The following is a 72,089-nucleotide window of genomic DNA, read 5'->3' as shown; positions in this document are numbered from 1 at the left end:
CATTAGCAAAGAGAGGCTCCAAGGAGAAGGTAAAAAGCTAAAACCAATTAGATATGGCCCGTTCAGAATTTTTGAAAAGATTGGTAACAATACCTTCAGGTTAGATTTGCCTTCATATATGTAAATTTATGTTGTTGTTAATGTTGAGAATTTAAGGTTGTATGAGCCTCCTTTGATTGAAGATCAAGGAGAGAATGTTCAAATTCCATTTATTGAAAATTTTTCTCCAAACTTTCTTGATGAGCTTCAACAGGACACTATACTTGACAGAAGAATAGGGACATAAAAAAGGGGAAGTTTCTATTATCTTCGAGTGGGGCTCAAGGGTAAAAATCCTTCAAAAGCAAAATGGATAGAGATTGGAAAGGTGAGGGAACTATACCCTCACCTGCTGGACAACTGAAAGTGATCTTTTGGGGTCTAAAAGGATTCCAGTGGGGAGGAGTGATCAGGTGCTCAAAATTATGCTCAAAAATCAAAGTTGTTAGAATGGCGTGGAACCTGAACGACCGCATAGTGCTCGTCATCCTAAATCTAGCGGAACTCGTTTCGTGTGAAACAGACAATGTATGCTCCCATAAATGCGATCTGTTCACTTTGTCAAATAGGTAAAGAATTTGCAAGTGGCTGACAGGGATGTTGATTGGGCATCTGTACTGTTTAGGTAGCAAGGGAAATATTCTTGGCATATTCTGTTTAGTTTTCTTCATCTGATTAGACCACGTGTTTTTATTATGGCCAGTGAGGAGGTGACATGTAGCTAAGTCGAAGGCCACCGCATGTCCTCCTAAAGGCACATTAAAATTGGTATGGTGGACAGGGTGAAGGCCAGGCTCGACCCACAAGTTGTTTCTTAACAAGTATGGGCGACAGTTTATTGTTAATGTTGAACGCTACAAAGGTTGGGGTGCGAGCGGACTTAAATGCCCCCCCCCCACCATGTGTACACATGCAACTGCAGATAGTTGTTGTGACCACCAAGGTTACCACCACCATTGGACAAACCACATGTGAATGCTCCTCAAACCACTATCATTAACTGTGACCACCAGAGCGAGGGGGCCAGTGCTAGGGGCTAGCCCCTGGGCGCATGGCCCCCATATGAGCCAGCTTTTGGTTTTAAGGCCTCGTCGGCAAAATTAACGGTCCTACAAATCCACTTGCAATTCGAGGAATTTGTCACTCTATTAGCGGAAACTGGGGAGAATTTTTAGGATGATACTAGATTTTGTGCAAATTGTAGAGTGAATAGTGGAGAAACTAGGAGAGGTCAAAACTTCTCTAGTTTTTGACCAAATTTGATGCAAAAAGAGGCTAGGTAGCTATTTTTGGACATTCTAGACTCATTGGAGCAGGTTGCAGAAGCATTTGAGCATTGTAAACACATATTTTTACACTTTTGAGCATAATAGAGAGGCTCAAGCCATTGGAAGCTAGACCAAGGAGATGTAGCTTGAGAGGGGTGAACTCCTTCATCATGTTCCTATTGTGATGTGTTTTTGGTGATGTTCTGTACATTTTTATATTGCTGTTCAGTCTCTTATTTATGTTAAAATTTCTTATAAAATTAACATAAAAAATCATTTTATACTTGCAAAACTCATGAATCCTTAAGCACAATGAAAGCATTTTGTTTCTAATCTAAGGAGGATCTTAACACAACAATCTAATATTCTAAATCAGATCACATATTTAGGGAGTAGACATTTTAAATAAAGTACATCAAGGGCAAGGAAAAAATGGTTATCGATGCACTCATTATAAGGATTCAATTAAATCACTTGACATCCATAATATCTTATGCATTGGACCTAGGAGAATGGGTAAAAAATGCAAGGCAACACGATGAGAAATATTAGCAGATAAAGGAAAAGATACAACAATATGGTGAGGATGGACATGATGAGGAATATCATCACCTAGATGATGGTCTAGTTAGATTCAAGAACAAAATCTATGTGCCAAATAATGATGATTTGAAGAGACTCATAATGAAGGAGATCCATGCTAAGCCATATTCTGGCCATGCATGATACCAAAAGATCTTCATGGCCATCAATTTTTGTTGTACTATTGGCCTCACTTGAAAAATGAAGTAGTTAATTTTGTTGCTAAATGCATGGAGTGCCAACTAGTGAAGGTCAAATGTAAACACTCAACATGTTTATTGCAGCCCATTCCCATTCTAGAATGGATTGGGAAGTGATATCCATGGATCTCATTACTGGTTTGCTAAGAATATCCAGACAACATGGTGAAATTATGGTGGTCATTGACAAGTTGAGAAAAGTGACTCATGTTGTAGCAGTAAAGTCCACCAATTCATCCAATGAGGGGACTCAAATCTTCCTAAAGGAGATTATGAGGTTGCATGGAGTTCCCAAGAAAATAATTTTAGATAGAGATGCCATGTTCACCTCAAGGTTTTCGAAGGAACGATTTATAGGCTTTAGAACAAAATTGGCACTCAGTACAACTTATCATCCATAGACAGATGGGAAAACAAAGAGGAAAAATAAAATCCTTGAAGACATGTTGAGGATGTATGTGATGCACCAACTAAAGGAATGGGAAGAATATATTCCACTTGTAGAGTTTGCATATAACAATGGGCACCAAGAATCTCTAAAGATGAGCCCGTTTTGAGGCACTTTATGGAAGGAGTTGCAATACTCCTATAAGCTGGAGTGATTTAGTTAAAAAGGTCCTTATTGGTCCTGATATGCTAAAAGAGATGGAGTAGAAAATGTAGATCATCATGCATAATTCAAAGCTAACACAAGACAAAAGGAAAAGCTATTTAGCTCAACATAAGATACATAAGGATTTCCAAGTTGGGGAACATGTTTACTTGAGAGTTAGACCAAAGAAAAGTTCCTTGAAGGTTGGGTCATGTTCCAAGTTGGCACCACAGTTTTGTGGGCCTTTTGAGGTACTTGAAGAATAGGGCCGATGGCCTATAAGGCGACCTTACCTCAATTAGTAAAATTCCATGATGTTTTCCATATTTATTTGCTTAAAAAATATGTACATTACTCTAATCATGTGATTGGTCTATGCTACAAGTGGAACTAGAGGGAGAGTTTCATCCAAAACCACTATGCATCCTAGACCAGAGGAGCCTCACACTCTAGAACCGAGAAATATAGCAAGTTAAAGTGCAGTGGAGACACTTTAGGGTCGAGGAAGCCACGTGGGAAATGGTTGATTCAATGCGGGTGTCATATCCTTTTCTGTTTGTTGGTTAAAGCAAATGGATATAAATTTGTAAATATTGTACAAATATATATATAAAGACCCATAAACAATATTTTTGTTTTTTAGCAAATCTTTTGTGTTGGATATGGACACATAATACTGAGGGCGGTGTTCCTCAAAGGAGGAGGGGTTTGTGAAAACCCTAGTTGTTTTCAACTCATGAATGCACTGTAAATATATCATGTATTTTTGATTATAAATTAAAAATGGGCTATGTCAAGGGACACGGATTTTGGAGTTGAGGAGGTTACTTGCTCGGGATGTTAAGGTTTCCTTACACCATGAAACTTGAACTATTCTATGATAGCCATTGAACGCTGATTGGTGTGCTTTTAATGTCCAGGCTGTATAAATTAATGGAGCTGAAGAAGAAGGATGAGAAGCCATGTTGCTTTGTAAAAATTTACAAGGAAGAAAGGACAAAAACTTATGAAGAATGGGTTGTGCTAGCAACATGGACAATGGAAGTCAACCACATAGAACAAAAGGAAAGGAAGAGAGACAACATTGAACATAATCACTCAGAAAAGCATCATCGTGGGTGAGAGACTGTTATGAAACCAACTCAAGAAAAGATAGAAAAGATAAATCCACGCCTTAGAATTCAGCCTCTTCGAGGGGGCAACCTCCTTTACATTACATAAATGAACAATTCTTGGATGATACAAATGACAAAACCTCCTTTCTATATATAGGAGTCTAAGGAGTCACAATATAATCCAGCCGACCTAACAATAATAATATAAAGCCACAAAAATAACAATAGAGGGATTCTATGGGGCCCAGAAATAACAATATGGGGGTAATAGGGGCACAACAATATAAATAGGGGGTATAACTACAATAGTAATGGGGTAATCACTAGTATTATAGGGACCCAACATGCCCCTCTCCTTCAAAAAAGTGTTGTCCTCAACGCTTGAGCAGTTCTGGATACTTCTGCATAAAATTCTCATCCTCCCATGTGGAATCTTCAGCGGATAAGTTCTTCCACTTGATAAGATACTCTGAAATTGATCGATTTCGTAGCTGTCGAGTTCTTGTTTCTGTGACTGCTTCCGGTTCCAATATAATTTTTCCTTCCTCGTCAAGTTCTGGCAATATTGTTTGAATTGGGAGCTTGTCACCTATAACCTTCTTTAAACATGAAACATGGAAAACTGGGTGCAATCGAGAAGCTGCAGGAAGCTCCAATTTGTATGCCATAGTACCAATCTTTTCCAACACCTTGTACGGACCATAATACTTTGGTGATAATTTATTATCCTTCTTAGCTTGCTTTAGGGACATTTGCTTATATGGTTGTAGCCGTAGGAATACCCAATCACCTACATCAAAACTTCTTTCACTGCGATGTTGATCTGCCTGTTGTTTCATTCTATTTTGTGCCAACACGAGGTTATCCTTTAAGAGTTGGAGGACTTGTTGTTGATGTTCGATGTGATGTTCCACTGCCTGAACCTTAGAATTTTCTCTTAAATATGATGTGATGGATGGTGGTTGATACCCATAAAGTGCCATAAATGGGGTCATTTTTGTTGCTGTATGGAAGGAAGTGTTATACCACCATTCAGCCAGAGGCAACCATTTGACCCATTGTGTCTGTTTATCAGATACAAAGCAACGAAGATATCCTTCCAAACATTTGTTTACTATCTCAGTTTGCCCATCAGATTGAGGATGATAAGATGAGCTATGAGCTAATGAGTACCAAGACAAGAAAATAATTCTGTCCAAAAATTTCCAGTGAAAATGGGATCTCTGTCACTTACAATAATCTTTGGGTTTCCATGTAGCTTTTGAACTGTTTCCATAAATGCAGTAGAAACTGTACTGGCTTTAAATGGATGTGATAATGCACAAAAGTGTGCATACTTGGTAAGTCTGTCAACTACCACCATGATGACACTCTTTCCCTCAGACTTGGGTAAACCTGTGATAAAATCCATTGAAACCTCCTCCCAACGTTGGCTTGGAATGGATAAAGGTTGTAATAGACCTGGTGTCTTAATTGTTTCAACTTTATTTTGCTGGCAAACCAAACATTCCGCCACAAACTTTTGAATATCTGATTTAAGGCCATCCCAAAAAAATTCCTTCTTAACCCTGTGGTAAGTTTTTAAAAATCCTGAGTGCCCTCCTAAGGGAGAAGTGTGCAATTCCATAAGAATCTTTTGTTTTAGCTGGGAATTCTTACAGAGGTATAAGCGATCTTTGTACCATAACGAATCATTTTGCCAGCTAAATGTATCAGAAGTACTGGAATCTTGTTGTAGCTTTTGAATAAGTGCCCACACTTCTTCGTCATTCTTCCATTCCTCCCTTGCTTCGTTTATCCAATCTGGTTGGATAATAGAAATGGCACACAACAATGCTTCCACATCCTCATCCTTTCTTGAGAGTGCATCTGCCACCACATTTTGCTTCCCTTTTTTGTAGATGATTTCAAAGTCATAACCCAACATCTTTGTGACCCACTTTTGTTGCTCTTCAGAGGATAATCTTTGTTCTAAAAAGTATTTAAGGCTATCATGATCCGTTTTTACCTTGAAGTGTCTTCCCATTAGGTAGGGTCGCCATTTCTTAAGTGCATGGAGTATTGCCAACATTTCCTTCTCATAAATAGCTTTGCTTAAAAACTTTCCCTTGATTGGACGACTTTCAAAAGCAATGGGTCTTTCATCTTGCATTAGAACAGCACCAATTCCATTTCCTGAAGCATCACATTCCACAATAAAGGTTTTTGTGAAGTCCGGTGTAGCTAAGACCGGTGCTTGGCACATTGCCTCTTTAAGATGTTCAAAGGCCTTTGTTGCTTCCGGAGTCCATGAAAATGAATCTTTCTTCAATAATGTTGTTAGAGGTGCTGCTATTCTCCCATAATTCTTAACAAACTTGCGATAATACCCTGTCAACCCAAGAAATCCTCGCAGATGCTTTATGGATGTGGGGATTTTCCATTCCTTAATGGCTTTAATTTTGCTAGGGTCTACCTTAACTCCTTCATGAGATACAATATGACCCAAATATTCCACCTCCTGGACTCCAAAGAAACATTTGGATCTTTTTGCATATAATTGTTTCTCCTCCAATAGTTGTAGCACCCTGTCAACATGTTCAACATGATCCTTCCAAGACTTGCTGTAGATTAGTATATCATCAAAAAATACTAACACAAATTTTCTAAGGAATGGTTTGAAAATTGAATTCATCAAACCTTGAAATGTTGAAGGTGCATTGGTAAGGCCAAAAGGCATGACCAAAAATTCATAATGACCCTCATGAGTTCTAAATGCTGTTTTCGGAATGTCTTCAATCTTCATTCTGATTTGATGATATCCCGAACGAAGATCCAACTTGGTGAAGTAAATTGATCCATGCAATTCATCCAGTAATTCATCAATAACAGGAATGGGGAACTTATCTTTAATAGTGAGCTTGTTGAGCTCCCTATAATCTGGACACATGCGCCATGATCCATCCTTCTTGTGCACCAATACTACTGGAGCTGAGAAAGAACTTTGACTCGGTTGAATTATACCAGCCTCTAGCATTTCTGCAACCATACGTTCAATTTCACTTTTTTGGACATATGGATATCTGTACGGCCTGATGTTTGGAGGAACACTTCCTGGAATCAGATGAATAGCATGATCATGATCACGCATAGGTGGGAGACCTTTGGGAGTCTCAAATACCTTGGAATGATTGTCCAGGACTTTTTGGAGATCTGGAGAAATAGATGATTCCAATGTGGAAACATCTAGCGAACATAATTGTGCAATTACACCTCTTTGCTCCTTTTTTAGAAGCTTTGTCATGCCATTAGAGCTGATTATCTTTCCTGGTTTCCCTGCAATACCCCTTAATTCAACTTCCTTTCCTTCCATAGAAAATTTCATGAAAAGTTCTTGAAAATTAAAAGCTATTGTACCCAAGGATTGTAGCCATTGGACTCCTAGTACAACATCAGCACCTCCCATTGGAATGGAAAGCATTGGGCTAGTCAATACATATTCTCCCATGGATAGCTTGATATTATGGCACTTTCCAGAACAATTTATTGTTCCTCCATTTGCAATCATCACTTGACACTCTGGTGCTGGATATAGGAAGCAATTCAATTCTTTTGCTACCCTACAATGAATAAAATTGTGGGTGCTTCCTGAATCAATCAACACTATTACCTTTTTCTTCTTGATTTGTCCTTCTATCTTGATGGTTTGAGGAGTGGTAATTCCCGCCAATGCATTACAAGATATGGTCGGATTTATTTGTTCTTCATCTAGGCTTTGTTCCTGGAATATATCCTCTTCTTTTGACCTTTCTTGCTCCTTTTCTTCTTCCTCTTCACAATCTATGTAGAATAATTTCTTCTCAGCACACTTATGACCTTTTGTGTATTTGCTATCACAATTGTAACAAAGCCCTTTTGCTCTTTTTTCTTCCAATTGTTGTGGTGTCAACCTTGTAGGTTGTGGAAGACTATGGGCAACAACACTTCCGTCTTTATAGTTGTGAATGGTATGCTTCCTAGTTGCCATAATTTTGCTTTCCATTTTTCTTGCTAACCTGAATGCCTTCTCTAATGAATCAGGTTCCCAAAGGCGCACATCATGTTGGATATTATCCTTTAAAGACCCTATGAACACATCAATCCTATGCTCCTCTGGAATATCTTTTACCCTTATGTTCAATTTTTGGAACTCCTCAATGTGCTCCATTATTGAACCCTTTTGTTTGAGACTTATCAATTGGCTAAAAAAAGTGTTGCTTTTTGTATCCTCATAATGTGCTATCAATTCTTCCGTAAAAATTGCCCAAGTGATAAATTGTTTACGAGAACAAAGCCATTGATACCATACAAACTGATTTGGTTCCAAATATAAAGTTGCCATACGTACCTTTTGTGTGTTTTGCACATTATTGAGATCGAAGAATTGCTCCATCTGTAATATCCATGTGGCGGGATCCTTGCCATCAAACTTCCTCATATCGATTTTTGGAACATGGTGAGTCTTCGATCCAACATTAGAGTCTATGGAATCATGATTAACATTTCTTTTGTTCTCATCATGAGTTTCCTTTACTACCTTTTCACCATTAGTGACCCTTTCTTGTAGCAACTTCTTCAATTCATCCATCTTATCATCCATGCCATCAATTTTAGCATCCATGCCATTCACCTTAGCTTCCATGCCATCCATCTTAGCTTCCATGCCCTTTATCTTAGATTCCACGCCATTTACCTTAGCTTCTGTTAGCTTTTGTGAGCGTGACATTTGTTGCACTTGTTCTTGTAATTTTGATATATCATGTAGCATTTCTTCCTCTTCTTCATGAGTCATGCTAGAGCTTTCAGGTTCCTTACTAGGTGTTTGCATTTTCTTTCCTCGGGGCATCAGTTACCGATAATAATGTTTTACTATGCCCTTTGAATTCCGTTAAACCAAGCTTACAAAAAAACTACACACCTTTTTTCACTTTATAGAAGCCTGATATTGAATCTGATGTATCTCTGTAATTTCAGATCATCCAATTCTGAAAATTCTACCTGCAGTAGCCTTCTGCGTCCTCTTTCCAATGCCACAAGTCTGAGCCAAATTGGATTCTCCAAGGAAGAGTTATGTGAAATCTCCCACAGTGACTTGCTTTTAGACTGGTTCAGTAGAGCGAACTTGTACGACGTGCCACGAGTCACTGTTTCAACCTTTGAATCTGAAACACACATACAAGAAACTACAGTCCGTCCTCTTTCTGTACCTTTTTACGAAATTTCAATCCGATCCTCAGAGAGAGAGTTATGACGATTTTCCCCAGGTCACCTGTTTTGAATGTAATTCAGGAGTCTGCAAAAAGGCCAACTTCCTCAGATCATATCTCCGAAAATATCGTGCGAAAAGCTCTGAAATTTGGACCCAAGGTTCAGCGCCAATTCTTCTCAAATGGGTTTTTTTTGCGACTTCTGAAATGTCACAGAAAAAACGTTATAGCGAAAATTCCACGATGACCTGTTTGGAGCAGCGAAACCCTAGAATCCAAAGCTCTGATACCAAATGTTATGAAACCAGCTCAAGAAAAGATAGAAAAGATAAATCCACGCCTTAGAATTCAGCCTCTTCGAGGGGGAAACCTCCTTTACATTACATAAATGAACAATTCTTGGATGATACAAATGACAAAACCTCCTTTCTATATATAGGAGTCTAAGGAGTCACAATATAATCCAGCCGACCTAAAAATAATAATATAAAGCTACAAAAATAACAATAGAGGGATTCTATGGGGCCCATAAATAACAATATGGGGGTAATAGGGGCACAACAATATAAATAGGGGGTATAACTACAATAGTAATGTGGTAATCACTAGTATTATAGGGACCCAACAGAGACGAAGTGAACACTGGAGGAATATCAATGCAACAGTGATAATTTATGACCACAAGCAACATGAAGGAGGTTGAAACAACCTTGGTGAAAATTCCATGTAATAAAAGTTAATGAAGGAAAAAATAAGACCACGGGTAAGGGACACATATTCCAAGTTAAATTTTGGGCAAAGATATCCTAGTGGGAATCACTGGATGTGTTTATGGCTAAAGGAAATTGGCAAAGGAAAAGGAATAAAAAGGAAAAAAAGCATTTTGGCGAATTTTTATTTATGAAAATAAAGGAAATTAAGAGAAAAGTAAGGTGAACGGTCACAGGTTGCATGTGAGGAGGAAATTGAAGGAAAATAATGGAAAATGAAGAAAATAGAGTCCTCATTAATAAAAAGGCTTCTGAGGATCAGTTGGTAACCTTTTGTCAGTTCAGTTTTGGAGCTCTCTCATTATTCTCTCACTCTCTCTCACTCTTGGACACTTAGAGTTTTCTTGGAGCATTCTAGCTTTGAAGCAAGAAAGGAAAATAAAGAAAACGGAAAGGAGGAAAAGCAAGGATCAAGGAACGTAGAGCAGCATCAAGTGGCTTCAGCAGGAATACTTGCAGGTAACATATTGTATGTGTGATTTCTTAGCTGGTTTTGACATGCTTGACTTTGCATGTTGGTGTATGGTTCTCTTGTCATCAGTGGCATGGTTTTACTGTGTTATGACAATGGTTTTCAGCCTAACCTTTCCTTTTCCAGATTCCATGGAGTGTAGGGATGCTTATCTCGTTTTTGAGATTTGGAATTGATGGATGGATTTCACAATCTGAGGTGGAGGTGGTATCAAGGTTCATTCCCAAAGGCCTAGGAATCCCTTGACTAATTTTGGTGGGATACACGGTCAAGCCTAAGGGAGGGGTATCAGTTTAGGGCTTAGTGATATGGTGTGGATTGTGGTAAATCCTAAGAGGCTGGTGTCTTTGTTTAGGGCCTAGTGATCTGGGATTGGATTGTGGTAAAGCCAGAGAGATAAGGAGATGAAAAATTTGTCAAAGATAGTGATGGATTCTGTATGGCATTCCAAATTCGGTTTAGTTTTGTGACGGAAGCATTGATTTTGGTATGATTACAGTTTGGTGAGGGTGGAGGTGGTTTAACCTACGGATTCCCTCGGTTTTTTTTGGATTGGTTTATCCATGAGATCCCACATTTACGCTTGGCATATGACACGGGGGTGACTGGCTGAAAGAGAGATTTGGTACAGCCATGTCTACGGTCGGGTGGTATGTGGAAGTCCCGAACCTGGTCAGATTTGCCTATGGTTAATAAAAGCTAATTTCTCTTTCTTTTTGAACTTGTTTATATGTGGATTTAATGGTTGTTATCTCACTATTATTTCCATGGGTTTATGCTGGTTATAAGCATGGTTAATTGACTGGTTCATGTCACGGTTACTTCATGTATTTAATTGTAATGGTTAAAATGATGGATGAAATACCTAATTGATGTCATAGAGGTTCAAGGGAGAAGGTGGTGATCCTTCTTGTCATGTTTCATAAGATCTTTCAGCCATTCATGTTCTATCTTGTATCTTAGACCTGTAGATTGCATTGATGCCAAGTGTTTGACAAAATGTAAGTCCCGGTTGGGGATGGTCAGGCCTAGTCCTGAAGTTGATTTTTGGTTTATTAGTCTTGTCATCATGTGTATAACGGATTCTGTAAGTTACAACAAGTTCTGGGCAGTGGATGGAATTTTGGGCTAGAAAAGTGCCTTAAATTCGACAAACACTAGCATAGGTCTATTGGGAAAAGTCTGTGGATGCAGAGATGTAGGCTTGTGGGAGAATCCAAAGGTCCCTGGATGCTAGCATGCCCATAGCATGAGAGTGTCCAAAGGTCAATAAATCCTAAAACTCAGTGGGACCTAGGGGTAGGATGCTTGAGTGGCTGAGTTTCCTCTTGGGAGTGTTGTTGATGATGTGGAAGGTATGGTTGATGTGTTGCCATCCATTCCATTTCCTTAAGGTCACCAAGGAGGTTGAGTCCTATCATAGTTACCTCTCGTCACATGTTTAGCTTGGTTGGCTCGTTACTTGGGTAGATGTGGGAGGAGAGTGGTTACATATTGGTATCAAATCATGGTTAACCCCTCAGAATGGATGGGTTGTGTGTTGGTCATGCATTCATGTCAGTTTCACATGTGTCAGTCATCCTTGAATGCTTGTTGCATATGCATGGTGTTGGTCATGGTCATAGTGATGTTGCCATGGGAATAAGGATGTCGTTGTGTGAAGTGTGTTGTCATGGGTGTATGATTGGGTACATGTTGTTTATGTTTGCGTATGATCAATATACAGTGATATGGTTGTTGTTGTCACGCATGAGGTCATGGCATGTGTAGTTGATATGGTCATGTATTAATGAATAGACTCTAGCTAGAATTATGGACATATGGTTACATGCTTATGTGTTATATTTTATATGATGTCATTATTATATCGTACATGTATCACGCTTATTTGTTGATCTTGTAGACAAGATATCCTCCTCGAAGTATACTAAGATAAGTTGAATTTTTGTGATTTGGTTTAGCTGACATAGTATGCCTTGCAAGAAAGAGATCAAAATGGCTAGCAAGATGGTAGAATACAAATACTCTCTCTATGAATCAGATGAGCAGCGTGGTGTTGGGCACTCTTATGATTTGGTAGATACATTGAGAAGCTTGAAGGAAGAAATAAGGAGTTGTAAGGTGGACAATGACAAAATCATGTAGGCAAAAGAGAAACAAGTAGACTTTAATGCAATACTACTTTAGAGTTTGTCAGAATTATAGCGAAAGGGATCACTTCGGATCAGCCATGAGCAGGAGGAAAAAACTAATGGGGCATATGGCAACAGGTCTTATGGTGGTCATAGGTCAGACATAGATGGCATGATCATAGATGTCAAGTTGTTGGACACATTGGATAGGAGAGTTGATGGGCACAGGTACTATTCTAGTTCTAGTTCAGATCAGCATCATGATCGTGATCGTTATCATCCTTATAGGAAGAGGGATAGGGGATAATTGCCGGATGAGTTTAAGAAAGAAAAGCCACCTACCTTTGATGGAGAGATGAAGAAATCACAAGATGTAGAGGCATGGTTTCTTGGTATGAGGAAGTTCTTCAGATTGCATGAGTATTCAGAAAACATGAAAGCAAAGATAGTCACTTTCAGTCTCAAAGGTAAAGCAGATATTTGGTGGGAAGATGTGAAGAATGTTAAAGGTATACATGAGGATGATTTGACTTGGCATGAGTTTGAGAGGCTCTTCAAGAAGAAGTATTCATTGGAGAGATACTTTGATGACAGATCTAAGGCGTTTTATGAGTTGTGGATGGGTTCTATGACAAATGATGAGTATACTAGTAGGTTCTTGGATCTATTGAGATATGTGCCTTACCTCAAGGAGGAGAAGGCTAAGGTTCAGAGATTCATCAGTGGATTTCCAGTAGCTTACAAAGACTAGATTGAGTTCAATGAGCCTATATTGTTGGAGGAAGCCATCCAAAAGTTGAAACATTCTTATGAGTAGTTGAAGCGCAAAGTTGAGCCTACGCGTGACTTGAAAGCTAAAGAAAAATGGCCACCAAAGTGAGGAAAACCTCAAGATGCAAGTGAGAAAGAAAATGTAGTACCTTACAAGAAGTTCAATACAATTGAGAAGGGATATGGAGAGAGATAGGTTAAAGGCAGTGGTAGAGAACCATTGCAGTGTTGGATATGTGGCAAGGATCATAGTAAGAGGGATTATATGTAGTATCAGGGCAGTAGACCCCAAATCTATAGTGCTCAGGAGGCAAATATAGTTGGTGATGTTGGTCATAGCATTCCTCGGATCTATGTAGCTATGGACAACAAGCAGGCAGATCATCATGCATCTAACATTGAGATGGAAAGTAAGCTTTGTGATCAAGTTGTTAACTTAGTTATATTAATCCTGACATTGTGGATAAGTGTGGTTTGAGAAAATAAGTGCATGGAGAACATTGGTTTGTACATGAGTTGTCTATAGGTACAAATAAGAGAGTTCACCATTGGGGTAAGATCTTGTGCATTTGAGTTAAATGGTATGCCTACAATAACACATTTGAATGTACTTCCATTGGGATCATATAGTATCATTTTGTGTATGGATTGGTTTTACCTTCACAAGACCAAAGTGGATTGCTTCAACAAGGCCATTGAGTGTGTGGATGATAGTGGGGAAAAGAGAAATTTGCAGGGGAAGAAGAAGCCTACATCAGTGAGGATGGTTATCACTATGCAAGCTAAGCATAGTTGTAGAAAAGGTTGTGTGTTGTTTACAATACATATATCTAGTGACAAGGAAAAAGATATCGAGGATGCAAAAATATTCAAGAGGTACCTTATATTACAGTAGTATCAGGATGTGTTTCCAACAAAGATTCCAGAGTTACCTCCTCACAGGGAAGTGGATTTCTCTATTGAGTTGGTGCCAGGGGCAACACCAGCATCGAAGGCACCTTACAGGATGAGCACTTTAGAGTTAGTAGAGTTGAAATTGCAGTTAAAGGAGATGGTTGACAAGGGATACATTAGGCCAAGTGTAACACCTTGGAGTGAACCAATGTTGTTCGTAAAGAACAAAGATGATACTCTCATATTGTGCATTGATTACAAGAAGCTGAACAAGGTAATGGTCAAGAGTAGGTACCCATTGCCGAGGATTAATGATTTGTTTGATTAGTTGAAGGGAGAAACAATGTTCTCTAAGATCGAATTGAGGTCGAGATACCATTAGGTATGCATCAAGAAAGAGGATATCTTCAAGGCTGCGTTCAGGACCAGGTATGGAAATTATGATTTTGTTGTAGTTCCATTCAATTTGACTAACGCTCCAGCTACATTTATGTGTTTGATGAATAGTGTGTTGCGCCCTTATCTGGACAAGTCTGTTATTGTATTCATTGATGACATATTGGTATATTAAAAAAATGAGAAAGAACATGTTGAGCATTTAGTAGCAGTGTTGATATTGCTAAGAGAGCATCAGTTGTATGCTAAGCTTAGGAAGTGCAACTTCTTTTAGACAGAGGTGCATTAATTGAGACATTTCGTTTCCAAGGAAGGCATAACAGTAGATCCATAAAAGATAAGGGACATCATGGAGTGGGAAGCTCCTAAGAATGTGGATGAGGTGAGATCATTCATGGGATTGGCAAGTTACTACAGGAGGTTCATCATGAACTTCTCAAGCATCACATATCCTATCACACCATTGCAGAGGAAAGGTAAGAAGTTCGAATGGACGGAAGAATGTGCAGCTAGTTTTGATCAAGTCAAGCAGTTGTTGACACATGCACCAACAATAAAGATTGCAAATCCGGGCAAGGAGTTTGTAGTGTGTACATATGCTTGCAAGAGAGGAATTGGTGGAGTTCTCATGCAAGAAGGACATGTAATGTGCTACGAGTCACAAAAACTGATTGAACATGAACATAACTATTTGACGCATGATCTTGAGCTAGCAACGATCATACATGCAATGAAGATGTGGAGGCACTATCTTCTTGGCATGAGGTTTTTATTGATGAGCGATCACAGTGGGTTGAGATATTTGTTTGACCAACCAAATCTAAATGTTAGGCAAGCTTGATGGTTGTCCACCCTTAGTGAGTTCGACTTTGAGATCAGATACATAAAAGGAAAGAAGAACTGGGTTACAGATTCTCTTAGCAGGAAGGTATAGGTAAATCATATAGCAGCTATGAGCTCTTATGGGACATAGTTACAGGATAAGAGCTTACAGGTAGGACAGTGGGATGAAAAGTACATGGAGATCATGCACAGGTTACAACAGAGTACAAGTACAGGAACATGTACATGTATAGGTGCAGGTACAAGAATAGGTATATGTATAGGTACACATACAAGTACAAGGGATCAGGATGCAGACTATCGTCTCATGGAAGATGGTTTGGTGAGATTTAGGGACAAGATCTATGTGCCGAATTATAGTGAGCTCAAGAATCTTATCTTAAGGGAGTTTCACATGAATCCATACTCGGGTCACCCAAGATATCATAAGGCGTTGGCGATAGTGAAGAAGTTTTACTATTGGCCGAATATGAAGAAGGAAGTCGCAGACTTCGTGGCTAGATGTTTAGATTGTCTACAGGTAAAAGAAGAATGTAAGCATCCAGATGGTCTACTACAACCTATTGTGATTCCAGAATGGAAATGGGAGGTCATTTCCATGGATTCATTATAGGTCTTTCGAGGACAGTGAGACAACATGATTCTATTATGGTCGTGGTCAAAAGGTTAAGCAAGGTATCTCACTTCATTCCAGTGAAGACTACATATTAAGCTAGTGAGGTGGCATAAGTTTTCATCAGAGAGATAGTGAGATTACATGGTGTTCCGAAGAAGATTGTGTCAGACAAGGATGCAAAGTTCACTTCCAAGTTCTGAAAGGATCTATTTGTAGGTTTGGGTACAAAGTTGGCATTCATTACTACTTATCATCCACAGAGAGATGGAAAAACAAACATGGTCAACAAGATCTTGGAGGATATGTTGAGGATGTACGTGATGCACTAACATAGGAAATTGGAGGAGTATCTTCCATTGGTTGAGTTCAAATACAACAATGGTTATCAGGAGTCATTAAGGACAAGTCCTTTCGAAGCATTGTATGGATAGAGTTGTAATACTCCCATCAGCTAGAGTGATCCAGTGAATAAGGTACTTATTGGACTGGATATGTTGGCAGACATGGAATAGGAAATGTAGGTTATAAAGAAGAATCTAAAGGCAACACATGATAGAAAAAAGAGTTATGTAGACCAACATAGGGTATTGAAGGAGTTTCAGGTTGGGGAGCATGTGTATTTTCACATCAAGCCCAAGAAGACATCTTTGAGGATTAGATAATGTGCCAAGTTGGCACCATGGCATTGTGGGTCTTTTGAGATCCTTAAGAGGATTGGACAAGTGGCCTATCGACTTGCACTACCTCCAACAGTGAAAGTTCGAAATGTTGATCATGTTAATGATTGGTTTGTATTGTAGGTGGAGCAAGAAGGAGAGTTCCAGTCGGAGCCTTAGTGCATATTGCAGTGGAAGCATATCATGCTTAGGAATAGATCCATAGAGCAAGTTAAAGTGTAGTGGAATCACTTTGGGCCCGAATAAGCTACATGGGAGATGGCGGATTAGATGCAGGCCACATATCCTTCATTGTTTGTCAGTTGAGGAAAAGCAATTTTGGTTTGATGTTTGGTATATGTTTGGCATATGTTTTGCTGATGTTTTGGTATATGTATATATATGGATGTAAATACCACCATGAGCTAAGTTATAAAGCTCTAATAAGTGGTATGGTTTTTATCTTGTCATGTTGTCATGATGTTTTTCTTTTGAGCAGGTCTTTCATTGTAAATACTACAATGAGCTAAGTTATAAAGCTCCATGGGAAGTATGTTTTATTTCCAGTGGTTTTGCTGAGGTATTGGTGTGGTTTAACACCGAGGATGGTGTTCCCCAAGGGGGAGGGTTCTGCAACCGCCTTGGTGAAAATTCCATATAATAAAAGTTAATAAAGGCAAAAATAAGACTGCGGCAAGGGACACGTATTCTAAGCTGAATGTTGTGCAAATATATCCTAGTGGACATCACTAAATGTGTTTATGGCTAAAGGAAATTGGGTAAGGAAAAGGGAAAGGCATAAAAAGGAAAAAAGGAATTTTGACACATTTTTATTTATGAATATACAGGAAATTAGGAGAAAAGTAAGGTGAAAGGTCACAAGTTGCATGCGAGGAGGAAAATGAAGGAAAATAATGGAAAATTAAGAAAATAGAGGCCTCATTAATAAAAAGGCTTCTGAGGGTTAGTTGGTAACCTTTCGTTAGTTTAGTTTTGGATCTCTCTCATTATTCTCTCACTTTCTCTCACTCTTGGACACTTAGAGTTTTCTTGGAGCACTCTATCATTGGAGAAAGGAAGGAAAATAAAACAAAGGGAAAGGAAGGAAATCAAGGATCAATGAAGGAAGAGCAGGATCAAGCAGCTTCAGTAGGAAAACTTGCAGGTGAGATATTGCATGCGTGATTTCCTAGCTAGTTTTGACATGGATGGCTTTGCATGTTGGTGTATGGTTCTCTAGCTGTCGATAACATGGTTTTGTTGGGTTATGACAGTGGTTTTTAGCCTAGCCTTTTCCGGATTCCAAGGTGTGTTGGGATGTTTATCTCGGTTTTGAGCTTTGGAATTTCCAGATGAATTTTGGAATCTGGGGCAGAGGTGGTCTCAAGGTTCATTCCCAAAGGCATAGGAATCCCTTGATCGGTTTTGGTGGGATACATGGTAAAGCCTGAGCGAGGAGTCTCGGTTTAGGGCCTAGTGATATGGTGTGGATTGCGTGTTAGAAAATTATATATTACAGAGCAATGGAACACATAAAATATATTGCAGAAATATAAACACAAAAACAACATAAAACAAGAGAGACATAGATATACATGGTTCACCCAAATTGGGCTATGTCCACGGAGAAATAGCAGTCCTTCCTTTTATATTATCCAACAAACTGAAGAGATACACCTTACATCAGATCTGCTGTAATTCCCTCTTCTCTCTCACACAATCTCCTCTCTCTTTCTCACTCAGAATACAGATCTACATAGACACAATACAATTCCCTCATATATAGCGAGGGGTTGCCTTCTAGGGCAAAAAACCCTAAATTAAACATAACTTCTACCGTCAGATCTTCGCCTAATGAATGGCCTAGATTGACTATGAAATTACAAAATTTTGCAAGGCAATTTTACATCTCTTTTTAGCTTCGGGGGTGCTACCCCCGATCCTTGCCGCTCCCCCTGGACTCCCCTTACAACACAAATATTACAGGTGACATTGCTGCCACATTTCGAACTGGGGTCCAATGTGGTGATACTCTAAATAAAGAAGATAATCAGGCTCCACACTCAACATTGTGGTAAAGATTGAGAGGCTGGTGTCTCGGTTTAGGGCCTAGTGATTTCGGATTGGATTTTGGTAAAGCATGAGAGAAAATGAGACGAAAGATTCCTCAAGGATAGTGACGGATTCTAGATGGAATTCCAAGTTCGGTTCAGTTTTATGTTTAGAGCACCGATTTCGGTGTGATCACGGTTTGGTGAGGGTGGACATGGTCTAACCTCTGGATTCCCTTGGTTATTTTTGGGATGATTTATCCATGAGACCCCACATTCATGCTTGGAACATGGCACAAGGGTGATTGGCTGAAAGAGAGATTTGTTTCAGCCATGTCTATGGTTGAGTGGTACGTGGAAGTCCCAAACCTAGTCGGATTTGCCTATGGTTAATAAAAGCTAAGTTCTCTTTCTTTTTTACTTGTTTATATGTGGATTTAATGGCTGTTATCTCACTGTTATTTCCATGGTTTCATGTTGGTTATAAGCATGGTTAATTGACTGGTTCATGTCATGGTTACTTCATGTATTTACTTGTAATGGTTAAAATGATGGATGCAAGACCTAATTGATGTCATAAAAGTTCAAGGGAGAAGGTGGTGATCCTTCTTGTCATGTTTCATAACAGTTTTCAATCATTCATGTTTTGTCTTGTATCCTAGACCTATAGATTGCATTGATGCCAAGAGTTTTACAGAATGTCAGTCCTGGTTGGGGATGGTTAGGCCTAGTCCTGAAGTTTATTTTTGGTTTATTAGTCTTGTCATAATGTGTTTAATGGATTATAGAAGATACAATGATCTAGGTGGATATTGGTGGCCACCCGTCAATTCTACTTGGACCCATACCATTGTTTCTTTCAGTTTTTCAGTTTCCTTAATTGCAGCACATTTTACTATTTTTACAAGTTTTTTGGGTCTTAAACTTCCAGAGCTGTTTTGAGGCCCTAAACGATGTTTTTTTGGCAATCTAAAGGAAATGATTCGCTAACTATAATTTTCTTTTCCTTTGTAGTCCTCGGAGAGATCTTTCCAACGGGTTATCATGTGCGTTAATGGAGATAATATGACCAAGTCGCGACCCCAGGAAGTTGGTTGTCCAACTCACCCCAACAGGGCCCATAAACTCTTGGTGTTACATTTCCTCAGGTTAGGGTTTTGGTGTTACATCCGACAGGTTCTCCAAACACTGTGGCATCACAAGATGTGTGCCAATTTGGAGAAATGCACTTTTGGCATGACCCAGGTTCATTATCTGGGATACATTATTGATGAACGAGGGGTGCATGTGGATCCAGCCAAGATCCAAGTCATTCAAGATTGGCTAGCCCCAACCACTCTGAGAAAGAATAATAGCTTTCTGGGTCTTGCCAATTTCTACCGCAGGTTCGTGTTGGGATTCTCTCATATCACTTGGCCCTTGAGTCAAGTCACCAAGGGAGGAGTGAAAGAAAACTTATTTTGGTTTGAATCTCAACAGAAGACATTAACAGAGTTGAAACATCGCCTCTACTTTGCACCAATGCTCAGTTTACCAAACTTGCAACAACCATTTGAGATTGAGACAGATGCCTCTGACTTTGCTATTGGGGCAGTCCTTACTCAACAGGGGTATCCAGTGGCATATCACAGTGAGACACTTTCAGACACAGTCCAGAAGTATCTCACTTATGACAAAGAGATGTATTCCATTGTGCAGGCTTGTCGACAATGGAAGCATTACATTTTGGGGAAGGAAACGATCACCCACACAGATCACCGACCCCTGCAGTTCATACATACATAAGGGAAGTTGCAAAATGATAGCCATCAAAAGTGGTCCACATACCTGCAACAGTTCCATTTGAATATGAAGTATAAGAAGGGTATCACCAATAATGTTGGAGACTGCCTCAGCCAACCACCGATCATGGCGTTAACCAACGTGGTCAGCTCTTGTGGGCACGAGACTTCTAATTGGCCACTTCTCTACAAAAGCGACCCAGAGTTCAGGCACACATACCAGATGCTCTTGGAGGCTCAGAAAGTTCCATATTTTCACCTCCAAGATGCCCTACTATGACACCTGGGACACCTTTGTGTTCCTTCAAGTGAGTGAGCCAAGATAATTTGGGAAGCACACTACAGTCGGGCCGCTGGGAATTTTGGGGTCGAGAAAACAGTGGTAGTACTACAGAAGTATTTCTACTGGCCAAATCTTCGACAGGATGTCAAGAAGTACATAAAATCCTGCACTGCCTGCACCATTTCCAAACCGACCATCAAGAAGCAAGGCCTCTATACTCCGTTGCCTACCCCTAGTCAACCTTGAGAATCCATCTCCATGGATTACATGCCAGGCCTTCCTTCTACTAAGCATGGAAAGAATTGTGTTTTTGTGGTCGTCAAAAAATTCTCAAAGATATTCTGGCGGCCTAAAAGATGAATATCACAACAGAAACCACTGCTAAACTCTTCTTTGAATGAGTGTCGGTACACTTTGGGATCCCATAGTCTATCATCTCAAATCGGGACAGTAGGTTCCTCAATACATTTTGGTCTAGTCTCTAGTCAATGCTAGAGACCAAGCTCACTAAGTCCACATCTTTCCATCCCCAAATTGATGGCCAGACAGAGGTCGTCAACAGGATGATCGTGCACATTCTGTGCATGTAAAACTCAAAGCAATCATGCACATGGGATGAGAGCCTTCCCTATGTCCAGCATAGCTATAACTGAGTTCTCCACAGCTCAACTGGGCACAACTATTTTCAGGTGGGCTTGGGATTCTAGCCATTATGTCCCATTGATCTGGTCATACCATTTGCAGCTACTCAGGAAGATTCAAGTCATTTCAAGTCAGAAGCCGATAAGGAAAACAACTTCATTGAGCACATCCAACATATCCGCCAGTAGGTCCATGACATTCTGGAGAAATCAAATGCCAAGTACAAGCAGCGACACGATCAACACCAAGTGCCACACAAGTTTCGGGTGGACGACAAAGTCTGGTTGCATTTGCAGAAGGAACACCTTACCAGATTGTTGAAGCCTTGAAAATCGTTGCTTCAACATGGGGGAAAACCACCTGGTCCGGACATTGGTTAGCAGCTCCTTTTTCGTTTGGAGTAGTGGCTCTGACTAGGGATAATGGGACCAGTTTCCCAATCTATTTAATGATTGTGCTAATGGGGTGATATGTGATGTTTTGAAGTAATGTCTAAGCTAGAAGTAATCTAATATAAACTAATAATCACATGCGTTGTATCCTAATTCAAACACTATTTAATCATAACTATGCTCGGGATTAAATTGATGTATGCGATCTACAATAATGTTTGAAAGAAATTGATAATAAAGATCATTCAATTGTGATAAGAAATGAATTCATTTTAACAATAATCGTTTCGTATAAAAAGTTAGCCGAAACAATTGTGAAATATATATCGCATAAGGAATTATTCATGTATTCAACATAAAATATAGATCATCATCATACAAAAGTGCAATAATGGCAATCAAGATTTAGACTTTCATACATAAAAAATTTGAAAATAAATCATTGCTTAATACATAAGTAAAAAGGATTACGAGATAAAAGTACCATTTATAATACGTCCTACTCATGTGCTTCAACAATATTGATCTATCTTCAGTCCATTCAACACCATCTAAGAGTACAAAAGTGCAATTTCAGTAGAAGATGCTAAATCAGATAAAAATAAATCCTGTTCCATTAATTTCACTAGAACTTCCTCAAAGGGACAAAAGTGCATGTTTTGAAGACTGTTTCTGATAAAATTTCTGGACCCCTCTCTAAATGCATGAGATGGGTTTAAATACTTAAACTATAAAATTAAAAATAGATTATTACAAAAATAGTTGAGGAGGTTTAAATGGCCTACCTCAAATTCTACAAAAATAAAATCAAAATAGAAATGAACATGGTGACTAGCTATCTTGCATTTGATCCTTTAGGTCACAAATGTCCATCATGGGCTTGAGCTATGTTGGTTGGCTGACATTAGCTTTCAATTGTCCAACGAATATGGCATCGGTTAATGCTGGCACCATTTTCTCCGTAGAAGTGGTTAGGCATCACAGGGTCATCCATTCGCTGTGAGGTTTTACCAAATGTCGCCAATATGCTTCCCAGTTTAACCTGGTCGTTTGCCTTATTACTTATGCTTTTTCTTCTGTTGCTTGTTTCCACTGTAGTTCAAGTTGTTTCGCATTAGGAAGAAAACCTGGAATGGATTCTGCCACAAGGTTGGCACTATGTAAATTTTCATTGACATTTTCTATGACACTGTTTGTTGCTGCTGCCATGTCTGCTGTTGCCTTTTCTGCTTCTTTAAGCCGAGAATCCTAGCTTGCAACTCTTCTAGTTTAGGCAAGTCGACTTTTCTCCCATCTTCTATATTCTGCGAGGTGATGAAATCATAGACCTTTTTAAAGATCTCATCATATTCAAGTCTCATTTCCATGACTTGACTTGTCAATTTGTCGCTTGTTTCACAATAAGAGTTCCATTGCAAAATCTTTTGGCACAATAATTCTTTCTGGTGCATTAGCTAGGAGTTAAGACCGAGTGCTTTGGTAACAAACTGATCAATTTTTGGATCATCTTTGTGTAGATCAGTTATTTCCTGTATTTGTGCTTCCTTCTCTACTAAGCTGGTTCGATGTTCTATTTGCATTTGCTCGAATTCCCATTGTAGCTTAGCTAACTGTATCTCTGCCTGCTCGTCAGATTTCTCTTGCTATAATTGTTGCTCAAGTGACATATTTTTATCTTCTTTCTCTCTAAGCAACATTTGTACCTCTGTTTCTTAGTCCATGCTCACTGTAGCGTAGACACCTGCAAACTGTGAGAGTATAGTAAGATTGGCGGACGGGTCAACGGGTGAGTCTTTCCAGAGAACATCCATCAATTCATTTTCAGGGTAGTAACAACTGTAGAGTCCAACTTTCTTTCCTTTCTTTGTCTTTTAACCATAGCCTTATGTTGTGGGCTATAAAACACATCTAGAGGGGGAATCTATTCTATTCTCAAAACTATTTCAGAGGTGGGGGTAACTAGGATGTGTTCTACCTTTTGGGTATTTACAGTCTCTTCTGCTGTAATTTCCTGAGTTGTTTTCTATTGTGGAGTTTGCAACTTTGGAATTTGTTCCTCTATGTTGAGACTTTGATTAAAATTGTCCCATTATGCATATAAATCAATTACCAGGGGTTTTATTGGCTATGTGGAGGTGGCATGGATTTCATCCAGCTTGCTGACTCAAGTTTCTTTAGCTATCTTATGTGTAGATTGGGCTGTATTCTTTACTGACTCCATGCTTCTAATTTTCCCATTTTGTGATGACTTCTCTGATTCCCTTGTAGATTTCTCTTCATATTCTACTCTAGAATTGGTTTTAGAATTTTCTTTGGAGTGACCTTCTATACTTACATTGGGAGTAGGCTCTCTTATTGGTTCAATCAATAATTGGTCCAATGGGACCTTTGATAACCTCCTTTCTCTATAGCTGTAAAAGTTTTCCAGATCTTCACAGTCAAAAAGTAATTGTGCTATATGCTTCACCTCTGTGAAGGTGTTTTTCTGCAAAAAGATGTCATCAAAGGCATCTTGCTCATTACTAAATACCTTTATTTTCACCAAAGTGGTGAAATCTTTGACAGTGCCGAACGGGTCATATTTCCTTCCAAGGAATTTAGGTAATTGCAGAGATAACATGTTCTCTGCTTCTTTAAATGCATGCCCTAGGTCATGTAATGCAAATTCTCCACACTGTAAAGGGAATGTAGGCCAGATGGCCTTTTTTGATTCCTTTAATGTCTTGCTCATCCCTCCCTCACTAGCTGTTTGATAGGCTATTTCTCTAGCCATCAATTTGTCTGGAACATAGTATGGGAAGACATGGGGGGAGGTGAGAAAAATACCCTAATATTCATAAATGTTTCCTCCCCAAACCATCTAGCCACCAGGAGGATATCTACTTTAGCTTCTTGGGAAAAAATGGGGGCATCTCGGTTATAAAGCCGCTTGTGAATAGGGAGCATAACTCCATGAGAAAACTTGAAAAAATGTGGTTGAAAGTTGGATTCCCACATTTCCTTATGGTATATGTGAATGGAAAGTGGATTTTGAACAGTCAACTTCTATTCCATGATAGGGAATTTCGAACCAAAACAAATTGCATCCATTACATAGGCACTCATAAAAAATGGAGGGTAAACCCTCGAAGCAACACTTCTTTTCCTTCTATACTCGATTATTGTTCTTGCTAAATTGTCAGACAAAATTTGTGCCCAATTCATTATAGTTGCATTAACGGATGCCTCTATTAACTGCAACCACTATGGGGAGAATTTAGTACTATCGGGTTTGCCAAATAGTCTACATAGCATGGCTGCTGCAAAACTATGAGGGGGACAAATAGATGAAGTAGTGTACATACTATTTTGTCTTTCTTGATTTTTTCCTCATTATTTGACCAGGCCCGTGTGTAGTCTGTTGGGTCGTCATTCTCTTTGGAAAACTTCTCAACGAACCGCATGTCGTAGATGACTTGTGGCTTTGGTAGGTGGTACATAAGCCGTAGGTTGTCTGGGGTAAAATATCCCATAACCTCTTGGCTTCTTGTCTTGAATTCTTTTTCTGAGATGCCAGCTTCATCAATAACCCATTTAACCATGTCGGTATAAGGGATTATCTTTGGGCACACGGCTATGTGGTGCAAAAATGAGCACGCCGTCGCTAACATCGAAGTGTCTGAATAATCACATCCATCAACTGTACTCTTCGTTTCTAGAATCCTTGGTTGCTCTTCCTCCAGTATATTATACATGGCCTCCCATGTAGAGGTTCCTCCCTTTCTGTTGCATGTAGTATCCGTAAATAGAGGAGTAATTTCTAACTTCTCAAAGACGACTGCCTTGCCTTTCTTCACCATTTTTTTCAATGATTTTCTCTCTGGATTTTCCTTGAAAGTGAAGAAAAACAACTATCGGATACATAAAGATGATAATGAACGTAAAATGAAATAATGCAGATAAATTTTAAAGGTGATAAAAGGATTTTTATTTGAACGCACGTAAGAAGATATCATATCACGCTAAATGGATTTTCACACATAAATGCAGTTATCTCTTACTAAATGCCCACTAATGCTTCATTATCCCTTATCTTTAATGCTCATAAATGTTTGCATTGTAAAACGGGAAGAAAGCTTCTAGGGTGGCAAGCCTTTGAACTGCGATGATGGTGATTGTGCGATTTGCGAAGCAATATCGTAGATCACAATATCACATTATTCCTTTTCGCCTTTCTTACCTTTTGTTGTGTTTCTGCGAGATGCGAGATGCGAGCCGCTCGTTAATCGTTTCAAAACATAGCTACTTGCCAGGTTTTTCTATGTAAAAGACCCTTTTTAATGAGTGGCAGACCTAAAACATTTTCTTATGATATATTTAAGGAGTGGGTCCAGGTCTTGATCGCGTTTCGCAATATTGGATGGTGGTAAGTTTGTGGTGTTCGTTTGAATGCCCAAAATGCGATGTGATAAAGGTTATAACGCCATCGCAATTTCGCATCTCACATATTTCGAAATAACCTTTTTAAGGCGGGTCCTTTATGAATGGCAACATGTGATGCGAGACTAAGCTTTTTGAAGAAAAAGCTTAAGGACTTATTTTATGTCAAAATTATGATAGTTTTGAGCATAGAGTCCTTTTTCAATCATTTTACTTGATTTGGAGGGTTAAAAAGGCCTTTTGATGGTTCTTAATCATGCTGTATGTGGGAAGGTAAGATTTAGTAGTTCTGTAGAAAAAGGGGGGGTTTGATTGATATCTTGCTTTATTCCAAAAATAAAAGAAATGCCTAAATGCTAAGTCTTGTTTTTTGGATGGATTTTTTAAAGGGTCCCCATTTATTAACGTAATATTAACTACTATCATTAATAAATGGGGGGTTTTTGAATAGCACAACTATTGGCGATTCACTTGGAAGAACCAGTTATCTTTGAGAGTTTTTTGAAATTTCTAAAAATTCCAAAATAAAGATAGTTTTGAAAATAAAATAAGTTGCATGGAACATAAGGTAATTAATACTGCTCTTTATTAATAAAACAACATCTACTTAACTACCATTCTTTTGATTATTCTTTTCTCATAAAAATTCACTTTTTCTACATCAGTATTTACTTGGTTTTCAAAGATAAAAGCAAGGAGTCCCTCCTCAGATCCATTTTTGGTATACTCAGTTGTCGTAAGTAGAGGCTCTGCTGCTAGCAGGAGTTCATAGCCTCGACAGGGTTACCTCTTAACCAACAATGATTCAGTATCCCACTTAAATCAGAATGCAATCTTAAAGATAAACTCTTAATTATACTTATTGCTTTCTTTATTTTCTGAAGTAACTCATTATTCCTTCAACTCTTCATCTGTTATCTCTTAAAGGGCAATGCCTTGGTAGGGTTACCAACATTGACAATGCCATTCACTTGATTTGTAACTTAACTGAACAAGCTGGCTCGTGATGAGACCCCTTGTTTTTTGATTAATATAATCTTAAGCCATTACCCTGTTTTGATATGTAGTATTGGTAATGTCAGTTAGTTATAATATTATGATCATGGTAAGCAGGCTCTTGATGAGACCTCTTATCCTTTAAGTTTAAGTATATTTTATAATTACACTCTAAAAATGAAAGCTGATTAAGTGGGGAGAATCATTGGCTCCTTAAGATATTCTGGACGACAATTGTAGAGTTTTAAAAGATGCTTTTTTATAGAGGGACTTTGCTTTGTTATTAATACTTTTCTTGACTGATGTAAAGGAAAATTTTCTTTCTTAAAGCTAAGTTTCATAAAAAATCAGATAATTTAGGCAGAAAACAGGCAGTTTAAGAGCGATAGAACTTAACTATATATTTCATATGTGAATATTACCTTCATAACAACCTTTACTTACACAAGCGAAAAGTCAAAATTAAAAAGAGACTATCCTTTGTAAAACCAAAAGTGAATGCTTTTCAATTCGTTTAATTCTTTCTAAAAGAAAATCTAACTAAAGGCAATAATATACAGTGAACATAAGAGATCATCTTCTATGGAAAGTATTTCTTTAGAACCTGCCCATTAACAGGTAGAGATTCTCTATTACCTGATAAATCTTGAAACATAAATGTTGATGGGCCTATTTGTTCAACAATCTGAAATGGGCCAAGCCACATTTGTTGGAACTTGGTATGCTTACCTTTCTCTTTGTGGGCTTTATCCCATTTCAATACTAGGTCTCCGAGTTGAAAAGACTTTGAAGTTACAGAATTTAAATCAAAGGAGGCTTTGACTAATGACTGATGATGTGCATGTGTGGCCCTGGCGTTTTCTCTTTCCTCTTTGAGCTTAAGAATTTGTAATTGTCTGACCTGCATAGATGAGGAAGGAGTTTCTTCAATGAATTGAACTAAGTCTAAGGAGGGAATAAATACGTTTGTTGGCAAGAATGCTTCTTTCCCATAGACCAAATTAAAAGGAGAAGTGCCAATGGAGGCTTTCTGAGTTATTCGATCTGCCCATAGAGCAAACACTAAAGACTTATGCCAGTTCTTTTGGATTTGGTCAACAATTCGTTTAATAATCTTGATGAGATTTTTGTTTATGGATTTGGCTAACCCATTTCCTTGCGGATAGTAATTGGCAGAATACTTAAGCTTAAAACCTCTTTTAAGAGCAAACTCTGTCATAGCATTGCTTGAAAAATAAGATGCATTATCAAACATCAAAGCAGATGGTAGGCCAAACCTAGTGATGATAAATTGATCTATAAATTCAATAATGTTTCTGAATTGGCTACCTTGAGTGGAATTGCTTCTACCCATTTGGTGAAATAATCAGTGGATGTATTGATAAGCCTATGCTGTTTAGAAGAATGAGGAATGATCTCACGTATTACATCCAATCCCCATTGTTCAAATGGTTGGCCAATGTTGACTGGTTATAATGGTAACATGGGTTTCCTCTGTCTTCTAGTCGCTGTTTGACAAATCTTACATTTCCTTACATAACTGTGTGCATAGTTGAACAACGTTGGCCAGTAATAGCTGGCATGGAGAATTTTATGTGTTGTAGTATCTCCTCCAAAGTGACCACCAACTGGTCCATCATGAAGTTCCTACAACACCTTCTCTGCCTCATATTTTTCAAGACATCGAAGTAAAACAAAATCGTAATTTATTCTAAACAACACATCATTGACAATTTGATATTTCCTAGCTTTTAATCTCAAGGATATTTTCTTTGTGTAATTTAATTGGGTTGGGGCATATCCATTTTTCAAGTAAAATATGATATCAACATATCTTGATTCTGTGTCATTAAGGCTTACCTCATAGATTTGTACATCATCACCTGAATGTTGCAATTTTGATCGGTTCGATGCTCCTGCGAACATCCTGCAAAAACATTGACCTTTTACAACTTTTGCCGGTTTAATTTCTATGTCATATTCTTGCAGGGCTGTCACCCAATTCGATCTCTTTTCACCTATATCCCTTTGTATTAAAAGATTTCTCACTTCTAAGAATGATACTATTACTTTAGTGTGGGTTTTGAGGAGAAAAGGTCTGAAGTGTTTTATTGACTTGAAAACAACAAAAGCTTGTTTTTCAACATCTAAGTAATTTAATTCAACTCCCTGCAAATTGGAGCTAAAGAAAGAGATTGGGGCTTCAACTTTTTCTTGATTTACTTGTGTCAATATGGCTACATATGATTTCTCAGAAGCGAAAGTATATAAAATGAAATGATTCAAAAAATTTGGCGTTGCTAAAGATGGGGTGTTTATGATTGCTTGTTTTATCAAGCTAAAAGCTTCATGTTCCGAATGTCCCCATTTAAACATAGAATTTTTCTTTATCATGGATTGAAGAGGTAAAACAATTCTTGAGAAGTCAGGGACAAATATTTTAACAAAATTTATTTGACCTAGGAAATATTGCATTGATTTTTTTTTATGTGGTAAAGGTATTTCAGAAATTTCTCTAATTCTGTTAGGGCCAATATGAATTCCTACTTTGGACACAATGAATCCAAGGAGATTTCCTTCACTTAATGTGAAAAAAGACTTCTTGGGGTTAAGAGAAATTCCATACCTTTGGCAATGTTCAAATATTTGCTTTAAATCTCTTAGATGATTACTGCGTTTTTTGGAGTATACTGTTATATCATCCAAGTAGATTACTACTAATTTATTTACTAAACCTTTGAAGGCTATATCCATAGCTCTTTGGAAAGTGGCACCGACATTGATTAGTTCAAATGGCATATTTTGATAAGCGTAAGTGCCCCATTTTGTTATGAATGTAGTTTTTAGCTGGTCATCTGGATGTACTACGATTTGATTATAACCTGAGAATCCATACAGGAAAGACATTAGCTCTGAGCTTGCTACTGATTGCAAAATCTGTTCCATGGGGGTAATGGGAAATTGTCCTTTTGGAAATATTTATTGAGGTTGCAGAAATCTATACATATTTGAATATCACTGTTCTTTTTCCTAACTGGGACAAGATTGGAAACCCACCGGGAATGTCTGACAGGAAAAATAATTTTGGCTTTCAGCAGTTTATTCAATTCAGATTTAATTTGTCTTTCTAAATTAGGATGGATCTTCCTCAATTTCTATTGAATAGGTCTTTCATCAAATATCATGGGAGTAGTATGTTGAATAATAGAGGTGTCGTATGTCTTAAGATATTCATAGTTCCATGCGAAGACATTCTTGTATCTTTTCAACAAACCTATAAAAGCTGCTTTTTCATCTGATGTAAATTCGAGACCTAAATTAATGTTTTGAGGTTTTAGATCAGTCCCAAGATTGATCAATTCAAACCTCAGAGTTGAACTCTGAAGTTTTGAATTGATGGATCGTTTAAATCTGTCTTTGAGGTCATATAAATATTCCAACTTAACTACAGATTTTGGTATAGCATTAATGACTGTTTCTTGTTTAAGTTGGTTCTCATGCTGGTCTTCATCAACTATCTGGTCATCATAGGAGCCTATTAAATCCAGGAAGCTTATGATATCTGGATTGTTATTGAAGACCCTCCAGTTGGTGATGTTATCAAGAATAGAAGGCCTAAAAATTAATTCAATGGAAAATCAATCTGGGCTATAATCCTTTGGTGGGATAAGCTTGGAAGCGACATTGGCTAGAAGGTCGGCAATAGCATTCTGGATTATTGGAGTAGGGGAAATATTAAACGCTGTAAATTGAAGAGTCAGGTCTTGGACTAATGACTGATAGTGTTTCAAATGTCCTGAAAAACAGTGTATAATATTTCTCACCTATTTTATGACAATCTCTGAATCTCTGAATACTTGGAGGTATTTGACGTTAAGGCCAATTGCCTTATACAAACCTTGAACTAGTGCTTCATATTCAGTGGTGTTGTTTGTGCAATCAAATTCAAGTCTGCATGCTAACATAGTCTTTTCCTCTTCTGGGCTGACTAAGATGCAACCTGCTCCTACTCCATCATTGGATTTAGATCCATCAAAAAATAATTTCCAAAATAAAGATCTAACTACAGGTTTATCTACAAAATTTACACATTTAGAAGTGTCTGTTTGGGAAAAAATTTCAACTTGAGATACAACAGAGTTTTCTAAGAAAGGTGAAGTGTGAGCATTGAAATTCCCTAGAAATGATTCTAAAAAAAACTTTTGATGATATTCTTGCTATACACGACTGGTTCATTTTCTCCTTCTAATTCTGCTACTATGTAATTTTGATGTTTCTTGCGATCAACCCTTATTTTGTTTGGCTTGCCATTATAGGGAAGCCACATGTGAGACTAGTCAATTGCAAAATAACCATGAAGTTCTTTTGACCAGTCTCTACTAAGGATTAAGCCATAAAACTCAGGAATGTCAGCTACAAGTATGTCAATGACTTGGAAAAATTTAGGGTTTGATGAAATTCTGATGGTTACTTGGTTAAGTTCCCCAACAACTTTGACTTGAGAATGATCTAACTGAACTATTCGTACAACAAATTTGTGAGGCTGAACATTCAACTTTGCACAAACTGTTTTGGGTAAGTTGTTAGATGAAGCTCCAAAATCAACTAGACAATTGTGTAAGTTCTTATTAAAGACTTGAAAAGTAAGGAGAAATGGCAGAGTGTGGGATTTGGAACTTTCCCCAATTAGAGTGATATCGGTTGGACCAATCTTGTTCAAAGAAGTGCTAGGGGGCCTTCCCATTTCTTGGGCAGCTTGTGAGATCACGACAGCAGGAAGCGACGCAGTAGGTACTACTTTAAGTTCTTTAAGAAGTAACTTCTATTGATGCTTCAATTTACTAAGCTCATGAAAGGTGATGTTTTCCCTAGTTTTCTTCATATCATCAATAATATTATATTCCATTTCATCAGAAACTATCAAAGTTTTAGATGAAGGTGAAGGATTCAATTGAGTAGGTGTAGTTTGAGTGGATTTTGGTACAGATTTCTTACCTGTTGCTTTGTCCCTAGGAGGTGGCATTGAAGCCTTCTGTTTTGGATTTGTTTGTGACAATTCAATAGGGTTTTTACTTCGGGTAGCGACAGGTAGTGCTTCTTGGGTTTCTTCATTGGGAAGGATAAAATCCCACATTACTTGTAATTCTGCCACTTCTTCATCATCTGTTTGTTCTTCATTTGTTGAAACTTCGTCCTCCTCTCCATCTAATTCAACATTTAATATAGCATATGGAGGTTTAGGATCAGCAGGGGAATTCCTTTTAAATGGTCTAAAAGGTTTCTTAGAAGAAGTCTCTGCTACGTGTTTTTTAATATCAACCATTTCGTTAGACATGGTTTTGAGGACTTTCTGTAACCCTTCAAGATCAAAAGGATATTTTGGTGGTTTCTTCTTAGAGTCATCCCTAAAGGTTACTTTCTTAGATTTTCGTTCTTCTAATGCATTTTTCTTTTCCACAGCTAGAATGTGTTTCTCCATAGCTATTGCCTCTTTCATATTTTCAGCCAAAGTTGGTTTGGCAGCTCTATCAACGAAGATAGCTATGTTTGACGATAGAGCATAAATATACCACTCATTTTGGACCTCATCGCTAGGTCTAGATGCCATTGGTATATTATTCAATAATTTATTGAAGTGAGAGTTGAAGTCCTTAATGGGTTCTTTCGGTTCAGCTTTCAAATTGGAGAGATCATTGATTAGGGTAGCTGTAGATCTATCATCTCCAAATTTAGTTAAAAATTGCTCTTGAAAAGCATCCCAACTATTAATAGAACCTGATGGTAATGAAAAGTACCATGATCCTACTGCTCCCTGTAAAGTATATGGGAATAATCTTACAACTGCGTCTTCTTCCACTACTTCATTCAAGTTAATGGACAACATGAAATTATTTATATGTTCCTTAGCTAATAGGCAATTATCAGGATTGAATTTGGGCAACCATTTCTTTGGGTGTGCTGGTAATTGATGTAAAGGCCCAACCATCCTAACAACCCCTGGGTTTGTCCATGGCCTTGGAGGATTCTGTGCCATTGCTGGTATGTGAGTAGGGGAAGGTGTAGCAGTGGTTGAAGGTGATTGGGTAGAGGAAGATGTAGCTCCTGTACCTATGTGAATCACGATCTAGAGTGGTGAGGTGGATGATTGATCTTGTGAGGGTATAGATGGAATGAATGAAGATGATGATAGAACCTCACTGTGAGATTTAGATGGTGTTTTCTTAGCTTTCTTACGGGTTGATAGAGGAAATTCAAACAAAGGAATTCTGAACATTTTTCTCTGTGCTCTAGTTAACTGTTGAGATGGGGTGAACTTAGAGGTAATACTATCCCAGGGTAACACAGATTCTTCCTGAGATAGCGAAATCCCTTGTAATTTATGAATCAAAGATTGAACTTTAGGGGCTTCAGTGGAAGAAGAATGATCTAGCTTGTTTTGGATTTCAAAAACGGGTTGTATAATTTTCTGTGCTACTTCTCGCTTAGGATCAGGGGATTTGGAACTCTTTCGAGAAGTTGGAGGTCATGGTGAGGGAGTTTTACTCTTAGAATGGCCTGTTAATTTGGATTTACTTGCCATTCATAGTGAGGCCCTCCTTCTAGTGCCAAAATGTTGAAGCCTCGAAAATATTTGCTTCAACATGGGGGAAAACCACCCGGTCTGGACCTTGGTTGGAAGCTCCTTTTCCGTTTAGGGTAGTGGCTCTGACTGGGGATAATGGGACTAGTTTCCCAATCTATTTAATGATTGTGCTAATGGGGTGATATGTGATGTTTTGAAGTAATGTCTAAGCTAGAAGTAATTGAATCTAAACTAATAATCACATGCATTTTATCCTAATTTAAAAACTATTTAATTATAACTATGCTCGGGATTAAATTGATGTATGCAATCTACAATAATGTTTGAAATAAATTGATAATAAAGATCATTCAATTGTGATGAGAAATGAATTCATTTTAACAATAATCATTTCGTATAAAAAGTTATCCGAAACAATTGTGAAAGATATATCGCATAAGGAATTGTTCATGTATTTAGCATAAAATATAGATCAACATTATATATAAGTGCAATAATGGCAATCAAGATTTAGACTTTCATACTTAAACAATTCGAAAAGAAATCATTTCTTAATACATAAGTAAAAAGGATTACGAGATAAAAGTACCATTTATAGTACGTCCTACTCATGTGCTTCAACAATATTGATCTATCTTCAGTCCATTCAACACCATCTAAGAGTACAAAAGTGCAATTTCAGTAGAAGATGCTAAATCAGATAAAAATAAATCTTGTTCCACTAATTTCACCAGAACTTCCTCAAAGGGACAAAAGTGAATTTTTTGAAGACTATTTTTGATAACATTTCTGGACCCCTCTCTAAATGGATGAGAGGGGTTTAAATACCTAAACTATAAAACTAAAAATAGATTATTACAAAAATGGTTGAGGAGGTTTAAATGACCTGCCTCAAATTCTGCAAAAATAAAATCAAAATAGAAATGAACATGGTGACTAGCCATCCTGCATTTGATCCTTTAGGTCGCAAACATCCATCATGGGCTTGAGTTGTGTTGGTTGGCCGACTTCAGTTTTCAACTGTCCAGCGAATATGGCATCGGTTAGTGCTGGCGCCATTTTCTCCGTAGAAGTGGTTAGGCATCGCAGGGTCATCCATTGGCTGTGAGGTTTTACCAAATGTTGCCAATATGCTTCCCAGTTTAACCTGGTCGTTTGCCTTATTACTTTTGCTTTTTCTTCTGTTGCCTATTTCCACTGTAGTTCAAGCTGTTTCACATTAGGAAGAAAACCTGGAATAGATTCTACCACAAGGTTGGCACTATGTAAATTTTCATTGACATTTTCTATGACACTGCTTGTTGCAGTGGCCGCGTCTACTGTTTCCTTTTCTGCTTCTTTAAGCCGAGAATCCCAGCTCACAAATAAGATTTCTTTATGTGACTCTTCTAGATTAGGCAAATCGACTTTTCTCCCATCTTCTGTATTCTGCCAGGCGATGAAATTGGAGACCTTTTTAAAGATCTCATCATATTCAAGTCTCATTTCAACGACTTGACTTGTCAATTTGTCGTTTGTTTCGCAATAAGAGTTCCATTGCGAAATATTCTGGCACAATAATTCTTTCTGGTGCATCAGCTGGGAGTTAAGACCGAGTGCTTCAGTAACAAACTGATCAATTTTTGGATCATCTTTGTGTAGATCAGTTATTGCTTGTATCTGTACTTCCATCTATGCTAATCTGGTTTGATGTTCTATTTGCATCTGCTTGAATTCCGATTGTAGCTTAGCTAACTGTATCTCTACTTGCTCATTAGATTTTTCTTGTTGTAATTGTTGCTCAAGCGACATAATTTTACCTTCTTTTTCTCTAAGCAACATTTGTACCTCTGTTTCTTTGTCCATGGTTGTTGTAGCATAGGCACTTGAAAATTGTGAGAGTATAGTAAGATTGGTGGATGGGTCAACGAGTGAGTCTTTCCAGAGAACATCCATCGGTTCATTTTCAGGGGTAGTAACAGCTATAGAGTCCAACTTCCTTTCATTTCTTTGTCTTTTAACCACAACCTTATGTTGTGGGCTGTAAAACACATCTAGAGGAGGAATCTCTTCTATTCTCAAAACTATTTCAGAGGCGGGGGTAACAGGGATGTGTTTTACCTCTTGAGTATTTATAGTCTCTTCTGTTGTAATTTCCTGAGTTGTTTTCTGTTGTGGAGTTTGCAACTTTGGCATTTGTTCCTCTATGTTGAGCCTTTTATTGAAATTATCCCATTATTCCTCTAAATCAATTACCAGGGGTTTTATTGGTTGCATGGAGGTAGAATGGATTTCAGCCTGCTTGCTGACTAAAGTTTCTTCAACTATCTTCTGTGTAGATTGGGTTATATCCTTTACCGACTCCATGCTTATGCTTTTCCCATTTTGTGATGACTTCTCTGATTCCTTGGTACATTTCTCTTGGGATTCTACTCCAGAATCGGTTTTAGAATTTTCTTTGGAGTCACCTTCTATAATTACACTGGGAGTAGGCTCCCTTATTGGTTAAATCAATAATTGGTCAAATGGGACCTTTGATAACATCCTTTCTCTATAGCTGTAAATGTTTTCTAGATCTTCATGGTCAAAATGTAATTGTGCCATATGCTTCACCTCTGTGAAGGTGTTTTTCTGCAAAAAGATGTCATCAAAGGAATCTTCCTCATTACTGAATACTTTTATTTTCACCAAAGTGGTGAAATCTTTGACAGTGCCGAACGGGTCATATTGCCTTCCAGGGAATTTAGGTAATTACAAAGATAACATGTTCTCCGCTTCTTTAAATTCATGCCCTAGGTCGTGTAATGAAAATGCTCCACACTATAAAGGGAATGCAAGCCAAACAACCTTATTTTATTCCTTTAATGTCTTGCTCATCCCTCCCTCATTAGCTGTTTGATAGGCTATTTCTCTATCCATCAATTTGTCTGGAACATAGTATGGGAGGACATGGGGGGAGGTGATGCTGCCAAATACCCTAATATATGTAAATGTTTCCTCCCCAAACCATTTGGTCACCGGTAGGATATCTACTTCAGCTTCTTGGGAAAACCTAGGGGCCTCTCGGTTATAAAGCTGCTTGTGAATAGGAAGCATAACTCCATGATAGATCTTGAAAAATGTGGTTGAAAGTTGGATTCCCACATGTCCTTATGGTATATGTGAATAGGAAGTGGATTTTGAACAGTCTACTTCCATCCAATGATAGGGAATTTCGAACCAAAACAATTGCATCTATTATATAGATGCTCATAAAAAATGGAGGGTAAACCCTCGAAGCAACACTTCTTTTCCTTCTATACTCGATTATTGTTCTTGCTAAATTGTCAGATAAAATTTGTGCCCAATTCATTACAGTTCCGTTAACGACTGCATCTATTAACTACAACCACTCTGGGGAGAATTTAGTACTATCAGGTTTGCCAAATTGTCTACATAGCATGGCTACTGCAAAAATATGAGGGGGACAAATATACGAATTAGTGTAGATACCGTTTTTGTCTTTCTTGATTTTGTCTTCATTATTTGACTAGGCCCGGGTGCAATCTGTTGGGTCGTCATTTTCTTTGGAAAACTTCTCAACGAACTGCCTGTTGTAGATGACTTGTGGCTCTAGTAGGTGGTACATAAGCCGTAGGTTGTTTGGGGTAAAAGATCCCATAACCTCTTGGCTTCTTGTCTTGAATTCTCTGTCTGAGATGTTAGCTTCATCAATAACCCTTTTAACCATGTCGTTATAAGGTATTATCTTCAGACGCATGGCTATGCGGTGGAAAAATGAGTATGCCGTCTCTAACATGGAAGTGTTTGAGGAATCACATCCATCAACTATAATCTTTGTTTCCAGAATCCTTGGTTGCTTTTCCTCTAGTATATTATACATGGCCTCCCATGTAGAGGTTCCTCCCTCTCTGTTGCATGTCATATCTGTAAACAGAGGAGTCATTTTTGACTTCTCAAAGATGACTGCCTTGCCTTTCTTCACCATTGTTTTCAACGATTTGCTCTGTGGAATTTCCTTGAAAGTGAAGAACAACAACTATCGGATACACAAAGATGATAATGAATGTAAAATGAAATAATGCAGATAACTTGTAAAGGTGATAAAATGAGTTTTATTTGAACGCACGTAAGAAGATATCATATCACACTAAATGGATTTTCACACATAAATGCAGTTATTTCTTATTAAATGCCCACTAATGCTTCGTTATCCCTTAGCTTTAATGCTCATAAATGTCTGCATTGTAAAACGGGAAGAAAGATTCTAGGGTGGCAAGCCTTTGAACTGCGATGATGGCGATTGTGCGATTTGCGAAGCAATATCACAGATCGCAATATCGCATTATTCCTTTTTGCCTTTCTTACCTTCTTCTGTGTTTCTGTGAGATGCAAGCTGCTCGTTAATCATTTCAAAATGTAGCTACTTGCTATGTTTTTCTATGTAAAAGACCCTTTTTAATGAGTGGCAGACCTAAAACATTTTCTTATGATATATTTAAGGAGTGGGTCCAGGTCTTGATCGCGTTTTGCAATATTGGCTGGTGGTAAGTTTGTGGTGTTCGTTTGAATGCCCGAAATGCGATGCGATAAAGGTTATAACACCATCACAATTTCACATCTCGCATGTTTCGAAATAACCTTTTTAAGGCGGGTCCTTTATGAATGGCGACATGCAATGCGAGACTAAGCTTTTGAAGAAAAAGCTTAAGGACTTAGTTTATGTCAGAATTATGATAGTTTCAAGCATAGAGTCCTTTTTCAATCATTTTACTTGATTTGGAGGGTTAGAAAGGTCTTTTGATGGTGCTTAATCATGCTGTATGTGGGAAGGTAAGCATTTAGTAGTTCTCTAGAAAAAGGGGGGTTTGATTGATATCTTGCTTTATTCCAAAAATAAAAGAAATGCCTAAATGCTAAGTTTTGTTTTTTGGATGGATTTTTTAAAGGGTCCCCATTTATTAACATAATATTAACTACTATCATTAATAAATGGGGGGTTGTTGAATAACACAACAATTGGCGATTCACTTGGAAGAACCAGTTATCTCTGAGAGTTTTTTGAAATTTCTAAAAATTCCAAAATAAAGATAGTTTTGAAAATAAAATAAGTTACATGGAATATAAGGTAAGTAATACTGCTCTTTATTAATAAAACAACATCTACTTAACTACCGTTCTTTTGATTATTCTTTTCTCATAAAAAGTCACTTTGTCTACATTAGTCTTTACTTGGTTTTTAAAGATAAAAGCAAGGAGTCTCTCCTCAAATCAGTTTTTGGTATACTGAGTTGTCGTAGGTAGAGCCTCTGCTTCCAGTAGGCATTCATAGCCTCGACAGGGTTACCTCTTAACCAACAATGATTCAGTATCCCACTTAAATTAGAATGCAATCTTAAAGATAAGCTCGTAATTATACTTATTGCTTTCTTTATTTTCTGAAGTAATTCATTATTCCTTCAACTCTTCATCTTTTATCTCTTAAAGGACAATGCCTTGGTATGGTGACCAACATTGACAATGCCATTCACTTGATTTGTAACTTAACTGAACAAGCTGGCTCGTGATGAGACCCCTTGTCTTTTGATTAATATAATCTTAAGCCATTACCCTGTTTTGATATGTAGTATTGGTAATGTCAGTTAGTTATAATCTTATGATCATGGTAAGTCGGCTCTTGATGAGACCTCTTATCCTTTAAGTTTAAGTATATTTTAGAATTACACTCTAAAAATGAAAGCTGATTAAGTGGGGAGAATCATTGGCTCCTTAAGAGCTTCTGGACGACAATTGTAGAGTTTTAAAGATGCTTTTCTGCAGAGGGACTTTGCTTTGTTATTGATACTTTTCTTGACTGATGTAAAGGAAAAATTTCTTTCTTAAAGCTAAGTTTCATAAAAAATCAGATAATTTAGGCAGAAAACAGGCAGTTTAAGAGCGATAGAACTTAACTATATATTTCATATGTGAAGATTACTTTCATAACAATCTTTACTTACACAAGCGAAAAGTCAAAATTAAAAAGAGATTATCCTTTGTAAAACCAAAAGTAAATGCTTTTCAATTCGTATTATTCTTTCTAAAAGAAAATTTAACTAAAGGAAATAATATACAGTGAACATAAGATATCATCTTCTATGGAAAGTATTTCTTTAGAACCTGCCCATTAACAGGTAGAGATTCTCTCTTACTTGATAAATCTTGTAACATAAAAGTTGATGGGCCTATTTGTTCCACAATCTAAAATGGGCCAAGCCACATTTGTTGGAACTTTGTATGCTTACCTTTCTCTTCATGGGCTTTATCCCATTTCAATACTAGGTCTCCGAGTTGAAAATATTTTGAAGTTACAAAATTTGAATCAAAGGAGGCTTTGACTAACTGCTGATTATGTGCATGTGTGGTCCTACTGTTTTCTCTTTCCTCTTTGAGCTTAAGAATTTGTAATTGTCTAACCTGCATAGATGAGGAAGGAGTTTCTTCAATGAAGAGAACTAAGGCTAAGGAGGGAATAACTACGTTTGTTGGCAAGAATGCTTCTTTCCCATAGACCAAATTAAAAGGAGAAGTGCCAATGGATGCTTTCTGATTTATTTGATCTGCCCATAGAGAAAACACTAAGGACTTATGCCAGTTCTTTTGGCTTTGGTCAATAGTTTGTTTAATAATTCTGATGAGATTTTTGTTTGTGGATTCGACTAACCCATTTCCTTGCATATAGTAATTGACAAAATACTTAAGCTTAAAACCTTTTTTAAGAGAAAACTTTGTCATAGCATTACCTGAAAAACAAGATGCATTATAAAACATCAAAGCGGATGGTAGGCCAAACCTGGTGATGATAAATTGATCTATAAATTCAATAATGTTTTTTGAATTGGCTACCTTGAGTGGAATTGCTTCTACCCATTTGGTGAAATAATCAGTGGCTGTAAAGATATACCTATGCTGTTTAGAAGAATGAGGAACAATCTCACCTATTACATCCAATCGCCATTGTTCAAATGGCTGGTCAATGTTGACTAGATGTAATGATAACACAGGTTTCCTCTATCTTCCAGTAGCTGTTTGAAAAATCTTACATTTCCTTACATAACTGTGTGCATCTTTGAACAATGTTGGTGAGTAATAGCCAGCATGGAGGATTTTATGTGTTGTAGTGTCTCCTCCAAAGTGACCACCAGCTGGTCCATCATGAAGTTCTTGCAACACCTTCTCTGCCTCAGATTTTTCAAGACATCTAAGTAAAACAGAATCATAATTGATTATAAATAGCACATCATTGAAAATTTGATATTGCCTAGCTTTTAATCTCAAGGCTCTTTTCTTTATGTAATTTAATTGGGTTGGGGCATATCCATTTTTCAAGTAAAATATTATATCAACATATCTTGATTCTGTGTTGTTAAGGCTTACCTCATAGATTTGTACATGGTCACCTGAATGCTGCAATTATGATAGATTTGATGCTCCTGCCAACATCCTGCAAAAACCTTGACCTTTTACAGTTTTCACTGGTTTAATTTCTATGTCATATTCTTGTAGGGTTGTCACCCAATTCACTCTTTTCACATACATCCCTTTGTATTAGAATATTTCTCACTGCTGAGAATGGTACTATTACTTATGTGTGGGTTTTGAGGAGAAAAGGTCTAAAGTATTTTATTGACTTGAAAACAACAAAATCTTGTTTTTCAACATCTGAGTAATTTAATTAAGCTTCCTACAAATTGGAGCTAAAGAAAGAGATTGGGGCTTCAACTTTTTCTTGATTTACTTGTGTCAATATGGCTGCATATGATTTCTCAGAAGCGAAAGTATATAAAATGAAATGATTCAAAAAATTCGGCGTTGCTAAAGATGGGGCGTTTATGATTGCTTGTTTTATCAAGCTAAAAGCTTCATGTTTCAAATGTCCCCATTTAAACAGAGAATTTTTCTTTATCATGGATTGAAGAGGTAAAACAATTCTTGAGAAGTTAGGGACAAATATTTTAACAAAATTTATTTGACCTAGGAAAGATTGCATTGATTTTTTGTTATGTGGTAAAGGTATTTCAGAAATTTCTCTAATTTTGTCAGGGTCAATATGAATTCCTACTTTGGACATAATGAATCCAAGGAGATTTCCTTCACTTAATGTGAAAAAATACTTCTTGGGGTTAAGAGAAATTCCATACCTTTGGCAACGTTCAAAGATTTGCTTTAAATCTCTTAGATGATTACTGTGTTTTTTGGAGTATACCATTATATCATCCAAGTAGATTACTACTGATTTATTTACTAAACCTTTGAAGGCTATATCCATAGCTCTCTGGAAAGTGGCACCAACATTAATCAATCCAAATGGAATCTTCTAATAAGCATAAGTGCCCCATTTTGTTCTGAATGTAGTTTTTAGCTGGTCATATGGATGTACTAAGGTTTGATTATAACCCGAGAATCCATCCAGGAAAGACATTAGGTCTGAGCCTGCTACTGATTACAAAATATGTTCCATAGGGGGTAATGGGAAATTGTCCTTTTGGTAATCTTTATTGAGGTTGCAGAAATCTATACATATCCGAATATCACCGTTCTTTTTTTCTGACTGGGATAAGATTGGAAACCCACCGGGAATGTCTGACAGGAAAAATAATTTTGGCTTTCAGCAGTTTATTTAATTCAGATTTAATTTGACTTTCTAAATTAGTATGGATCTTCCTCGATTTCTGTTGATAGGTCTGTCGTCAGATATCATGGGAATAGTATGTTGAATAATAGAGGTGTTGTATGTCTTAAGATCTTCATTGTTCTATGCGAAGACATTCTTGTATCTTTTCAACAAACCTATAAAATATGCTTTTTCGTTTGACGTAAGTCCAAGACCTAAATTAATATTTTGAGGTTTTAGATCAGCCCCAAGATTGATCAATTCAAACCTCGGAGTTGAACTCTGAATTTTTGAATCGGTGGATCGTTTAAATCTGTCTTAGAGGTCATATAGATCTTCCAACTTAACTATAGATTTTGGTATAACATTAATGACTGTTTCTTGTTAAAGTTGGTTATCATGCTGGTCTTCATCAACTATCTAGTCATCATAAGAGCCTTCTAAAGTCAGGAAGCTTATGATATACGGATCGTTATTGAGGAGCCTTCAGTTGGTGATGTTATCAGGAATAGAAGACCTAAAAATTATTTCATTGGAAAATTGATCTAGGCTATAATCCTCTGGTGGGATAAGCTTGGAAGCGACATTGGCTAGAAGATTGACACTAGCATTCTGGAGTCTTAGAATAGGGGAAATATTAAACGCAGTAAAGTGAAGAGTCAAGTCTTGGACTAATGACTGATAGTGTTTAAAATGTCCTGACAAACAATGTATAATATTTCTCACCTGTTTTATGACAATCTTTGAATCTTCGAATACTTGGAGGTATTTGACATTAAGGCCAATTTCCTTATACAAACCTTGAACTGGTGCTTCATATTCAACCGTGTTGTTTGTGCAATCAAATTCAAGTCTACATGCGAACATAGTCTTCCCCCCTTGGGCTGATTAAGATGCAACCTGCTCCTGCTCCATCATTGGATTTAGATCCTGTTATCACAAAACCCAACCATGATAGGTCACTGATTAGGAAGACATTGTGTAACTCTTTTAAACCAACTTATGCTAAGGTTTAGCCTCCTCAACCTGAGAGGGCTCTCTCACTAGTTTAAATATTTTTGATAAGGATTAGATGGCTAACTCTATGAAATAAGTGAAGAAGTGTGAATGGTTGAAACAAAATTAGTAAACATTCATTGGGCTTATGGAGTCAAAAATGTTTCAGTATGACAATAATGTTAGATTTACATGGAAGTCAGGGCATCTAGAATTCAACGTATGGAGAGTGCATTAGAAGCATAGAGGAAAACATAGTCCACAAATGTATGAAGGAAGTTAGAGCATAGCTAATGAATTCTAAGTAATCATACATTCATACCACTATAAGTAATTAAAAGACGACAACCATAAGAAATTTTGAACATTGAATTCCTTCTGAATCCTGTGAAGCGAAGCCAAATACTGTATTACTTTAAACAGAGTCTTACACAAAGCACAATATGAGAATTATTTGCAAAAATTCCAACCCCTGGTGCATTACATTTTCTCCCATAAATAGAGTTCATTACATGACTTAGATTCCTTCATCCAGCATGAGGGGAATTCGAATTCTTCCTAATTTGACACCTATTGACACTTAAAACCAACTATTTAATATAACTGACTGTTAACTAGCAGTTCTAGAGACCTAAAACAATTAGGAGTGTAACTCCTCATTATGTTGATAGTGGCATTGATTACAAAACAAACTCGTTCCCTAAGAAGTGGCCTTCTTCAGTTTGGATTTGGTGGTGGCTTTAAAATCCTTGCTGACCCTCGATGTCTTAATCTTTGACTGTCCTTGGATATTAGGAAGTTGCTCCTGTTTTTCTGCTTTGGTCTCCAAAAAGGATCTTTGAAGTTTGTTATCCCTGTTGTTCTTCTTAATTACATAAAATGCATTGGATTATATTGTTTTCCATGAGCTGTAGACCTTGCTCCTATACACGTGGTAAGACAAAAACTTCTTTAATGCTTCTTGAAGCATCATGAACAGTTCTAGCTACGAAATAATGACCATTTTCATAACATAAAATTTGGAGTTCATAAATGTATTTCCTTTCCTTGTTTTACCCTTGCTTGATTTTGAAAAGTGTGCAACAAGAAATGCTTGTTGAGAGTGCAACAAGATGATGGAGCTTAGTGAAAAGAGTCGCCTTCACTAAGTGGGCCCGCAGGCTATTTTTGGCGCAAGTCTATTTTTAGACTATGTCTATTTTTAGACATATGGATCATGTCTATGGATGATTGATCAAGTTGGGAAAAATAGATGGACTTCTATTTTTGATGAAAGTGTGAGTGATCACAGTGTGAGTGATTACAGTGTGAGTGATCACAGTGTGAGTGATCAAAGTCAAAAATAGAAAAGTCAAATATTATTATCTCACAATAATATTTGGACTATAAACTTAATCTTATTCTCTTGGAGCACTTCAGTTTGAGCTACGGAAGTGGCACATGCAGCTGTCAGAAGGAAATTCATTTTTCTTATGAGTCAGTTGAGTTGTTGCATGCATGACTTCAGTTAGAACTCAAGTGAGTTGAGTTTAGTGGACTGGAGGTACAGTTGATGGAGTTGTGTTCAGTTTAGCTTTGTTAAACTGGTTGTATTTAGTCTAACTGATCAATAGACTAAAGATGAGTTGGGTGAATTAGTTATTAATTAATTCACAAGTTATTAACTCATAATGCAACTATAGAATACATCAGTTAACTCAGTTGCATGTCAGTGCATGTTCAGTTCAGCAGGGACAGGTGTTAGAGGATCAGATTGCTATCAGTTGTGACTATAGCTGTGCATGATGATTTGCACAATCAAAGGATTGAGTATGCCAATGAGTTTGCTCACGTATCTTCATGATATTATAGCTGTTGCTCACGTCCAACATAGTGTGGGTGACTATTTTGCAGTGTAAAATCGAGTTTGGGAAGCTATTCTCATCAGTTCTCGAGCAGGTTTGAGCAGTGGAGGCAGGCAAGCAGCGGGAGAGATTTGGAGATCAAATCTGAGTTGTATTGTGTGTAACAGGTGGAGATACTTGTGAGAAGTATTATGCTTTGTATTGTTACATGATTCAATCAATATAATATACAGATAGTGTGGGGTTTTTAGCGAGATGCTTTCCTCGGGATACATACTGTGTTTATGAGTTTGATTGATGCTTCTATGTGTGCCTGTGGATGTTTCTGCTTCTGTAATTTGATGATCAACGTAGAGGAGATTATGTATTATACATGTTCCGCTTAAATTGTATGATCAGGATAATCTCTGTTGAATATGTGTCATATTATTCAAAATTTCTACATGGTATCGGAGCTAGATAATTGTAGAAAAAGTTTCTACATGGTATCGGAGCTGCTTGATTTGTAGAAGAGATTTTTACAGGATATCAAGCGAGGATTGATCATCAGATCTACTATTCAGGAAGTGTTTACATTCTATTTCTCTAGGCAGAGCCTGTAATCGGGCCAGGTAGCCTCTGGATTCATCCTTCCTTTGGAAGGTGAGATATCCGGTGAATGCCCATACAGTCAATCTCTGTACGAGAAATATTGTGTTCTCACGAATTCTAGATTGGAAGCAGTTGAGTTTTGTGCTGGTGGAATTCGAATTTAATTCCAAAGCAAGAGACAAAACTCAGAAACATTCAGTTCGAGAATGGAGATAGTATGCCCCAGTATCTCACGAGGTTCACTCAGTGTCGAGATGAGCTGGGAAGTGTGGGGGTTACTGTTGAGGATGAGGATGGTGAGTCTAGCACTCCTTGACCTTCCTAAGAGTTGGCATAGCTACCAGGACTCGGTGAATGGAAGGGAGAAACTGCCAAATTGGGAACGACCATGGTCGGATTTGATGCAGGAGGAGATTAGACGGAGCACCAGAGACGGTTCTTCATCCATGCAGGATGAGGAGAACTGTGCCTTAGCGAGTAAGGCGAAGAAGGGGAAGGAGAAGGTTTCTCTTTTCGAATCTTGTTCTTCCAGTGATGGGAAGAAAGTTGACAAGTCGAAGGTGCGATGCTTTCGTTGTCATGAGGAGGTTTCATGGGTCAGGAACCTGTATGCTCTTGAGGTTCAAGATGCATGCAAAGCCTTGAGCAGCAAGGCAACTGATGGAGACTTGGTGGTTGAGAGGGAGCGTATATTACCTCTCAACATGCAGAGCCAGAAGAAGTCTCAGATGATTGTGGAGGAGCCACGATTGGTGCAACAGCTTCAGGAGGTTGTGGAGGAGCCACAACAGGGGAAGCTGAAAGGAGATCGAGTAGAGACATCTACTCATCCAGAGACCTCCAGTAGGGGGAAACTTCAAGCCAGGTGGGCTGAGGGATCGCATGCAACCATACCTCCAGGCAGGAGGTGGGGTGATGTGGATTGATCATCCCAAGGAGGAGGGGCAAGATCCTTGAGGTACCCAACCTCTTGGATGAGACCTTGCTACGGGAGCCCCGATGTGTAGTAGCAGGAACTGACTGATTAGGTAGAGACAGATGTGGATGGAGCGGCAGAGAGAGTGACAGTGCAGGGAATCCCAGGACAGCGCATAGCTAGCAGGCTGTAGCAATGCGAGAGGCACAAGTGTTTTGCACAGTGCTAGGTGGCACAGAGAGGTGTGCAATGGTGCGAGATGCATGGAGATGTTGCAGTAGCGCAGATGTCAGAGAGGGAGCACTTGTCAGCAGCAGGTAGAGCTTCAGCATCAGAGGATGTTTCTATCCCAACAGGGAGGTCAGTTGGGAGGTGCAGTGCGGATGCAATGCTGGGAGATAGAACCAGCAGCAGCACGGATGCAGTCAGAAATCAAAGTGACAGAGGCTAGAGCAGTCAGATACTGAAGAGCACAGAGATGCAGAGTTTCAGTTGACAGAGGCAATAGCAGTCAGAGACTTTGATGACAGAGCAAGTGGACCGACCAAATGTGTTGCATGGAGAACATTCCTGAGTTACAGGATCGGGTTTGAGAGGAAGCCTTTCTTGTTGAGAGGGAGTGTTGAAAAGTGTGCAACAAGAAATGCTTGTTGAGAGTGCAACAAGATGATGGAGCTTAGTGAAAAGAGTCGCCTTCACTAAGTGGGCCCGCAGGCTATTTTTGGCGCAAGTCTATTTTTAGACTATGTCTATTTTTAGACATATGGATCATGTCTATGGATGATTGATCAAGTTGGGAAAAATAGATGGACTTCTATTTTTGATGAAAGTGTGAGTGATCACAGTGTGAGTGATTACAGTGTGAGTGATCACAGTGTGAGTGATCAAAGTCAAAAATAGAAAAGTCAAATATTATTATCTCACAATAATATTTGGACTATAAACTTAATCTTATTCTCTTGGAGCACTTCAGTTTGAGCTACGGAAGTGGCACATGCAGCTGTCAGAAGGAAATTCGTTTTTCTTATGAGTCAGTTGAGTTGTTGCATGCATGACTTCAGTTAGAACTCAAGTGAGTTGAGTTTAGTGGACTGGAGGTACAGTTGATGGAGTTGTGTTCAGTTTAGCTTTGTTAAACTGGTTGTATTTAGTCTAACTGATCAATAGACTAAAGATGAGTTGGGTGAATTAGTTATTAATTAATTCACAAGTTATTAACTCATAATGAAACTATAGAATACATCAGTTAACTCAGTTGCATGTCAGTGCATGTTCAGTTCAGCAGGGACAGGTGTTAGAGGATCAGATTGCTATCAGTTGTGACTATAGCTGTGCATGATGATTTGCACAATCAAAGGATTGAGTATGCCAATGAGTTTGCTCACGTATCTTCATGATATTATAGCTGTTGCTCACGTCCAACATAGTGTGGGTGACTATTTTGCAGTGTAAAATCGAGTTTGGGAAGCTATTCTCATCAGTTCTCGAGCAGGTTTGAGCAGTGGAGGCAGGCAAGCAGCGGGAGAGATTTGGAGATCAAATCTGAGCTGTATTGTGTGTAACAGGTGGAGATACTTGTGAGAAGTATTATGCTTTGTATTGTTACATGATTCAATCAATATAATATACAAATAGTGTGGGGTTTTTAGCGAGATGCTTTCCCCGGGATACATACTGTGTTTATGAGTTTGATTGATGCTTCTATGTGTGCCTGTGGATGTTTCTGCTTCTGTAATTTGATGATCAACGTAGAGGAGATTATGTATTATACATGTTCCGCTTAAATTGTATGATCAGGATAATCTCTGTTGAATATGTGTCATATTATTCAAAATTTCTACACTTGATGTGCAAACCCTGTAAGTAATCCTTTGCAGAAGCCCATATTCAAAAAGAGTTCCTTTTTCTTCTCAAAATTGGCCCACAAAATCATGATGTGCAGCTACAGCAGTTTCGTAGCGTACTACGAAATTGCTGTGCATTAGGTATCACATACAGTAGTTTCGTAGCATGTTATGAAACTGCTGTGTGATTTCAAAAACAAAGTTTTATGCCAAAATTTGACTTCCCTGAGATTTCTTTCTCTTGAAATGGCTTTTCCATATGCCATGGAGTTGTTCAAAACTAAATAAACTGATACCATTCTTCAAAGTAAACTTCAAAAAGGTGATCCACATCAAAATTTTAGGATTAGCCTTACTTGCTATGTAGTTCTTCTTAGCTGAGGATGTCCTTCAAGCTGGTTCAGCTGTATCTTCAGATCTTCAATCTGTCTTTTCGTCATTCGGATTCCAATTCTCAATTTGGTATTGACCCTTCTGATATATCTTGCCTCTTTTATTGCAGGGCCCATCCAAGTGAAATATTGAGCGTGAAAACTAACCACTTTGGGTATTGAAACTATTTTATCTTCCCACAGAGCCTCCATTTTGTTAAAATTAGCTTCCTTCATTGCATGTTTCCTTGAGGCTCTTCTAAGTTTGGCAATCTCAAGATTTGCAAGCTTCAGTTTCTTTTTTACCTCTTCAAAACTACATTCCTCCTGCTGAGTGATAACTGCCTTACCTCTGTCAACTTTGTGTAGTTGTGATGATGTTTCTGATGGAACCACAGGTTCTTTGTGTGATTCTGCTACCTCCCTTGTCTCACTTTCTTCTGGTTGTGCCTCTCGTATCCTTTTTGAATGCCTTGTCACAGGTCTTCTTGGTTTGAACACAAACTCTAAGACCTAGTCATCAAATTGAAGCTTTTTGGAAGGTTTAACTCTTTTGGTTTTGTTCTTGCTGGCTTCAAGTAACTCTGCTTGAACCAGAGGAGACTCCTCTATATTGATGGCCTGGAGGAGATAATTCAACCTTCCCTTTGAAGCTAGGCTTTCATCAGAAATTGTAGTATTCCCCTTTTCCTTGGCCAATTGACTTCTTGTTACCCTTCTTTGGACAATTTTATCAACAGACTGCTCTTGTATTACCTTACTAATCTGAAACTTCTTGCTTTGTGACTGTTGAGGAGTGCCTTCAACTACTAGTGCTCTCATAGGATCCTTCACCTGCTTTCTGGCTTTCAATTTCACAAATCTTCTTGATCTTGTTTCCTCCAGATGACTTACTGCTGGTGAAGAAATCCCTATAGCCTTAGGGCCGAGACTAGTTTCAGTTCTGAAGCCAGACATAAACAAGAAAATAGACCACTCCCTATCTATTTTCTGGAGCTCATGTAAAACAATCAATTTGATTAAGCCATGATGGAACAACGAGGTCTCACAGGCTTCCTTCTTCAACTGAACCTTGTCACACATTTTTCCTAGGCTATGAAACAGATAGAAAGGCAAGTCCAGAGATACCTTTCTAGTGAAATGAAGTAGAAGTTCGAAGTGATAGGAAAACACTTTATGGTATCTATCCTCACAGGTAAAGTATCTCTGTATGCAGGTAAGCAAATTAGCATATGAATGCTTCACAAAAAATTCCTTGCAAGGAGTCATGTCAAACTTGAATTTTTTAAACCACATCTCCTATCCCCTTGGAATTTCAGTGGTTGCAGATATAACCTCTGGAGAAATTGGTAATTCAAGCACTCCAACCTTCGAATTTAATCCAATGAAATTGAAAGCAAACTCTTTAGTGATGTTGGGTCCCCATAATACTAGTGATTACCCCATTACTATTGTAGTTATACCCCTTATTAATATTGTTGTGCCCCTATTGCCCCCATATTGTTATTACTGTGCCCCATAGAATCCATCTATTGTTATTTTTGTGGCTTTATATTATTATTGTTAGGCCGACTGGATTATATTGTGACTCCTTAGACTCCTATATATAGAAAGGAGGTTTTGTCATTTGAATCATCCAAGAATTGTTCATTTATGTAATGTAAAGGAGGTTGCCCCCTCGAAGAGTCTGAATTCTAAGGCGTTGATCTATCTTTTCTATCTTTTCTTGAGCTGGTTTCATAACATTTCGTATCAGAGCTTTGGATTCTAGGGTTTCACTGCTCCAAACAGGTCATCGTGGAATTTTCGCTATAATTTTTTTTCTGCAATGTTTCAGAAGTTGCAAAAAAACCCATTTGCGAAGAAATCGCGCTGAACCTCGGGTCCAAATTTCAGAGCCTTTCGCGTTACATTTTCGGAGATATGATTTGAGGAAGTTGGTCTTTTTGCAGACTCCTGAATTACATTCCAAACAGGTGACTTGGGGAAAATCGTCATAACTTTCTTTCTGAGCATCAGATTAAAATTTCGCAAGAAGTTACAGAAAGAGGATGGACTTTAGTTTTCTTGTATATATTTTTTAGAGTCAAAGGTCGAAACAGTGACACATGGCACTTCATATAAGTTCGCTCTACTGAACTAGTCTACAATCAGGTCACTGTGGGAGATTGTGCATAACTCTTTCTTGGAGAATCCAATTTGGATCAGACTAGTGGCATTGGAAAGAGGACACAGAAGGCTACTACAGGTCACAATTTCAGAACTGTATGATTCGAAATTACAGAGATACATCAGATTCAATATCAGGCTTCTACAAAGTGAAAAAAGGTGTGTAGTTTTTTTTTAAATTTTTGCGTAAGCTTGGTTTGAAGGAATTCAAAGGGCATAGTAAAGCATTATTATCGGTAATTGATGCCCCGAGGAAAGAAAATGCAAACACCTAGTAAGCAACCTGAAAGCTCTAGAATGACTTATGAAGAAGAGGAAGAAATGGAACATGATATAGCAAAATTACGAGACCAAGTGCAACAAGTGTCACTTGCACAAAAAGGAACAGAATCTAAGATGGATGGTTTAAAGAAAGATGTAGAAGCTAAGATGGATGGTTGAAAGAAAGGCATAGAAGCTAAGATGAATGATTTGAAGATAGATTTGAAGACAGACATGGAAGAATTAAAGAAGTTTCTACAAGAAAGGGTCACTAATGGTGAAATGGTAGTAAAGGAAACTCATGATGAGAACAAAAGAAATGTTAATCATGATTCCATAGACTCTAATGTTGGATCAAAGACCCACCATATTCCAAAAATCGATATGAGGAAGTTTGATGGCAAGGATCCCGCAACATGGATATTACAGATGGAGCAATTCTTCGATCTCAATAATGTGCAAAACACACAAAAGGTACGTATGGCAACTTTATATTTGGAACCAAATCAGTTTGTATGGTATCAATGGCTTTGCTCTCGTAAACAATTTATCACTTGGGCAATTTTTATGGAAGAATTGATAGCACATTATGAGGATACAAAAAACAACACTTTTTTTAGCCAATTGATAAGTCTCAAACAAAAGGGTTCAATAATGGAGCACATTGAGGAGTTCCAAAAATTGAACATAAGGGTAAAAGATATTCCAGAGGAGCATAGGATTGATGTGTTCATAGGGTCTTTAAAGGATAATATCCAACATGATGTTCACCTTTGGGAACCTGATTCATTAGAGAAGGCATTCAGGTTAGCAAGAAAATGGAAAGCAAAATTATGGCAACTAGGAAGCATAACACTCACAACTATAAAGATGGAAGTGTTGTTGCCCCTAGTCTTCCACAACCTATAAGGTTGACACCACAAAAATTGGAAGAAAAAAGAGCAAAAGGGCTTTGTTACAGTTGTGATAGCAAATACACTAAAGGTCATAAGTGTGCTGAGAAGAAATTATTCTACATAGATTGTGAAGAGGAAGAAGAAAAGGAGCAAGAAAGGTCAAAAGAAGAGGATATACTCCAGGAACAAAGCCTAGATGAAGAACAAATAAATCCGACCATATCTTGTAATGCATTGGCAGGAATTACCACTCCTCAAACCATCAAGATAGAAGGACAAATCAAGAAGAAAAAGGTAATAGTGTTGATTGATTCAGGAAGCACCCACAATTTTATTCATTGTAAGGTAGCAAAAGAATTGAATTGCTTCCTATATCCAGCACCAGAGTGTCAAGTGATGATTGCAAATGGAGGAACAATAAATTGCTCTGGAAAGTGCCATAATATCAAGCTATCCATGGGAGAATATGTATTGACTAGCCCAATGCTTTCCATTCCAATGGGAGGTGCTGATGTTGTACTAGGAGTCCAATGGCTACAATCCTTGGGTACAATAGCTTTTAATTTTCAAGAACTTTTCATCAAATTTTCTACGGAAGGAAAGGAAGTTGAATTAAGGGGTATTGTAGGGAAACCAGGAAAGATAATCAGCTCTAATGGTATGACAAAGCTTCTAAAAAAGGAGCAAAGAGGTGTAATTGCACAATTATGTTCGCTAGATGTTTCCACATCGGAATCATCTATTTCTCCAGATCTCCAAAAAGTCTTGGACAATCATTCCAAGGTATTTGAGACTCCCAAAGGTCTCCCACCTATGCGTGATCATGATCATGCTATTCATCTGATTCCAGGAAGTGTTCCTCCAAACATCAGGCCGTACAGATATCCCTATGTCCAAAAGAGTGAAATTGAACGTATGGTTGCAGAAATGCTAGAGGCTGGTATAATTCAACCGAGTCAAAGTTCTTTCTCTGCTCCAGTAGTATTGGTGCACAAGAAGGATGGATCATGGCGCATGTGTCCGGATTATAGGGAGCTCAACAAGCTCACTATTAAAGATAAGTTCCCCATTCCTGTCATTGATGAATTACTGGATGAATTGCATGGATCAATTTACTTCACCAAGTTGGATCTTCGTTCAGGATATCATCAAATCAGAATGAAGATTGAAGACATTCTGAAAACAACATTTAGAACTCATGAGGGTCATTATGAATTTTTGGTCATGCCTTTTGGCCTTACCAATGCACCTTCAACATTTCAAGGTTTGATGAATTCAATTTTCAAACCATTCCTTAGAAAATTTGTGTTAGTATTTTTTGATGATATACTAATCTACAGCAAGTCTTGGAAGGATCATGTTGAACATGTTGACAGGGTGCTACAACTATTGGAGGAGAAACAATTATATGCAAAAAGATCCAAATGTTTCTTTGGAGTCCAGGAGGTGGAATATTTGGGTCATATTGTATCTCATGAAGGAGTTAAGGTAGACCCTAGCAAAATTAAAGCCATTAAGGAATGGAAAATCCCCACATCCATAAAGCATCTGTGAGGATTTCTTGGGTTGACAGGGTATTATCGCAAGTTTGTTAAGAATTATGGGAGAATAGCAGCACCTCTAACAACATTATTGAAGAAAGATGCATTTTCATGGACTCTGGAAGCAACAAAGGCCTTTGAACATCTTAAAGAGGCAATGTGCCAAGCACCGGTCTTAGCTACACCGGACTTCACAAAAACCTTTATTGTGGAATGTGATGCTTCAGGAAATGGAATTGGTGCTGTTCTAATGCAAGATGAAAGACCCATTGCTTTTGAAAGTCGTCCAATCAAGGGAAAGTTTTTAAGCAAAGCTATTTATGAGAAGGAAATGTTGGCAATACTCCATGCACTTAAGAAATGGCGACCCTACCTAATGGGAAGACACTTCAAGGTAAAAACGGATCATGATAGCCTTAAATACTTTTTAGAACAAAGATTATCCTCTGAAGAGCAACAAAAGTGGGTCACAAAGATGTTGGGTTATGACTTTGAAATCATCTACAAAAAAGGGAAGCAAAATGTGGTGGCAGATGCACTCTCAAGAAAGGATGAGGATGTGGAAGCATTGTTGTGCACCATTTCTATTATCCAACCAGATTGGATAAATGAAGCAAGGGAGGAATGGAAGAATGATGAAGAAGTGTGGGCACTTATTCAAAAGTTACAACAAGATTCCAGTACGTCTGATACATTTAGCTGGCAAAATGATTCGTTATGGTACAAAGATCGCTTATACCTCTGTAAGAATTCCCAGCTAAAACAAAAGATTCTTATGGAATTGCACACTTCTCCCTTAGGAGGGCACTCAGGATTTTTAAAAACTTACCACAGGGTTAAGAAGGAATTTTTTTGGGATGGCCTTAAATCAGATATTCAAAATTTTGTGGCAGAATGTTTGGTTTGCCAACAAAATAAAGTTGAAACAATTAAGACACCAGGTCTATTACAACCTTTATCCATTCCAAGCCAACGTTGGGAGGAGGTTTCAATGGATTTTATCACAGGTTTACCCAAGTCTGAGGGAAAGAGTGTCATCATGGTGGTAGTTGACAGACTTACCAAGTATGCACACTTTTGTGCATTATCACATCCATTTAAAGCCAGTACAGTTTCTACTGCATTTATGGAAACAATTCAAAAGCTACATGGAAACCCAAAGATTATTGTAAGTGACAGAGATCCCATTTTCACTGGAAATTTTTGGACATAATTATTTTCTTGTCTTGGTACTCAGTTAGCTCATAGCTCATCTTATCATCCTCAATCTGATGGGCAAACTGAGATAGTAAACAAATGTTTGGAAGGATATCTTCGTTGCTTTGTATCTGATAAACAAACACAATGGGTCAAATGGTTGCCTCTGGCTGAATGGTGGTATAACACTTCCTTCCATACAGCAACAAAAATGACCCCATTTATGGCACTTTATGGGTATCAACCACCATCCATCACATCATATTTAAGAGAAAATTCTAAGGTTCAGGCAGTGGAACATCACATCGAACATCAACAACAAGTCCTCCAACTCTTAAAGGATAACCTCGTGTTGGCACAGAATAGAATGAAACAACAGGCAGATCAACATCGCAGTGAAAGAAGTTTTGATGTAGGTGATTGGGTATTCCTACGGCTACAACCATATAAGCAAATGTCCCTCAAGCAAGCTAAGAAGGATAATAAATTATCACCAAAGTATTATGGTCCGTACAAGGTGTTGCAAAAGATTGGTACTATGGCATACAAATTGGAGCTTCCTGCAGCTTCTCGATTGCACCCAGTTTTCCATGTTTCATGTTTAAAGAAGGTTATAGGTGACAAGCTCCTAGTTCAAACAATATTGCCAAAACTTGATGAGGAAGGAAAAATTATATTGGAACCAGAAGCAGTCACAGAAACAAGAACTCGACAGCTACGAAATCGATCAATTTCAGAGTATCTTATCAAGTGGAAGAACTTATCCGCTGAAGATTCCACATGGGAGGATGGGAATTTTATGCAGAAGTATCTAGAACTACTCAAGCGTTGAGGACAACACTTTTTTGAAGGAGAGGGGCATGTTGGGTCCCCATAATACTAGTGATTACCCCATTACTATTGTAGTTATACCCCTTATTAATATTGTTGTGCCCCTATTGCCCCCATATTGTTATTACTGTGCCCCATAGAATCCCTCTATTGTTATTTTTGTGGCTTTATATTATTATTGTTAGGTCGATTGGATTATATTGTGACTCCTTAGACTCCTATATATAGAAAGGAGGTTTTGTCATTTGAATCATCTAAGAATTGTTCATTTATGTAATGTAAAGGAGGTTGCCCCCTCGAAGAGTCTGAATTCTAAGGCGGTGATCTATCTTTTCTATATTTTCTTGAGCTGGTTTCATAACAGGTGACTTGCATGTGGCCTCCTTGAAGTTTTTCACAAAATCTCCAGCGGCAAACCTGTTTGAAAGCTTGTTCAACTTCATTTTTCCTCAAGAGAACATCTAAACCTTCAAGCTCATTCCTTAGACACCTTCCTGACCTATGATCCTTCTTCTCTGCAGACATCTCCATGGAATTCCTGCAAAATGAAAATTGAAAGAGCTTGCACTATCTTAATCTTGATCACTGCCTCGCTTGAAATGGAAAGGGGAGCTGCCTTGCTTGAAATTTAAAGAATTCTAATCAAATGCCCATCAATTTGCCTCCTATGCATGAAAGAAACATGATCATAACTGAAAACACTTGGACCTTTTTTTGAAATTTGAAAATCATGCGTACCAAGACACCTAACGAATCTAATGATGAAAATGAGTGGTTGCATGTGATAGGCATGGTGCGTGGACTGACAGTTGATGATGTAAGATTAACGGATTTTGATGGATTGGACAGCTAGGTGAGATTTGGCACGAATCTACACGAATCCCCGATTTCGTAGTGCAGCCAGTGCAAATTCTGGGTTTTGCACTATGAAAACTCCTAGGCAGTTTCGTAGCGCATGAAAACCTTGACACAAGTTTGACACATGGAAGTTTAGGTGTGAGGTGGGATTAGTGATAAGTAAAACCAGAGTGTTGACCCTTTTTGAAAATGCCAACAAGACTCCCTTCTAGGTCCTAGACTCTAAAACAAACCATGGAAAGACTAGACCAAGACTAACATCAATCCTTTGGAATCAAACTGATGTTCAAAATTTAGGAATTTTTTCTTAAGTGATAACAGATCCATCAAAAAATGATTTTCAAAATAATGATCTAACTACTGGTTTATCTAAAAAATTTACACATTTAGAAGTGTATGTTTGGGAAAAATTTTCAACTTCAAATATGTTGGACAGCGGATCCCCCGTGTAACAGTTTTGGGGCTTAAAGCCCACAATTTTGGGTATTGGTATTATAAAGGCTTCACGAAGTGCGTGGAACGTGAGTTGTAATGAGTCAAGTCAAAGGGTAGTCCACCCTAAAATATTGTAAATTAACCTAGAATGTGTCGGCCTACCCATGGTCCGTGGACCATAGGAATGTATAAATATAGCAAGACTCTAGGTGTAGAAGGCAGTTAAGAAAATTTTGGATCTGAAGTGTATGGGTTTGAGAAAGTAATATTAGATTGAAGTCTGTAAGTCTGAGTCATGGGTCGTAGTAGTAGAAGAGGCTCTGTAGCTGTGTGCGCAGAGGCCTAGTAGAGTCCGCAGCTGTGTGCGCGGACCCCTGCAGCTGTGTGCACAGGGTAGGAAGTGGATTGTAACTGGAAAAAGCATTAATAAAGATAAGTTGGTTTTGGAATATCACATGTTTGTTGCTTTGTTTCTGTTTATGCATCTGTTTACCATTTATGATTGCGCGCATATCTGTTTATGTTAACTGGTAACTGAAAGTATTGTGCCTACTTAAATTAATTCAAGATCTATAATAATAAGCACAGAAAGGGTAAAAAGCATTCGTGCTCGTCCTTCTAGCCACATGAAGGTAGTTGCTCCGAACAGATGGTTGTACAGAAGTAGTGAAGTGCGAGGGATCGATTCGCAAACCTTCCAAACCTCATCCAGACATCCCTAGGGTGCGGAAACCTGGTTCCAGCACCCTCCCATACTACCTCGGGTGAGACCTTAGTCTGCACCCCGCAAACATTTTCTGAAATGGCGGTAGTTCGAGATTTGTTTGGCTAAAACACTCTGAACCTGGGTCAGCCCCATCAAGCCAACAAATGGTTCCATTGTCGAGACCAGGATCTGCCTAAGGGATGTCTGATGTCGGAACGCTGGGACCCTATGAAGAAGGAAATTGAAGATTGGTTGGATCAGAAGCTTCTGGAGTTCGTGGTATAGGAAAAAAAAACCCCGTAGATATTTGAGAAGAGGTGGCTGGACCACTACATGTATACGGAAATCCACGAGATCTTATTTGTGTCTTTCTCTTCAGAGTTGTATGGTTGGATCGTAAAGCTAGCAGATATCCAGGGAAGGTGCAAGCATGATTAACCCATAGTGTGGACTCTAAAGTTGGTGCGCAGGCTAGAGGCATCTGAAGATAAGATCGTGCGGGTTGTAGACCATTTGCTGGATCGGATCATAGGAGGGTTTATCAATGAATTTGCGATAGACACAACTGTCAGCTACAATGAAGCAGAGAGACGCTTTCTCAAGGGATCGCGTGGTAAATACATCAAGTCTTTGAATACCTAGATTAAGATGCTGTTATGTGAAAAACGGGTGATGTGAATACATTAATGAGTGGAACGACATGGAGTGGAAAGGTCTACAAAGGGATCGAAGGGTTAGGAAACAATCCTTTAATTTCACCTCCACGAGCAAGTGACGAAGAGCGTGCTTGGTTTCTCCAAGGATTGCGGTCAGTTTGATCAGGCAATGCATTCCGTAGTTATCATCCCCGCTAATGCCACCACTTCTGTCACCTTTTCACCTCCAAATTCGCCCACACCGCCTCCACCAAACCAACAGTTTAGCATGGTGAGCATGATCAAATTGCCTGTATTCAGAGGAGTAGGAAACAAAGATCCAAATCAATTTTGGTTTGTAGTAAGAGCAGTATGGGAAGCACACGGGGTTACAGATGATAATATTAAGAAGGACACATTGGTAAGCACACTGTAGGACTATGCAGTGACATGGTATATCAAGCACTCGAATGATCACTCGAATGCCAGAATAGCGGAGATCCAGATTGCATTGAACAAATAATTTAGCCGGCCAAAATTGGAAACGCAGTTGATCATCGGATTCAAGGAGATTGCAATGTTTCCAAGAAAAACCCCTTGGGATCTGGATCAGAGGTTGAAAAGTATGATCTGCGAGGCTAATATGACACTAACGGATGTGCAACACCACTCGTGGTTTGTGGCGTCTTTGACACCAAACCTGAGGACGACACAGTCACAACAGAAGCTCTCAACCCAGGCAGAAGCATTGGAAATGTAAATGAGGTTGCATGAGACATTGATATAGGATCTAGGGTTGGGAGTCCAATAAATCCATGCACAACTACAAAACGTATGCTTGGAGATGCAGAGTTTGAAACAGGATAGGGCACCCTAGCCGGAAGCGCGCGAAGAAGTGTGGTGCATAAAATGTAAAGGCCAGGGCCATGATAAGGATCGCTGCCCTGTATTTGAAAACTATTTGGCGGGAGAATGATGCCGTTGAGGCTAGAAGCACAGGTGGGCCCTAGCGCAGCGCTCGTGCTTTGCTTCACGATCTGTCAAGTGGGAGGAAAGCACATGACAGACAACTGTCACCTGTTGCAGAAGTATACCCAGACTCTGCAGTAACTGTACTGTAATTTTTGTAGATCAGTGGGTCACGATGAGCGGACATGTCGGAGCTATGAGATAATGATGGATAGGACCCTAGCTTATCGAATGCAAATAGAAACGCGGGGCCTCGATCCAATTGTAGTAATCACGCGGGGGGGATTTCAAGGGCGAGGTTGAGGATGAGGAGGAATGGGACCCGGACGAGGGCGAGGATAGTTAATCTGCTACAATTGTGGAGGACCCGGGCATTACACGCGTGACTGTATGAATCCGACTAGAATATGTTGTCCATATTGTTATCACTTTGGTCATGAAGCAGTAGATTATCTGATGTTGATCGCATAGATGCGCGAGAAAGGGGTACTACAACCTACTCCAATACAAAATATCCAAATGATTAGGTCTGAACCACACGAAGAAGACCCCAACATGAATATGGTGCTTAGAAGTGGTGTAATTATAGGGGAAGATAAGGGAAGGCAACCCGAGGATGATACATGAGTTCGGAAGGCCCCTACGAGGGAATCTGAGCTTAACTCGGAACGTGCAAAGCATACGGTTATGGAAGCTAAGAAGAGCTTCACGGAGGCCTCTTCTTCAGGTAGTAAGGATCAACCAGAACCATGAATTGATCCGTCTATGCTTACTACCTTTTTAGAGACATGCATGAAGTTGCTACGAGACAATAAGGGGAACTGCGCGTAGTTCAAAAGATGGGGAAGCATGCTTTACGCACTGGGAGGGAAATGTAGTTGATGGTGCAAATTGGTGAATATGAGATGGATCAGGTAGTCCTCGATTTGCGTTCGGATGTGAATGTGTTACTAAAGCAAACTAGGGAACGCATGGGCAGGCCCGTGTCATAATGGTCTGCTATTCAATTACGGATGGCAAACCAACAAAAGATCGTGCCCATGGGAAGATTGCAAGGGGTAACAATGGATATCAAAGGCGCGAACATGGAGACTGACTTTGAGGTAATAGAGATTGTGGACGATGGTAACCCTTACCCCGCATTGTTAGGGATAGATTGGGCCATGGATATGAATGGAGTCATCAACCTGAAGAAGTAGAAAATGATTTTCGAGAAAAAGTCCTTACGCGTAGTAGTTCCGCTCGATCTGGCTGAAGGGGCGCGCTACACAGAACCTGTGCGCAAGGATGACAACGACGATGAGCTGGATTGCATCTATCAGATAACAACGCAAGACCAGGATCACGTGAACTCGACTGAAGATGGAAGAATCTCATGGGAGCACGACAGTTCATGTACTTTGGATTCGCATGAAGAAATAGAACGCTGGCAAAACCGGTTGCACGAAGTAACAACACTAAGCTGCAACATGATGGTTAGGTCACTGCAGTGCGTGAGGTCTGAAGAAAGGGAATTGCCAACATATAAGGGGGAGATAGGCATGGATGAATTCTTAGACAAATTTGAACGGTCGGTACCAAAACAACAGAGGTATGGTGCGATGGAATGGGTGTTGAGCGTGACACTCGCACGATGGTGGCAGGCACACTAGAAAAATATTGGGAACTAGCATGAATGTAGAAGATGGATGCACTTACGATTTGGAAGTCCCTAGCGTTGAAAGCAAGCTGGGCAGCTAGGGCAAAATAGTTTGTGCACCCACTTGTGTCAATGGGTATAGACGAGTGTTGGGCAAGCACATCATAGGCTAAGGATAAAAAATCGGAACCTAACGCAGCAGCAGGAAAAGCGACACACTCTACAAATACCCCGCGATGAAGCATTCACAAAGCTACGCAGAATAATGAATAAAGTTTACTAGGTGGGATGAACGGACTGGGACTTGCGCGTACCAACAGTTCGATGGGCCTATAAGACCATAAGAAAAAATTGAAGTGCAATAGTATCCATAAGAAAGGAAACCAGGGAGACAGAGGAGAGGCCCCAGACCACAGTAGGGATAGAATGTGAGGACCTGGGTAGAGGAATTAGGCAGTTGCAAGAAGACCTTCGGAAAGGGAGCATGAGACTTCACGAACTCGATGACAAGTGGGCACGGATAAGGAAGAGAAGTACGATACTGGATGAAGAAATTAGCGAACTGAAAAACAAAGTCGTGCAAGCGAACTGCATGAAACTAAGCATGCTGGGATCGAGGCTAGCCAGCGCTAATACTACATTAGAAGGAGTTGCAACCCTGCTATCATGGCTGCAACTGCCTCCTACTTCACGAGGGAGCATACCACACAAAGAAGAATGCGACACACTACTAGACGTAGGGGTAGTGCCTGCAACCCGGGCTAGCTGGGAAATCGAAGCCTTGCACCAAGAGTACGACCACCTGACTATCTGCTGGAAGCACAGTCTCAACATTTCAAGTAGTTGAAAGAAGGCGTGGGACTCTAAATAAGTTTGTAGAAGAGCTACACGGAAAAGAGGTTCCGCGCAGGGCCAGTCTATCATGGGGATTGCGGTTGCGCATAAGGAGCTGCGCTGCTAGCCTGGGAGGTGATCGTTGATGACATTGTTCATGAAAAGAGCTCTAATTTAAGGCAGAAAGGAGTGGGTGGCGGGCCATTAAGATAGGAGTTAAGAGCTAGATTCGGGATGATCTACCACCAAAAAGGTACTGCTGACTCAGATATGGAGGGAATGGCCGAGTTTAAATTCAAAAGTTACCATAAAAGTCTGAGGGGTAGCTGCGGAGCAACACTTGGTTGTTTAAGATTTGAGCCAATACAGAGTAGCGAGCACCAAGCTACCTTGCTGCCTGTAAGTACGCAATCAAGTGAATCTAGTATCCACACAATGTCAAGGACCAGAGTGTGATTTACGAAAGTTACCCCAGAACCCCGAGTGACCCAGGAGGAGCCTGGGGAGGCAACAGGTGCACCAGAGGTACCGAAGTTCCCACGCATGCCACGACCACAGAAAAACAAGTAGCCATTGGGGCCAGTTCGGGTATCACCATAGAACCCAAGAGTTAATAAATTGTTAATGACAGAGAAGGGCAAAGCTATCACCACTGAACCAGAGGAGGAGGATGATGATTTGCAAGCCCTGATAGCCCAAATTGAGGCACAGGACGACGAGGCGGAGATTGTCTCTCAATCAGCTTCAACAATAAATTTACCCCCCTACATTCCCCCATGGAAAGGGACAACTAAGATACCGAAGGACCTGGAGGCCACGAAGAGTGTGCTCAAAACCTCGCTTCTTCCGAATGAAATAAGATTTGACGGACTGCCACTGGGATGGGCACCGAATATCACATTTGAAGACTGGGACCTTACAGATAATGAGAAGTTCCCATAGTTGGCCGCAGAGAAGTTACTGCAGCAAAAGTGGTTGCGGGGTGTGGAGATGGTTGGGTTACTCCATCTGCGGTGGATACCCCACTACCACCGCGCTCCCATCACAATTTTTGTAATCTGACAGCTACTGTGTCTAGTACATGATGGGTATCTATGGCTAGATGAGTCGATTCCTATCACAGCTAACTTAATTCACCGAATATCATGACTGCCTATTAAAGGAAGTAATCCCGCAGACATCGCCAGAAAGAGTAGTGACTTGGGCCTCGTAGAAGCTATGAAGGCGAAGTATAAGCTAGAGAAGAGGAAGCAAGGATATGTAATAGCTAGCATTAAGGACCGAGGGGTGTGCATTTCCACCCAGCTATTGGCTGGCAAGATCATGAGGAAATGCTGTGCAGATGAAGTGCCAGCATCTGTAATTGCATTGGGGGACTAGTGTGTAGAAGGGGTCCAGTTCAACTCGGCGTAGTTTCTCTGCGAAGAATTTTTAACGAATTGTAGGGAAGCCCAGGACCAAGGTAAGACCTTCCACTACATGTGGTTGTTGTTATTGATCTTGCTAGTTGCCGAGGAGCTTCCGGTGGCTGGCCAATTTCCCGCCATTGTAAGGAACCTACCCGAGGCCGTGAGGTATACCTCACTCTGGGCCACAAAAGACGCGGCGCAGATCCGGGAGATAAAATTATTTTGGGTATTCATATAGGCGAGTTTATGAATGTGGATCCACCGTAGACCGTGCTTGTCCCCGATAGTGTATAACAGTTTACAAAGTGCAGCATAATTCAAGGCATATATGCATAACTTGTATATCCAGGCGCGTAAGGATCCAGCCTGCAAATGGGTAAAACTTCTGTTCATTGCCACAGATGATGCGATCTTCGAGGTCATGGCATCATGGTCCCGGAGTGGCGTGCCTCGGACCTGGTAGCACTGGAAAAGATTGCAGCATAGCAGAGGAAGAGGGAGACCAAGCTATGCATCACAAAGCTGGCAGAGTCAAAGCACCAGGAACAAGGCGCAACCATGTAGAAGAAGATGGTTGAGGCAACAACGATAGAGCATTTGTTACGAACCACAGCTATGCCCACTGAGGAAACTGAGGAAGATCAGGAAATTTCAATGGAGTAGGACATACAGGGGGAGGAGGAGGCACCATAATGCACAAACCTTGCAACAAAATTGAGCCAAACCAAGAGGCCGCGCATCCACGAGCAGCCACCTGTGCACAAAAAGACAAAGACAACAAAGAATGTGGAGGGAAACTTCATTGATAGTAGTGAACCAGTTCGTGAAGTCACTAAGGATGATCTGAAGGAGTTGATGACGGAGCAGACCACTGTGTTGGGGGCACTTAGAGCGCAGTTGTAGGCATTACAGGTGCGATCCCCGAGAGAGATGACACTGCACCTTGCGAAAGGTATAACCGAAGCTGAGCAGATGGTGCGTGCCTACAAAATGAACACTTTGGTGTTACCAGAAGGTACCGTTGTCGCAGAGGCTGAAGGATACATGAGGGGCTGGGGATTGAAATTGGTTGCCATTCCCCGAGAAACCCTATACCAGCTGCAGGATGGGGTAACTGCAGAGCTTTGTGCTAGGGAGGGCCGCGCTCTACAAATCTTCAGTGAGCAGAAGGACAAGTTAGAACAACATAGCCTGTAGCACGATAGCATGGTCACCTAAAACTAGGGATTAGAATAGGCAGTGGAAGAGGCTTGTAGCAACATCCTGGCACTGGCCATGCTAGCGGCACTCCCCACTATGGAAAAAAATCATCAACTGGCAGCAGGAGTTTGCAAGACCCAGTAGGAGGCCATGAAGGTTCAGTTGGAGCTGAACCTGTAGATCGTGGAGCTGCAAATGAAGTTACCCTCCTCTACACCCCTGGAAGTCAGAGAGCATCACCACCGTGCCATTCAATCGAGCTTGGAAGAAATAGAGCACGCTGTCTAAGATTGCACAAGGTTGTTGGACCAGTCACTTGTCACCCTCACTTCATTACAGGAGGACCCAATGCTACAGTAGTTAGAAATAGAAGCGCGGGAGTTACAACAGGCCTATGACAATGTTTGGGGGACCGCATAGATGGTCATCCTAACCCAGCGACTAGCCAAGATGAGGGAGGCCCAGGCTCTGAAAGAATAGGTAGACGCCGCACGAAAAAAAGCAACAGGGCTTAAAGAATGCATCTAGCCTTGGCTCGAAGAAGAATTCACGTTCACTCCCACGATCGAGGAGAAGCTGGCCCAGATGCAAGACACGTATGCAAAAAGGAAAGAGGGGGCCTCTGACAATGATACATCAGAGAGTCACACGCACTTGATACAACAGACAACGGAGGAATGTGTGGCAGACATAAGCAAAGCGCAGAGATTGTTGGATGAACTTCGCGTAAAGAACACCGCACCGGCCAAGTGACTTGGGATGAGTCACGATGATTGTGTTGGGGGCCTGTTGGACAACGGATCCCCCGTGTAACGGTTTTGGGGTTTAAGCCCACAATTTTGGGTATTAGTATTATAAAGGCTCTGCGAAGTGCATGAAACGTGAGTTGTAATGAGTCAAGTCAAAGGGTAGTCCGCCATAAAATATTGTAAATTAACCTAGAATGTGTCAGCCTACCCATGGTCCGCGGACCATAGGAATGTATAAATAGAGCAAGACTCTAGGTGTAGGCGGCGGTTAAGAAAAGATTGGATCTGAAGTGTATGGGTTTGAGAAAGTAATATTAGATCGAAGTCTGTAAGTCTGAGTCACAGGTCATAGTAGTAGAAGAGGCTCTGTAGTTGTGTGCGTAGAGGCCTAGTAAAGTTCGCAGCTGTGTGCGCGGACTCCTGCAGCTGTGTGCGCAGGGTAGGAAGTGGATTATAACTGGGAAAAACATTAATAAAGATAAGTTGGTTTTGGAATATCGCATGTCTGTTGCTCTGTTTCTGTTTATGCATCTGTTTACTGTTTATGATTGTGCGCATATCTGTTTATGTTAACTAGTAAATGAAAGTATTGTGCCTACTTAAATTAATTCAAGATCTATAATAATAAGCACAAAAAGGGTAAAGAGCATTCACACTCATCCTTTTGGCCACGTGAAGGTAGTTGCTCCGAACAAACGGCTGTGCGAAAGTAGTGCAGTGCGAGGGATTGATTCACAAACCTTTCAGACCTCATCCAGACATCCCTAGGGTGCAGAAACTTGGTTCCAGCACCCTCCCATACTACCTCGGGTGAAACCTCAGTCTGCGCCCTGCATATTTTTGCCGAAAGGGCTGGTAGTTCGGGATTTGTTTGGCTAAAACACTCTAAACTTGGGTCAGGACCCATCAAGCCAACAAGATACAACAGAGTTTTCTAAGAAAGGTGAAGTGTGAGCATTGAAATTCCCTAGAAATGCTTCTACAGAATATTTTCCAATGATATTGTTGCTATATGCCACTGGTTCATTTTATCCTTCTAATTCTGTTACTATGTACTTTTGATGTTTCTCATGATCAACCCTTATTTGATTTGGCTTGCCATTATAGGGAAGCCACATGTGAGACCATTCAGTTGCAAAATAACCATGAAGTTTTTTTGACCAGTCTCTACTAAGGATTAAGCCATAGAACTCGGGAATGTCAGTTACAAGTATGTTAATGACTTGGAAAAATTTAGGGTAGGATGAAAGCCTAATGGTTACTTGGTTAAGTTCCCCAACAACTTCGACTTGACAGCAATATAACTGAACTATTCATACAACAGATTTCTGAGGCTGAACATTCAACTTTGCACAAACTGTTATGGGTAAGATGTTAAATGAAGCTCCAGAATCAACTAGACAGTTGTGTAAGTTCTTACTAAAGACTTCAAAAGTAAGGAGAAATGGCGTAGTGTGGGATTTTGATTTCTCCCAATTAGAGCGATATTGGTTGGATAAATCTTGTTCAAAGAAGTGCTAGGGGGCCTTCCCATTTCTTGGGCAGCTTGTGAGATCACGACAACAGGAAGCGGTGCAGTAGGTACTGCTTTAAGTTCTTTAAAAAGTAACTTCTGCTGATGCTTCAATTTACTAAGCTCATGAAAGGTGATGTTTGCCCTAGTTTTCTTCATATCATCAATAATATTATATTCCATTTCATTAGAAACTATCAAAGTTTTAGATGAAGGTGAAGGATCGAATTGAGTAGGTGTAGTTTGAGTGGATTTTGGTTCAGATTTCTTACCTGTTGCTTTGTGCCTAGGAGGTGGCACTGAAGCCTTCTGTTTTGGATTTGTTTGTGACAATTCAATAGGGTTTTTACTTCTGGTAGCGACAAGCAGTGCTTCTTGGGTTTTTCATTGGGAAGGATAAAATCCCACATTCCTTGTAATTTTGCCACTTCTTCATTGTCTGTTTGTTCTTCGTTTGTTGAAACTTTGTCCGCCTTTCCATCTGATTCAACATTTGATATAGCATTTGGAGTTTTAGGATCAGCAGGGGAATTCATTTTAAATGGTCTAAAAGGTTTCTTAGAAGAAGTCTCTGCTACCTGTTTTTTAATATCAACCATTTTGTTAGACAAGGTTTTTAGAACTTTCAGTAATGCTTCAAGATCAAAAGGATCCTTTTGTGGTTTCTTATTAGAGTCATCACTAAAGGTTACTTTCTTAGATTTTTTTTCTTCTAATGCGTTTTTCTTTTCCACAACTAGAATGCATTTCTCCACAACTATTTCCTCTTTCATATTTTCAGCCAAAGTTGGTTTGGCAGCTCTATCAACAAAGATAGCTGTGTTTGACGGTAGAGAAGAAATATACCACTCATTTTGGACCTCATTGCTAGGCTTAGATGTCGTTGGTATCTTATTCAATAATTTATTGAAGCGAGAGTTGAAGTCCTTAATGGGTTCTTTCGGTTTGGCTTTCAAATTGGAGAGATCATTGATTAGGGTAGCTGTAGATCTATCATCTCCAAATTTAGTTAAAAATTGCTCTTGAAAAGCATCCCAACTATTAATAGAACCTGATGGTAATGAAAAGTACCATGATCCTGCTGCTCCCTGTAAAGTATATGGGAATAATCTTACAACTATGTCTTATTCCACTACTTCATTCAAGTTAATGGACAACATGAACTTATTTATATGTTCCTCAGCTAGTAGGCCATTATCAGGATTGAATTTGGGCAACCATTTCTCTGGGTGTGCTGGTAATTGATGTGAAGGCCCAGCCATCCTAACAACCCCTAGGTTTATCCATGGCCTTGGAGGATTCTATGCCATTGCTGGTATGTGAGTAGGGGAAGGTTTAGCAGTGGTTGAAGGTGATTGGGTAGAGGAAGATGTAGCTCCTGTACCTGTGTGAATCGCGATCTGGAGTGGCGAGGTGGATGATTGATCTTGTGAGGGTATAGATGGAATGAATGAAGATGATGATAAAACCTTGCTGTGAGATTCAGATGGTGTTTTCTTAGCTCTCTTACGACTTGGCAGAGGAAATTTGAACAAAGGAATTCCGAACTTTTCTCTTTGTGCTCTAGTTAACCATTGAGATGGGGTGAACTAAGAGGTAACACTATCCTAGGATAACTCAGATTCTTCTTGAGATAACGAAATCCCCTGTAATTTTTGAATCAAAGATTGAACTTCAGGGGCCTCAATGGAAGAAGAATGATTTGGCTTGTTTAGGATTTCAGCAATGGGTTGTATAATTTTCTGTGCAACTTCTTGCTTAGGATCAGGGGATTTGGAAGACTTTCGAGAGGTTGGAGGTCATCGTGAGGGAGTTTTACTCTTAGAATGGCATGTTAATTTGGATTTTCTTGCCATTCACAGTTAGGCTCTCCTTCTAGCACCAAAATGTTGAAGCCTTGAAAATCGTTGCTTCAACATGAGGGAAAACCACCTGGTCCGGACCTTGGTTGGCAGCTCCTTTTCCGTTTGGAGTAGTGGCTCCAACTGGGGATAATGGGACCAGTTTCCAAATCTATTTAATGATTGTGCTAATGGGGTGATATGTGATGTTTTGAAGTAATGTCTAAGCTAGAAGTAATCTAATCTAAACTAATAATCACATGCATTTTATCCTAATTTAAACACTATCTAATTATAACTATGCCTGGGATTAAATTGATGTATGTGATCTACAATAATGTCTGAAAGCAATTGATAATAAAGATCATTCAATTGCGATGAGAAATGAATTCATTTTAACAATAATCATTTCGTATAAAAATTTAGTTTAAATTATTGTGAAATATATACCGCATAAGGAATTATTCATGTACTCAGCATAAAATATAGATCATAATCATACAAAAGTGCAATAATGGCATTCAAGATTCATAATTTCATATATAAACAATTCGGAAATAAATCATTGCTTAATACATATGTAAAATGAATTAAGAGATAAAAGTACCATTTATAATACGTCCTACTCATGTGCTTCAACAATATTGATCTATCTTTAGTCCATTCAACACCATCTAAGAGTACAAAAGTGTAATTTCAGTAGAAGATGTTAAATCAGATAAAAATAAATCCTGCTCCATTAATTTCACCAGAACTTCTTGAAAGGGATAGAAGTGCATGTTTTGAAGACTGTTTCTGATAAAATTTCTGGACCCCTCTCTAAATGCATGAGAGGGCTTTAAATACTTAAACTATAAAACTAAAAATAGATTATTACAAAAATAGCTGAGGAGGTTTAAACGACCTGCCTCAAATTCTGTAAAAATAAAATCAAAATAGAAATGAACATGGTGACTAACTATCCTGCATTTGATCCTTTAGGTCACAAATGTCCTTCATGGGCTTGAGTTGTGTTGGTGTGCCGACTTCAGCTTTCAACTGTCCAGCGAATATGACATCGGTTAGTGCTGGTGCCATTTTCTCCGTAGAAGTGGTTAGGCATTGCAGGGTCATCCATTGGTTGTGAGGTTTTACCAAATGTCGCCAATATGCTTCCTAATTTAACCTGGTTGTTTTCCTTATTACTTCTGCTTTTTCTTCTGTTGCCTGTTTCCACTATAGTTCAAGCTGTTTCACATTAGGAAGAAAACCTGGAATGGATTCTGCCACAAGGTTGGCACTATGTAAATTTTCATTGACATTTTCTATGACACTGTTTGCTGCTGCTGCCACGTTTGCTGTTTCCTTTTCTGCTTCTTTAAGCCGAGAATCCCAGCTCGCAAATAAGATTTCTTTATGCGACTCTTCTAGTTTAGGCAAGTCGACTTTTCTCCCATCTTTTGTATTCTGCCAAGTGATGAAATTAGAGACCTTTTTAAAGATCTCATCATATTCAAGTCTCATTTCCACGACTTGACTTGTCAATTATCGCTTGTTTCACAATAAGAGTTCCATTGCGAAATATTCTGGCACAATAATTCTTTCTGGTGCATCAGCTGGGAGTTAAGATCGAGTGCTTTGGTAACAAACTGATCAATTTTTGGATCATCTTTGTGTAGATCAATTATTGCCTGTATTTGTGCTTCCTTCTCTACTAAGCTTGTTCAATCTATTTGCATCTATTCGAATTCCTGTTGTAGCTTAGCTAATTGTACCTTTGCCTGCTCGTCAAATTTTTCTTGTTGTAATTGTTGCTCAAGCGACATAACTTTATCTTCTTTTTCTGTAGGCAACATTTGTACATCTATTGCTTTGTCTATGGTTGTTGTAGCATAGGTACTTGCAAACTGTGATAGTCTAGTAAGATTGGCGGACGGGTCAACGGGTGAGTATTTCCAGAGAACATCCGTTAGTTCATTTTTAGGGGTAGTAGTAGTTGTAGAGTCCAACTTCCTTTTCTTTCTTTGTCTTTTAACCATAGCCTTATGTTGTAGGCTATAAAACACATCTAGAGGGAGAATCTATTCTATTCTTAAAACTATTTCAGAGGTGGGGGTAACAGGGATGTGTTCTACCTCTTGGGTATTTATAGTCTCTTCTACTGTAATTTCCTGAGTCGTTTTTTGTTGTGGAGTTTGCAACTCTTGTGTTTGTTCCTCTGTGTTGATCCTTTTATTAAAATTGTCCCATTCTTCCTCTAAATCAATTGCTAGTGGTTTCATTGGCTGTGTGGAGGTGGCATGGATTTCAGCCTGCTTGCTGACTAAAGTTTCTTTAGCTATATTCTGTGTAGATTGGGTTGTATCCTTTACTGACTCCATGCTTCTACTTTTCCCATTTTGTGATGACTTCTCTGATTCCCTGGTAGATTTCTCTTGGGATTTTTCTCCAGAATCGGTTTTAGAATTTTCTTTGGAGTCACCTTCTATAATTACACTGGGAGTAGGCTCCCTTATTGGTTCAATTAATAATTGGTCCAATGGGACTTTGATAACCTCCTTTCTTTATACCTGTAAAAGTTTTCCAGATATTCACAGTCAAAAAGTAATTGTGCCATATGCTTCACCTCTGTGAAGGTGTTTTTCTGCAAAAAGATGTCATCAAAGGCATCTTCCTCATTACTGAATACTTTTATTTTCACCAAAGTGGTGAAAGCCCCTAAAGGGTCCTCTCCTTAACAGTCGAGCCGATGGCGGCCTTAACAGTCGAGCGTTCGTACCTCACCCTATTCGATCGAGAGAGCGTGAATGCATATATTATATTTGACAGTGCCGAACGGGTCATATTGCCTTCCAGGGAATTTAGGTAATTGCAGAGATAACATGTTCTCTGCTTCTTTAAATGCATGCCCTAGGTCATGTAATGCAAATGCTCCACACTGTAAAGGGAATGTAGGCTAGATGGCCTTTTTTGATTCCTTTAATGTCTTGCTCATCCCTCCTTCACTAGCTGTTTGATAGGCTATTTCTCTAGCCATCAATTTTTTTGGAACATAGTATGGGAGGACATGGGGGGAGGTGATGCTGCCAAATACCCTGATATATGTAAATGTTTCCTCCCCAAACCATCTGGTCATCGGGAGGATATCTAGTTCAGCTTCTTGGGAAAACCTAGGGGCATCCCGGTTATAAAGCCGCTTGTGAATAAGGAGCATAACTCCATGACAAATCTTGAAAAAATGTGGTTGAAAGTTGGATTCCCACATGTCCTTATGGTATATGTGAATGGGAAGTGGATTTTGAACAGTCCACTTCCATCCCATGATAGGGAATTTCGAACCAAAACAAATTGCATCCATTACATAGGCGCTCATAAAAAATGGAGGGTAAACCCTCGAAGCAACACTTCTTTTCCTTCTATACTCGATTATTGTTCTTGCTAAATTGTCAGAGAAAATTTGTGCCCAATTCATTACAGTTGCGTTAATGGCTGCATCTATTAACAAAAACCACTAT

The sequence above is a fragment of the Pinus tabuliformis genome, chromosome 9 (assembly GCF_031772625.1).
Source record: "Pinus tabuliformis cultivar Carrire ecotype Pingquan chromosome 9, CPIR1, whole genome shotgun sequence".
In the NCBI taxonomy this organism is placed as follows: Eukaryota; Viridiplantae; Streptophyta; class Pinopsida; order Pinales; family Pinaceae; genus Pinus; species Pinus tabuliformis.
The sequence above is the reverse complement of the archived record's forward strand: the minus strand, read 5'-3'. Positions refer to the sequence as shown.